This window comes from Chenopodium quinoa, unplaced genomic scaffold, assembly GCF_001683475.1.
Source record: "Chenopodium quinoa cultivar QQ74 unplaced genomic scaffold, ASM168347v1, whole genome shotgun sequence".
Taxonomy (NCBI): Eukaryota; Viridiplantae; Streptophyta; class Magnoliopsida; order Caryophyllales; family Amaranthaceae; genus Chenopodium; species Chenopodium quinoa.
Genome location: NW_018744855.1, coordinates 647,832 through 717,401, shown reverse-complemented (window position 1 = coordinate 717,401; position 69,570 = coordinate 647,832). Strand labels below are relative to the sequence as shown.

At 39.9% G+C, this 69,570-nt stretch overlaps 7 protein-coding genes across 8 annotated transcripts; 4 read left to right on the top strand and 3 right to left on the bottom strand.

Annotated features, from left to right (window-relative positions):
- The first annotated feature begins 14,744 nt into the window (after positions 1–14,744).
- Positions 14,745–15,410, top strand: LOC110704658. The gene has a single exon (XM_021882477.1). It carries the CDS (start codon positions 14,745–14,747, stop codon positions 15,408–15,410), a length of 666 nt encoding a protein of 221 aa, XP_021738169.1.
- An 8,080-nt stretch (positions 15,411–23,490) lies between these two features.
- LOC110704648 (vesicle-associated protein 1-1-like) lies at positions 23,491–30,693 on the top strand. The gene is made up of 8 exons (XM_021882467.1): positions 23,491–23,842; positions 23,918–23,988; positions 24,061–24,142; positions 24,235–24,350; positions 24,444–24,608; positions 24,697–24,738; positions 29,162–29,239; positions 30,166–30,693. The coding sequence occupies exons 1-8, from the start codon at positions 23,791–23,793 to the stop codon at positions 30,274–30,276; spliced, it is 717 nt and encodes a 238-aa protein (XP_021738159.1). The 5' UTR covers positions 23,491–23,790; the 3' UTR covers positions 30,277–30,693.
- Positions 30,694–31,798: 1,105 nt separating this feature from the next.
- LOC110704647 (small heat shock protein, chloroplastic-like) lies at positions 31,799–32,939 on the top strand. Its single transcript, XM_021882466.1, has 2 exons — positions 31,799–32,231; positions 32,330–32,939. The coding sequence occupies exons 1-2, from the start codon at positions 32,036–32,038 to the stop codon at positions 32,740–32,742; spliced, it is 609 nt and encodes a 202-aa protein (XP_021738158.1). The 5' UTR covers positions 31,799–32,035; the 3' UTR covers positions 32,743–32,939.
- Positions 32,940–33,911: 972 nt separating this feature from the next.
- LOC110704645 lies at positions 33,912–35,769 on the top strand. The gene is made up of 4 exons (XM_021882465.1): positions 33,912–34,224; positions 34,326–34,736; positions 34,823–34,891; positions 34,971–35,769. The coding sequence occupies exons 1-4, from the start codon at positions 34,176–34,178 to the stop codon at positions 35,450–35,452; spliced, it is 1,011 nt and encodes a 336-aa protein (XP_021738157.1). The 5' UTR covers positions 33,912–34,175; the 3' UTR covers positions 35,453–35,769.
- Positions 35,770–40,120: 4,351 nt separating this feature from the next.
- Positions 40,121–50,984, bottom strand: LOC110704644 (trafficking protein particle complex subunit 3-like). Of its 2 annotated transcripts, none has more exons than XM_021882464.1 (6): positions 50,760–50,984; positions 49,682–49,753; positions 49,403–49,500; positions 48,279–48,378; positions 47,148–47,330; positions 40,121–40,679 (listed from the first exon to the last, which is right to left on the bottom strand). In XM_021882464.1, exons 2-6 carry the CDS (start codon positions 49,736–49,738, stop codon positions 40,557–40,559), a joined length of 561 nt encoding a protein of 186 aa, XP_021738156.1. In that variant the 5' UTR covers positions 49,739–49,753; positions 50,760–50,984; the 3' UTR covers positions 40,121–40,556. The 2 variants fall into 2 exon arrangements, with proteins under 2 accessions (XP_021738156.1, XP_021738155.1); XM_021882463.1 differs by having other exon boundaries at positions 49,682–49,750.
- A 1,175-nt stretch (positions 50,985–52,159) lies between these two features.
- LOC110704643 lies at positions 52,160–54,650 on the bottom strand. Its single transcript, XM_021882462.1, has 3 exons — positions 53,546–54,650; positions 52,642–52,723; positions 52,160–52,480 (listed from the first exon to the last, which is right to left on the bottom strand). Exons 1-3 carry the CDS (start codon positions 53,681–53,683, stop codon positions 52,386–52,388), a joined length of 315 nt encoding a protein of 104 aa, XP_021738154.1. The 5' UTR covers positions 53,684–54,650; the 3' UTR covers positions 52,160–52,385.
- A 224-nt stretch (positions 54,651–54,874) lies between these two features.
- On the bottom strand, positions 54,875–56,125 carry LOC110704642 (leukocyte receptor cluster member 1 homolog). The gene is made up of 2 exons (XM_021882461.1): positions 55,338–56,125; positions 54,875–55,249 (listed from the first exon to the last, which is right to left on the bottom strand). The coding sequence occupies exons 1-2, from the start codon at positions 55,970–55,972 to the stop codon at positions 55,225–55,227; spliced, it is 660 nt and encodes a 219-aa protein (XP_021738153.1). The 5' UTR covers positions 55,973–56,125; the 3' UTR covers positions 54,875–55,224.
- Positions 56,126–69,570: the final 13,445 nt, after the last annotated feature.

Genomic DNA, 69,570 nt, shown 5'->3' with positions numbered 1-69,570 from the left:
GATCAAGAGAGAAGAGGGAAAAACAACTTCAATTTTTTTTTTTTTTTTTTTTTTTTTTTTTTTTTTTTTTTTTTTAATGGTTCATAACATCATCATCATAAGAATATTACCAACCAAAAATCATCTCTAACTACAATAAATTCATTATCCGTGATGGTTCTCCATATGCACAAGCTACCATCCTACCACACTACCCTCCTATGTACACTTCAACCAAAAGGAACATCCTCCCCCACGCTAGTCTTTTGCACGTCTCGAGCAAAAGGAATAGGCATGAAAGTCCGGGGTGGGAAATGGAGGTAGAGAACCCTCATTGGGGGTTCTATCCTCCCGTTCCTTAGGGGGGTTCATGAAATCAAACCCCGGGCGATCCATGGATGGATGGAAAGGTTGGTTAAAGTGCTCATAGGGCCACCCTTGGGTACCCCAACCACCATCAAAAGGATTCGGGGTTGATGGACTTGCCGGATCATAGGCGTAGTCCACCCACCCGGCCGATAAGGGTTGTATGGTGGGTACCAACACGTTGGATGGGTCGATAGGACCTTCCCAATAAGCATAGGTGTTGGGGGAGGGGTTGTTAGGGTCATAGGTGTCCCAATGTGGAACTGGACCCTCTTGAGGCGGGTGGTAGGGATAGTTAACATAGGGCGTTTGAACGCCCGCTTGCACAAGACTATCATAGTTCATCCTTGCGTAGTACCCCCATTGTTCAATAGAAGCCTGATTATCAAAACGAATACCATCGAGGGTACTACGCAGGGCACTCATATCAAAAGGAGAAGAAGAAGAAGAAGAAGATGTCTCACCTCCCCCACTAGGGGGGGGAAAATTATGCTCCACTTGGTAGACCGGTTGAGGGTGAGGGATTGCACCGCGGGCTTGTTTTTTCCTTAATTCATCGGGGATGAATTTTCGCGCAATCTTCCACCTTAGCGGTGTTGGAAGGGTCTACCGAAGTGTGAGGAGGATCCGGGAGGACACACCATTCTTCTCCATTATCTACCAAGAGGATAAATTTGCGATTCTGGGTGGAGTAGTTGATGAAGCGTTGGTTGCGGAGAGCAACAATAGAAAGAGCATAAGGAGGGTAGCCGACGGCCTCTTCTTCTTTGTTTTGGAGCACATGGGGGAGCAAATCAATTTGGTCCTTGTAAGCTCCACCATTCAAAGAAAGGGCAATGAGGGTGATCATGCCCCCCATGTGTATCTCATCACCAAGCCGCCCATCTCGAGTGTCCAACAATCTCGAGATAAAAGTGGTGGAGCATTTGAACTTTAAACGCTGAGGATTGGTCGGCCAAGAAAAGGCAAGCTACCTCATCTTTCACCATAGAGCCGAGGTTTGCCTTGAAGAATACGGCATACTGAAGGAGCCGGGCAAAGTATCTCAAAGCAATATGGATGATGTTGTTGACCTTTGCGGATTTAGTGCGAAAGATGGGCTTGGTGGAGATGCTCTGCCACCATTCTTGTTCATTATAGGAATGCGACACATTGAGGTCATATCGGAAGGCCGATGCATCCCGGTTGCTTGCCAATGGAAGATCTCATTGAGCTCACTCTCGGATAGGGAATGGTCTTCGTTGAACATACGAAAGTGAAGAATAATTTGAGATTCATTCCCTTCATCATCTTCTTCAATGACTTCCTTGCGGAGGGAAGCAAGGAACTCCAATGTGACGCGCTCATAGGTGTGAGCGTGGAGGTCAATGAACTCGCCCCAACCAAAGTTTTGTGCGAGCCGGACTACTTCATCCATGATGCCAAGCTTTCTTAAGGTGTTCCCGCAGAAGAACCTTGTAGATCGAATGGGACGGTCTATGAGGGTTTTATAGACATCCCAAAAGTGTTTGTTTGGAGCGATGATGCCATGATCATAGATGCCGGGTGGAGGAGGAAAATTTGACGATGAAGATTCACCCGTTCTCTTCCTCTTGGACTTGCTTTTGCCAAAAAGATGCATTGTGAATCTACAAAAATCGCCAAGAATTAACATTAGGAAGATTCAAGCCAAAAGGGGGCACAAGAAGCTCGTCGAGATTAAAAGTGTGTGCAATGAGAGTAAAAGCCATGAGAGTGAAATAGATGTAGACGGTAGCAACAGTACAATTCAAGGCATTAATGGACACTTATAAACCAAGGCATGAGCTAAAAATCCTATGGCAATCGAATGCAAATCCTAAGAAAACCTTGGCGAAAATGGGCATGACGTCCCCTAAAATTCATGAAATCCACTCAAAACTCATCGAAATCAAACCGAGAACAATGAGTAATAGTCACAAAATTCCATCCAACTCAAGAATTTCTCAATCAAAATGTAGCATGAACAACCTAGTGAAAGATTAACACATTCAAGCAAACAAATTGAAATCATGAAAACCCAAGTCATACATGCATATTCATCATGAAACAAGTTCTACTAACAACAACCAACCAATTACAACAAGGAAATCCCAATAACCATTTAAATCAAACAAGCCATGACTAACAATATCAATTATACCACATATCATACTTGAACATGTAAAACATGGTAGAACAAAGAGAAATTGAAGAAATGAGCTTGCAAAAGCTAGAATAACCATACCACAATTGATTGGAAGTAAGTAGAAATCAAGAAGTTTCAAGTCACTCAAACCCTAGAAATTGGGGAAAATTTAAGGAGTGATTTTTATGAGAGATTGTAGGAATTGAGTAGTGGATGTAAATGAAGTGAGGAGGGAAAAAGATAGGAGTGATTTTTATGGAGATTTGAGGTTGAAGGAGGGGTGACTATGGAGTATTAGGGTGAGAAGGAGAAGAAAAGGGAGAGGGAGAGCCGAATGTAAGAAGTAAGAGTGAGAAAGCAGCGGCTCAAACCTTTTAATTCTGGGCAAGCTCGAAAAAGGTTCGGTCGGACCTTATGAGGTTCGGTCGGACCTTATGAGGTTCGGTCGGACCATAATAAGTTCGACCAAACTTTTTAAAAGTTCGGTCGAACTTTTGGATTTTCCAGAAACTGCCTGAATTCAGCCTAATTTGATTTCCAGAACAGGAGCGGCCGAACTTTCTGAAGGTTCGGTCGGACCAGCATAGGTTCGACCAAACTTATGAAAAGTTCGGTCGAACTCTTTGATTTTCCAGAATTCGACAGATTTTAGCCCATTTTGAGTTCTAGGGGAGGAGCGGCCGAACTCTTGGGTGGTTCGGTCAAAACTTTTGCAAAGTTCGGCCGAACCTTGTTGCAGTTTGGTCGAACACCCCTAAATCCCTCTATCTGAAAATTTGCACAAAACTTCCCCTCAAGACACACTAAAATACCACACAATCATGCCTAAGGTATATGGAAAATGCATTCCTTTTTAAGGCAAGACAAACAAGAATACCAACACAAACCAAATAAACGCAAAACCATCAATCCAAAGTTGTGAAAGAAGAAAAGAAAAAATCAAGCAAATAGAATAGAGGAGGGTTAGAAACTCGGGTTGCCTCCCGGAAGCGCTTCTTTAACGTCACTAGCTTGACGTACTTCACACATTCAAGAGATGAGATTGCATTGCATTGACTCAATCAAACCAACATGAGCATCCTCATAATAAAGCTTGAGGCGATGCCCATTGACCTTGAATGACCTCGATCCATCCAAATCATTTAGCTCAACTGCTCCATGGGGGAACACCTCCTTAACGGTGAATGGACCACTCCACCTTGACATGAGCTTTCCGGGAAACAGTTTCATCCTTGAATTGTAAAGCAACACCTTATCTCCAACATTGAAGGTCTTCTTTTCAATTTGCCGGTCATGCCACTCCTTTGACCAGGTTTTGTACAAGCTTGCACAATCATAAGCATCCATCCGTAGTTCCTCTAACTCATGCAAGTCTAGTCCACCTTTGTTCATCCGCACTCGCCAAATCAAAGTTGATCTTTTGATAGCCCATTGAGCACGGTGTTCAAGTTCAACCGGAAGGTGACAAGACTTACCATATACAAGCCGGTAGGGGGTAGTGCCGATGGGGGTTTTGAAAGCGGTTCTATAGGCCCAAAGGGCATCATCTAGCTTGTCCGACCAATCTTTCCTATTCCTAGCCACTGTTTTCTCAAGAATTACCTTGATTTGGCGATTGGAAACCTCCGCTTGCCCACTTGTTTGTGGGTGATAAGTCGTGCCAAAGAGTTGATGGACCCCATTCTTTCTCAGCATCTTTTGAAACACATTATGAATAAAATGAGAACCATTATCGCTAACCACTGCTCTAGGGATCCCAAATTTTGGAAATATCACCTTTTTGAACATCTTCATCACTACCTTGTGGTCATTAGTTGGGGAGGCAATGGCTTCAACCCATTTAGAAACATAATCAACCGCCACAAGAATGTATTGATTTCCATTAGATGAGGGAAAAGGTCCCATGAAATCAATGCCCCACACATCAAACACCTCAAGTTCAAGAATCGGTTGTTGAGGCATTTCATTTCTCTTCGAAACATTACCGGTTCTTTGGCAAGAGTCACATGTTTTCACAAATCCCCATGAATCTTTGAAGATTTGAGGCCACCATAACCCGCTTTGTAATACTTTGAAGGCTGTTTTGTTGGCACCCATGTGCCCTCCACAAGGATCGGAGTGGCACATCTTCAAAACGCTCTTCACTTCATCATTTGGCACACATCTACGGTGTAAACCATCTACTCCTCTTTTGAAAAGGATCGGATCATCCCATATGTAATGCCTTGCTTCCCTTTTCAACTTCTTCTTCTGGTTCCTTGAAGCATTTGGAGGAAACTCCCCACAAGCCAAATAGTTCACCAAATCCGCAAACCAAGGAAGATCTTTCTCGGCCAACAAGTAAAGCACATCATCTTTTAACTCATCACAAATTGGGACCCCATCGTCATTATCTTGCACGTTCTCTAACCGGGATAGATGATCCGCAACCACATTTTCGGCCCCCTTTTTGTCCCGAATCTCTACATCGAATTGTTGAAGTGATAGCACCCAACGAAGAAGACAAGGCTTGGACTCTTTCTTTGCCACAAGGTACCTAATAGCCGCATGATCAGTGTAGACAATAGTTTTGGAACCAATGAGGTAGTTCCAAAACTTCTCAAAAGCATGAACCACGGCAAGAAATTCTTTCTCTGTTGTGGTGTAGTTCCGTTGAGCTTCATTCAAGGTCTTAGACATGTAGTAAATCACGTGAAGCCTCTTCTCTACCCTTTGCCCCAATACACCTCCAATCGCAACATCACTTGCATCGCACATAAGCTCAAATGGAAAATCCCATCTTGGCCCTTGCACAATTGGAGTTGAGATTAAAGCCTCCTTTAATTTGTTGAAAGCTTGGAGACACTCTTCATCAAAAATAAAGATGGCATCTTTTTGAAGAAGAGCATTTAGGGGTCTAGCAATTTGTGAGAAATCCTTGAGGAATCTCCTATAGAACCCGGCATGCCCCAAAAATGACCTTACTCCTCTCACATTGATTGGCGGGGGAAGCTTTTCTATCACTTCAACTTTGGCCTTGTCAACCTTAATCCCTTTGTTTGAAATCTTGTGACCAAGGACAATTCCCTCTTCCACCATAAAGTGGCATTTCTCCCAATTCAAAACCAAATTGACCTTCTCACATCTTGTCAAGCACTTGCCCAAGTTGGACAAACAATCCTCGAACGAAAGGCCCCCTACCGAGAAATCATCCATGAAAACTTCCATTTTGGCTTCAAGCATGTCCCCAAAAATACTCATCATGCATCTTTGGAAGGTTGCCGGTGCGTTGCAAAGCCCGAAGGGCATCCTCTTGTATGCAAAGGTTCCATAGGGACAAGTAAAAGTTGTTTTCTCTTGGTCATCCGGGTTTATAGGGATTCGAAAGAAACCCGAATAACCATCAAGAAAGCAATAATACTTGTGCTTGGTTAGTCTTTCAAGCATTTGGTCGATAAAAGGGAGAGGAAAATGATCCTTGTTGGTGGATGCATTTAGAAGTCTATAGTCTATGCACATCCTCCAACCAGTCACCGTTCTAGTTGAAATGAGATTACCATTCTCATTTTCAACTACGGTCATTCCTCCCTTTTTAGGGACCACATGAACGGGGGAAACCCATCTAGAACTCGAAATGGGGAAGATGATGCCGGCATCAAGGAGTTTGGTGATTTCCTTCTTCACCACCTCCCCCATTTGAGGATTGAGTTTCCTTTGCCTCTCAATGGAAGGCTTAACACCCTCCTCAAGTGTTATGTGGTGCATACATAAAGCGGGGCTAATACCTTTGAGGTTATCTATGGTATAGCCTAAAGCACCTTGGTGATCTCTCAAAACACCACATAACATTTGAGTTTGGCACTCGTTCAAAGAAGAATTCACAATAACCGGAAAAGTTGAATTGGGGCCCAGAAACTCATACCTTAGGTGTGATGGTAGAGGTTTCAACTCTACCATTGGAACACCCTTACCTTCTGTTGAGATAGCTACTTCTAATGCATCATGTGTTGTGATTCCCATGCACACTTGCTCATTGCTTGATTCCGTACTTCCTTCAAGCATCTCTTCATACAATGCCATCTCTTTGCTTTGGTCACCTATCTTTTCCTTGTTCAAAAGGACATTCTCAAGGGCATCGTTAGTAGTGAGCAAGTGTTCATGCATAGAAGTTACAATAGAATCAATAGTATCAATCATCATGCAATTATCAAGACTAGAGCTTGGATATTTCATGCTCTCATTCAAATCAAATTCTATCACCTCATCTCCTACTTTTAGTGAAATTTTAGCACTTTGAACATCTATTAAAGCACCCGAAGTAGTAAGAAAAGGTCTTCCTAGAATTATTGGAATGTTAACATCTTCATCCATCTCTAACACAACAAAATCCACCGGGATTACAAACTTCCCCACCCTTAGAGGAACATCCTCTACCTTACCCTTTGGGAATTTAATAGAGCGATCAGCCAATTGAAGGGTGATTTTGGTGGGTAGAAGTTCCCCTATCCCAAGTCTTTGGTATACCGAGTATGGCATTAGGCTAACACTAGCCCCTAGGTCACACAAAGCATTATCAATTTGCATCTTGTATATGGCACATGGGATAGAAAAGTTACCGGGATCTTTTAACTTTGGTGGCATCTTATTCATGATAATAGCACTACAATTCTCGGTGAGATTCACCGTTTCCACCACATCACACTTTCTCCTTCCACTCAAAATATCTTTTAAAAACCTAGCATAGTTAGGCATTTGCTTGATAGCATCGGTAAAAGGGATTGAAAGGTGAATTTGCTTCAGTGTTTCAAGGAATTTTCCGAATTTCACATCTAATTTGTGTCTCACAAATTTATGGGGATATGGAAGTCTTTGCAATTGTTTGGTTTCTTTTTCACTCTCTTTTTCTCTTCTCTCTTTCTCAAATTCTTTTTCTTTCTCACATTCTTTCTCCTTTTCATTCTCATGGTTTTGCTCTCTCTCTTGTTCAAAATCACTTTTAAAGGGAGGCTCACTCATGTTCACTTTCTCATTGTTTTCCTTAGGGACTCTCTCTTCCAACACTTTCCCACTCCTAGTTGATATAACATTCACCGGTTTCTTGGGGTCAAGTCCTTGGGGTGGAAGTTTAGAAGTGCTAGCTCCCTCTTTTAAAGCATTGGCCAATTGATAAATTTGTGTTTCAAGCATTTTGTTACGGGTCATTACTTCACTAAATTTCTTTTCACTTGAGGCCATGAAAGAATTGAACATTTTAGTTTGATTTTCCATCATTTCCTCCAAGCTAGACCTACTATGTGGTGCTTGTGCATAGTGGTTGTCTTGGGAAGCCCTATTACCTCTAGCATTCGAATTGGACGTATTTTGATTAGAAGAAACTCTATTATTATTGTTGTTCCAATTGTTCCGATTATTAGAGTTTCCCCCTTGGTGAAATTGCCCTTGATTCCCATAGTTTCTTTGACTATTATGATTATGGTTACCATAACCACCTTGTTGGTTGTAGTTACCTTGGGGATTTTGGTCCCTTTGGTTCTTACTTCCTCATTGATTTTGATTATGGTAATCGTAATCATTTCCTCTTTGGTTATAGGAATTCCACCTTTGTTCTCTTCTATTTGGTGGTAAGTATCTTTGATTGTCATTCTTATGTTTATTATCATAAGACAAGGCATTGACTTGTTTATTTTCATTTTCATTACCATCTTCGTATTGGGGTTGGGGTTGGAAATCATAATTACAAGAAGAGGTATCATGGTCATAAGACCCACAATTTTCACAAAACAAACATCTATGAGGCATGTTATTAGAAGTAGAGGGAGAAGAGTTAGAATTCATACCTCTCTCCTTAGATTGGGAGGGATGCTCTTGTGTTGAACTAGAGGTCTCTAGTTTTGCCTTAATGGACGTCATCTCCTTTCCAAGGTTGGCGATTTGGGAGGTCAAATTGTTGATGGCATTAAGATGATCAACGGAGTAAACCGCATTTCCTCCCTTGTTTAGAGAATCTCTCTCTCCTTCTTGCCAATCCATGTGGTGCCTCACCACATCCTCAATTATCTCTATGACTTGCTCCTCCGTCTTGTTCATAATCGGGCCACCCGCTCCTGCATCCAAGCTAGTCTTTCCTTGTGGGCTCAAGCCCCATAGAAAATTTGAAGCACTTGATATGACGGAATGCCATGATGAGGGCACTCCCTTTGATATTCCTTGTATCGTTCCCATGCTTCATAAATGGTTTCACTAGCTTTTTGACGGAAACCTTGGATCAAAGCTCTTGCCTCGGCCGTCTTCTTTTGGGAATAGAATCTTCCTAAGAAAGCCGTGGTGACCTCGTCCCAAGTTCTCAAGGAGTTAGGCCTCACCTCCTTCTCAAGCCATTCAAGAGCTCTTCCTATCAAAGAAAAAGGAAACAACTTTAGTCTCACAAACTCTTGAGTTACCCCATTTACCTTGATCGTGTTACAATATTTTTCGAACTCGTTCAAGTGTGCAAGAGGGCTCTCATGTTTTGCTCCACTATATTGCCTCCTTTCAATCAAATTAATCATTGCGGGCTGAATCTCGAAGTCATTGGCTTGAGTAACGGGTGGAGCAATGCCGCTTGAAGCTCTATAAGCTCCCGGTGTTCCCAACTCCTTGAAAGGTCTTTGAGGTGGTGGTTCCGCGTCACCCATTTGATCTCGATCCTCCTCGAAATTGGTCTCTCTAGCTGGGGGAGTAGTAAACGGCCTAGAACCGGCTCTTTTTCTCCTTCTATAAGTTTGCTCAATCTCGGGATCGTAAGGTACCAAGATCCTGTTATGAGTTCTGCGCATACACTCTCAACAAACGCAATTAGTACCAAGGCTACAAGTGTAGCCAAAAAGAGACAATCTTTTTGAATTTTTTTTTATGGTGAACTAGACTCAAGTAATCAATTAGCTATCAACAACACCGTTACCCCGGCAACAGCGCCATTTTGATGGGCGTTAGAACGGTTGTACATTCCACACTCAATCAAACACATTTATTAACAAACACCTTACAAACCAAGCATAATGACAAGTAAGAGTTCGGTCCACAAGGAACAGGATATGATTGCCAAAGATCTTTACACTTAAGCTAGCTCGAAGTCAATTGGTGAATAGGGGTTCGTCAAGAAGACAAACAAACTATGGTTCTAAATCAATGAATTAAAGATACTAGGGAATGAGATCCACTCAACCAAGGCAAATAGGCAAACGGGGAGTAAAAAAAACAAGATATAGCAAGGACTATATGTAAAATCAACCTCATGCAATTAGAAAACAACTCACACTACTAAACTTAGATTCCTCATTAGTTTAGCAATAGATGATACATAATCAAATTACAATAAGTAATGACGTACTCAATTTACACTTCCATGTCAAATTAGGCATATCATACTATCAAGCTCCTTAGTCAAGGGTAGCTAAACCTATCATGAGGAACTAACAAGCAATCTCATATAATCAATTTAATTGCAATACAAACATCAATGCTTCTCCCACATTTGCATAGTTAACCCAAAAGGTCGAGCTTCACCCAACCCCTAGCAAGAAAACTACTCACAACTCATGTTTATCAACATGCAATCAAGAATTAGGGTTCTAAATACTTCAATAATTGGGGAAAAGTGGTTAACAATTGAAATAACTATCATCCAATAACAAATTACCAAGAACTAAGAAGATTTAAATAACATGCAAATACCAAATGAAATCTGAAATTAAAAGGAAGAAGGTTGGAGAAATTACTAATTGAAGCTTCAAATGTTGAATACAAATTGCCCAACTTTGAGAATAATTCTTGAATTTCACTAATACAATGATTTGATTTGATGAAAACTAAGCTAAATTAATCCTAAGGAATGTTTCAAACTAAGAGAGGTTTCTGAAAACTGGGCTACTGTCCTCCTTCTCCCGTCGTCCTTTTTTAAACGATCTCAAAAGAACCTTAAATAGTCCGTAAAAAATTGGCTGAGATCGGGAAAAGGTCCAACCGAACTCTGGGTAAGTTCGGTCGGACTCAGGGTAGGTTTGGTCGAACCTCCCTGATCCTTGTTTGGTCGAACTTTTGAGGTTCGACCTCTCCTGCAAAATTGCTGAAAACAGGTTTGACACTGCCTTCACTGCACCCTGGAGGTTCGGTCGAACTTTTGAAAAGTTTGACCACACCAAGGTTCGACCGGACCTTTCAGAGGTTCGGCCACACCTCCTCTTGCACTTCCTTTTCTTGCTTCTTCTCCTTCCCTTTTGCTCCTCTTGCCTTTGTCCATGGCTTCCATGCTTGGCCAAGGGGCCTCCCACCGTGCATAGGACCGTCACGGAACCTGCAGAAGATACCAAAGTTCACGAGAGCATGGGGATGATAAAATAATGCATAAAGATTATCAAAATAAGCATTACTTTTCATCAACACAAAAAGAATCCATAAGAGGATAATGAGGTGGAAAAACCTAAGAAAAATAAGAGGAAAAAGACCTAAATACTACCCCTAAGAGTGACATGAATGTCACTCATCAGGGGGCTGAGAAAAAATCTCCTCAGAAAGACTCGGCCGGCCAAAAGAAAGAAGGAAAAAAGAGAAAGGAAGTCTGGGTGGATGACGCCCAGTCACAGAAGTCCAAGAAGGTCAAGGCGTACGAGCCTCAGTTTGAATTCAATAAGGATTGTTATTCTATCTTGATGGAAATCAAGGATAAGTTTGAGTTTGAGAAGCCACAGCCGTTGAGAGGCCCGACTCAATATAGGAACATGAACAAGTATTGTCATTACCATAAGGACGTGGGACATGACACAAATGATTGTATCAACTTGAAGAGACTGCTTGACACGTTAGCCGAGAAGGGCATGCTGAATTCATATGTGATGAAGTCCAAATTCACTTACACACGGACAAACAACACGTCCGAGCAAAGACAGAAGAATGATAAGAACAAAGATAAAGAAGATGATGGCAACGACACTGATTCAGGCTTTGTGGCCGTCATATCAGGAGGATTTGCTTCAGGTGGCCCTACTATGAGGGGGGATCAAGCAGGACGCCCGCAACTTGTGTAAAGTAATGCAAATGGATTCAGTGAAGGCCGAACCTTTCTCGAAGTAGTCATCAGTGAAGCTGATCGGGGGGAGGTCAAACCCTTGCACAATGATCCCATGGTATTCATTATGAAGATAGCCAACTTGAAGGTCGTACGAATATTAATTGACACGGGTAGCTCGGCTGATATCATCAGCCTGGCCGCCTTGAAAAATCTAAGCTTCCCAGAGGATGCTCTCCAGGACATCACTCACCCGTTGGTTGGATTTGGGGGGAATGTCATCCACCCAGTGGGACGGATTGACTTATCTGTCCGATTTGGGCAAAAAGGGGAAGGAAGGGATATGGTTGTCCGCTTCTTGGTTGTGAAAGAACTGACTGGATATAATGTCATACTCGGACGTCCTACACTGAATGCAGCAAAAGCAGTCATTGTGTTTCACCTAATGCTGCTAAAGTTTGAGAGGACGGGCGGGAAAATAGGCACGATCCAAGGAAGTCAGAAGATGGCAAAAGAATGTAATCAGTTGGAAGTTAAGCCTACAACGCGCGGACCAAAATCGTCCGAGCCAAAAGAAGAAGGAACCTCACTCCCAACACAGCAGGTCGGCCAGAAGCGTAAGGCGGCCAAGATAGAGCAAGCATAGCAGCTAATGACTGTCGATCGGCCGGACGAGTTACGACCACAGCCGGCCGGCAGTCACCAGGATATAGTGCTCGACCCCGATCAACCAAGTCGGTCGGTTAGTGTAGGCACTATAGCTGTGGGTGTGCTTGGGGATGAGTTAATTCAATTGTTTGAGAGAGTTCAAAGATGTATTTGCATTTGATGTTGGCGAGATGCCAGGTATAAGCCCTAACCTGGTCGTGCACAAATTGGCTGTAAACCCGGCCGTTAAACTTGTCCGCCAGAAGAAAAGGAATCATGGAGAGGAGAGGAATCAGGCGGCCGCAGCAGAAGTCAAGAAGCTTCTGGATGCCGGTTTCATTCGGTAATGTTATTACCCAGAATAGGAGGCCAATGTGGTCCTTGTGAAGAAGCCGAATGGAACTTGGAGAATGTGTGTGGATTACACCGATCTAAACAAGGCATTCCCTAAGGATATCTTTCCCCTGCCCAAAATCGACCGCCTGGTTGATTCGACGACCGGGCATGCCCTGATGAGTTTTATGGACGCATACTCCGGATTCCATTAAATTCCATTATGGGAAGAAGACCAGGAGAAAACAGCGCTCGTGACTGAGCATGGGTTATATTGTTACAAAGTTATGCCATTCGGCCTTAAGAATGCCCCAGCTACCTTTCAACGACTTGTTAATACAGTCTTCAGAGATCAGCTCGGCCGGAATATGGAGGCGTACATTGATGACATGATTGTCAAGTCAAAAGAGTCGGCCGACCATTTGAAGGATCTACGAGAAACTTTCACCGAACTCAGGCGGCATAAGATGATACTAAATCCAAAGAAATGTGTCTTTGGTGTTGAGTCCGGTAAATTTCTCGGATTTTTAATTGATCAACGTGGAATTGAGGCCAACCCTGAAAAAATCCAAGCTGTCATGGACATGAAGTCACCAAGGACAATTAAAAAAGTCCAAATATTGACCGGCTGTTTAGCAGCACTTAGTAGATTTCTGTCAAGATCAGGGGACAAGTGCCGTTATTTCTTTCAAACCATAAAAAAAGAAAGCCATGTTTGAGTGGACAGAGGAGGCCGAGGAAGCATTTGTACAGCTAAAATGCCATCTACATACATTGCCTCGGCTTGTCAGTCCACTTAAGAGTGAGAAGCTATTTATCTATCTTGTCATCTCAGAACACTCCTTAAGTGTCGTCCTACTTGCTGAACGGGATGGCCGCCAGATCCCTGTCTACTTTATCAGCCACGTACTTCATAACGCCGAGTTAAGGTATCCCCCTATTGAAAAATTTGGCTTGGCATTATACATGGAATAAAAAAAGCTGCGGCCATACTTCTTAGCACATTCAATTGTGGTCTACACAGACCAACCTCTGAAGAAGCCATTTACAAATTTAGAGGCAAGCGGCCGTATGCTTAAATGGGCCTTGGAAATGAGAGGCTTTGACATTGCATTTGAGCCAAGAAAAGCAATTAAGGGCCAAGCCTTTGCTGATTTTTTAGCTGAAATGACTCGAACGGATCTTCAGACGGCCGGCGATCAGATCTGAAAAGTGTTTGTGGATGGTAGTGCGACAGCTACTGGCTGTGGTGCAGGTGTTATATGTCAGTCTCCTGAGGGAGACAAGTTTGAATATACTCTGAGATTCCAGTTCCAAGCCTCTAATAATGAGGCCGAGTACGAAGCCCTCTTGGCCGACCTTAGAATGTGTAAGGCGGCAGGAGCAACAAAAATTGATGTATGCTCGGACTCTCTACTTGTAGTCGGCCAGGTGAATGGAGACTTCGAGGCGAGGGAGCCGGCCATGATAAAGTACTTAAAGATCGTAAAAGAGGAGGCTAAGAGCCTAGATCATTTCACTCTACAGCAGGTCCCTCGTTCGTCCAATCATCAGGCGGACGCCCTCTCTAAGTTAGCATCCTCAGCATCATGTGATACTCCTAGGTCAGTGTTTTGGGAAGTGAAAGAAAAGAGGAGTATTGACGCTGAAACAGTACACACCATTGATAGAAGCTCAACTTGGATGGACGGGATCATATCTTACCTAAAGGATGGATTACTCCTGGCCGATCCTAAAGAGAGTTGGCTGATGAAAAAGAGAGCGGCCTGGTTTGAAATTAAGCAAGGAGAGTTGTTCAAAAAGACATTTGTAAGGCCGTACCTGAAATGCATCACTCCTGAGAGAGGGCATGATGTCTTGGATGATCTTCACTAGGGGCAGTGTGGTTCTCACATTGGAGGACGAGCTTTGGCTGAAAAGGCTGCCCGCCTGGGTTACTACTGGCCGAGCTTAAAGTCGGACACAATGGAAATGGTAAAGAAGTGTGACAAGTGCCAGAGGTTCGCAACATTAATTCACCGGCCTGCCAACAGTCTTTCGTCCATCAGCAGTCCGCTCCCCTTTGCCAAATGGGGGATGGACATTTTAGGACCATACACACCAGCGTCCGGCCAAAGGCGGTATGTGCTTGTAGCAGTAGACTACTTCACAAAATGGGCAGAGGCCGAGGCCGTCCGGGGCATCAAATGGATGGATGTTTCAGCTTTCATATAGAAGAGTATCATTACTCGCTTTGGCGTTCCTCAGTCTATGGTGTTTGACAACGGACCTCAGCTCGAAACGCCTCAACTCAAAGAATGGTTGGAAGACCAAGGCATAGCTCATTGCTTTGCTTCAGTCGGCCGTCCACAAGCAAATGGTCAGGTAGAGGCATACAACAAATTGATCTCCAATGGAACTAAGCGCAAGCTTGAAAGAACAGGTGGCTTATGGGCTGACGAGTTAGTTAATGTGTTGTGGTCCATACGAACCACGGCCAAGAGTTCCACAAGAGAAACTCCCTTCTTCTTAGTCTATGGTGCTGAGGCGGTCCTTCCAATTGAAATTTATGAGCCCACCCTTAGGGTAATGCTATATGATGAAGCGGCCAATTGGGAAGCCATGAAGACTGCCCTAGATTTCCTTCCTGAAGCCAGGGGCAACGCGGCACTTAGACACGAAATCTATCGTCTACGGATGACAAGGGCGTACAATCGCCGAGTGTCTAAGTTGCCGATGAAGTTGGGAGATCTGGTCCTAAGAAAGATGGAGGCTGTGGGACGAGCAAATGAAGATGGGAAGCTGACCCCAAATTGGGAAGGGCCGTATCGAGTCAGGGAAGAAGTCCGAGATGGGACTTATCGTCTCGAAGCCATGAACGGCCGACCCATTCCGCGTACATGGAACACAGACAATCTGAAGAGATATTATGTTTAAGTACTTAGCCAAAAGTTGTGTATACAGCTAGGTCTGTTGACCGAGCAATGTAAGCCGTACGGCCACAACAATGTAATTTTGACGAATTAATGAAAAGTCAAACATTGTTATAATTATTTTTCCATTTAATTTATGCTTATTTGCACAGTCATAACTTTTACGACCGCCTGAAATTTGCAAGTAGGTTGCTTGCAACATAGCAACTCGGCCGCTAAACAAAAGTAAATTAAATAAAATAAGAATGGGCAACTTAGTCCCAAGTCATATGAATGCGTCTGCCCTTAATTAAGGCGGACGGAAAAGGTAAGGCACCCTGTGAAACCCATATAATGGGGAAAGGGCATACCTAGGAATTCAAGCCCAGCCGAGCATGAAAATTTTGAGTTGAGATCATACTTGGAGTTTTCTGAGTGCGTCCAAGCGATAGTTTCAACGGACAAACTCACATAAAGCCAATTGAACGACCAATTAACGTGTTGATTCGGCGTACCACCTAGTCCAAGGGCAATCATTATTATGATTTGATTAACTTGGTAGAAGTCATACCACCTAAGGTATAAATTTTACCAAGTCAATCAAACCACCCAAAGTATGGACTAGGCGAACGCTGAATAAAGGGGCATACCCCTCAATTGTACGAAGATACAAAAATGTGAAAAGAACGCGTACGAAAATGCAAAAAACTATGCAAAAACTTGTTAAGTAAAAAATGTGCAAAGTATGGAGCAAAATTTGGGAGCTGAATTAATAAAAGGACCGCTCAAAAGGCGGAAAAATATCTTACATAAAAACCGCTCGAAAAGGCGGCTGAAAAAGTCAAGAAAAATTATACATAAATGGTTAACAAGGCAGAAAAATAAAGCTGAAATCATGGGGCGGCTGGAGCAGAAGCTGGACTCTGACCTGGGACGAGCTCTTGAACGATGGCAGAGGACGCGTCATCAGCAGGCGTCTCCTTGCTCTCAGCCTCACCGTCTTTTCTGGCCACCACTTCCTCGATTTCCTCCTCCTCTGAGGTAGTTGGCGTGACGTCTAGCTCAGGTGAAGGCTGCCCGGCCTTCTTAGCCTCTTCTCTGAGGCAGACAAAGTTAAGACGCTTGGTGAAGCGTTCCTGATAATAGGCCGCCTCTCCCTCGTCCACCATAAGCTCAAAAGCCTCAAAGAAGTGGCTCTTCAGCCTGTCCTCAGCATTCTGCTCCATGAGGACCACCTCATCCGCCCTGGGGGTCCGAGGTGTTCGCAATTGGAGAGTTAAGTCCTCAACGGACTTTTTTAAACTTTCCACCTCGGCCCTCAGAGCGTCCGACTCGTCCAAGGCCTCCTTCAAGTGTTTTTGGGCCAAGGCCACATCACTCTGAAGCTTCTCGGAGGCCTCGAACCCTTCCCTCTAGCGCTGGCCGTCCAGCAGGGCCTGGTCCCTCTCCTGTCTCATGGCATCTCTGGCCATGGACTCTTGTTGAAGGGCCTCGCCCAGCTTCACCAAATCTTCCGCCTGCCGCGCCGCCTTGTCGGACAGCGCGTTGATTTGGGTTTCGAAATAACAGCGTTGGACGGCCACCTCCCCAGTAATGGCATCCTGGGTCTTCTGAATCTGGGCCCAGGCATGCTTCAGCCGCTCATTCTCCTTGTCCTTCCATTCCAGGAAGGCATTCAGCCGCAGGAAGAGCTGCGTACAGGGTAATTGCGTTAGCAAAGTGAGAGCGAAAAATTGACTAAGTGCATTTGAGGGTAAAAGTTACCTCAGCGCTGCAATTGATCATGGGGCCGAGGAAGCCCTCATGTATCCCCCACAGCTTGTCTCGCTGCTCAGCGGAGACGGCCCGGGCCATGGCTTCCCGCATAGCCTTTCTGTCCGCCCCAGTAAGGGACTGGCCGGGCGTCTTCATGTGTAGCTCCTCTGAAATATCTGTATGCGGACGCAAAGAATTTAATGTAAGTTTAGTAAACAAAAGAGAAGAAACGAAATAGAAAGTCCAAAGTTACTTGGACTGACCGTCAGAGAAGCTTGGAGGGGTAGGAAGGTTGAAAGTGAAGGGCGGAGGCGGCGCAGGTTCATCACCCTCTTCACCCGTCTGGCCAGGCTGGTCACCGGCCGACTGAGTGACCTCCAGCCAATCAGCTTTCTTGACTCTTTGAACGGGCGGAGTCAATTCAGGCTCGGTCGGTTTTGCCGGGGCCGACTTACCCCTATTGTCTGATTTCACGGACCCAACATGACCCGCATGGCGGCCGGATCTATGGACTTGGAGGCCCCGCTATCGCTCAGCCGGGGTTGTTCTCCTTTGGACTGCTTAGAGGCAGTCCGCGACGTCGTCTTAGCCGCAGAAGTGGAAGTGGTCTTGGACGCGACCGTCTTCCTTTGTTTGGACGCCTTGCCGTCTTGGTCCGTTTTGGACGCAGGGGAAGACTGCTTCCGTTTGGACCTGGGGGTTGGAGTGGCCAGCTGTAAAGACAAAAGTTAGTAAAAGAAAACAAGATAATATAATAGGCCGAGCCAAGTTAGGAAGAAGATCTCTTCCGTAATGCATACACGGACGAGAGAAAGAAAGCTAGATGGGTTTACTTACTCCTTTAGTTTGCTCGTACAGCCTCTGGCGAGCCTTGTACCGAGCCAAGTCAATCTTGGACATGTTGACCTCCCCTTTCTGCTCTTGGTCTAGCATCTTGTACGCCTCAGCTGAAAGAGAAGAGGAAAAAGAGTTAGAAAATTCTTCAATATCAAATAATCTGTGTAAGTGTAAGAATATGTGTCCGTGCGTCCACCTTGGGGCAGATTCTTGTACAGGACATAGGCAGACATAAAGGTGGGATCCCACAACCAGCTGGATAAAGGGACCCAGCTACTTAGAACGCGCTCAGTTCTGCCGCCCCTTCTCACCCGCTTGACTTTGAATATTCAAGTTGGTACTCCTGGCTGGGGTGGACGGGTGGCTTATCAGGCTTGAGGTCCCCGCGTCCAAGTTGAATTGGCTCAGCATTGAACCGATTCATCCGCAAGTTAAATTCAACATCCTTGGTTTTGATGTGGTAGAATCGGTGCTTCCAGTCACGCCACTTAGAGACGCGGTCCATCACCATCATGTAATCTCTAGTGGTGCTCAAGATGAGCCAGCCGTCCGTATCCACGTCCAGCTTAGTCAGTGAGTGCATCTCACAGAAAACTGCAAAGTCTGGCTTGAAGCCTTTGCAGATGCACGTCACCAAGTATCCAAAAATGTTCAACCAGCTGTTTGGCATCAGCTGGAAGAGGGCTATGTCATACTCGTCCAAGATTGTGCGGACGAAAGGATGGAGGGGGAAGCGCAGTCCAACGTCTAAGGCCGCCCTGTAAACGCTGAAGGACCTTTGGCGCGGCCTCTCTTCTTCCCAAGCGGCTAAAGCGCGGGACTTCCTTGGAGGCTGGATCTCAAATCCCTCTCCAAGGTGGAGGAATGCCTTGTATTCCTCAAATTTGTGGTTCAGGTAGCCCAAGGCTGTGCTACCCACTGTGCAGGCGTACGGATCCTTGAAGTTGTCAATATTGGCAACATCCTCCTCGGCCGCCTCTTCGCCCTCTGCGGCCGCCGCTCCACCCTCGGCCGCATTCTCAGCTTCATCCTCTTCTCGCTGAGGAGCGCTCCCAAACTCGGACGACAGCACCCTGTCCAGGTCGGCCGCCTCCGCCGAGCTGCAGCTCCTAGAACAATAGCCGCCTTGGGGAGAGATAATGTCTTCAAGTGGCCGTTTGCCCTTATCTTTGGCACCGGCCGCCTGACTCCCAGTAGGAGGAGCTCTGCGAGGGGGCAGGTCGGACGGTTCATTAATTGAAACCCCTGTTCTTGGTCTGTCCGACCTGCTATATCGGAGATAGAGTTCTGCGGGAGTGGGCACGGACGCGTCAGCGTCCGCACGAGAAGAAGAAGGAGGCCCCTCATAGAGTAGCAACTCGGCCCCATCCATGACCGAGCTGGCATATTGGGGGAACCTCTACCCCGGAGTTTGCCCGGACGTTCCCCCCATTGTAGAAGCGCCTTGAGTTCTTTGACGCTCCTCAAATGAGGAAGTTACTTCCACGGCCGAGTAGTGAGTGCCCGTGGAAGCGGTCGTAGGAGTGGTGGAAGGGGTCTCTACGTTAACATTGTTTGGGTCATAAAGAGGCCTAGGGTTTACCAGACTTCCGTCTGGATTTCTGGCTGCATGACGATCATGTGTTTGCATCGTCCGTGCCATGTTCGACTGCAGGGACAGAGAAGAATGGGTGGATGTGAGTTGGTACGCACTAGAAATGGACCCACTCCATGAAGGAGACAACTCGTCTCCGTCCACTCTAGACTCCTCAGTCCCAGGCGAACGGCCGGCCTCATGAGGAGAAACGGACGAAGCCGAGTGTTGAGCCAGGTTTTAAATAAACAAAGAAATAAAAAGACAAGGAAAAGAAAAACAGGCGGCCTACCTCTGTACGTGTTGAAAACTTGGAAGCCTTGAAGATTGATCGGAAAATTCAACAAATGTTACCGAAAAACTCAAATGCGCGGCGGAGCTCTTGAAGATTCAAAGGAAAACGCACTTTCTCTCTCTAGAAGCTATGACTTCTCTCTAGAAATGTAAAGTTCCAAAGTGCCAAAATGAAGTCAAACCCCTTGTATATATAGGGAAAATTTATGGGGGTAAGATAGTAAATTCATCTTTCCCGCCTAACTTAGCTGAACGGTTACAATTTGAAAAAGTGACCTAGAATTTGGAGGGACAAGGAGTAGCTCCGTTAAATTAGGCTGAAAGGATGACCTAATAAACGGCGCGTCCAAAGGGAATTTGGCAGAGTTAAAGCTCTCTCCGCAGTGGCAAGACGGCCGCATCTCCCAAAAGTAAGACGGCCTATCTCCGTCCAGGGAAGTTGGCAAAGCTAAAGCCCTTTCCGCAATGGCAAGACAGCCGCATCTCTCCAAAGCAAGACGACCTATCTTCAACCAGGGAAGTTGGCAGAGCTAAAGCTCTCTTCGCAATGGCGAGACGACCGCCTCTCCCAAAAGCAAGACGACCTACCTCCGTCCGCGCCATTTGTATAGACAGGCGTTCGCTCTAAAATTTTCAGGCGGACGGAAAGCTGACAAAAACATAATACACTTGTACGCACCAAGGCTATTTGAGGTCAGAGGAGTCGGCCTGTAAGCGTACGAGCCACCCCCTCCGAGGGGCAAATGTTGTGGGTAAAAATACCCCGTATACATGGACCAATCCCATAGTGACACGTGGCCCAGTTATAGGGCGACACGTGTCGCCACGGGAAGATGCCACGTAATCCAGAGCCCTTAAAACCGCAGGCCAGTCTCGTCGCGACACGTGACCCAGTCAGAGGGTGACACGTGTCGTCACGAGAAGATGCCATGTGTTAAGGACATTTGTTCCCTTAACAATCAACATGCCAGAAAACCCTAGCAACGTCCCGAGAGATAACAATGGAAGCCGCAAAACGGCGCCCCCAGAGTAGCACGTGGCATTCGCTGATTGCACAGCCAATCACGTCACGCAAATCTAGGGTATAAACCCTAAAGAGGGGCACGAGTCCCACCCCTATAAATACCCCAATCATTTATGATGGGAGGGGGATTCAGACAATTGAAAACAACACAGCATTAAACAGCTCCAACTTCTCTCTACTTTCTCTCTCTAGCCTTTTTCGTTCTGATCATTGACTTGATCGTCGGAGGCGAATATTTCGTTGATCGGAATATTCGTTGTTTTGCAGGTGGGCCTGACTCATTGCCAGAAGAGCGTGACCAGTATCCCAGGAAATCCAAAAAACACCGAAACAAATACAGTGTATTCAAAGCATTTCTTCTTTTCCCCAAGTTCTTCAACCCTAAATTTCCACAATGTATTTTTAGTTTCCAATGCCTACTGAAATTAATTCTGTCCTCAAATTTCTACTTACTCTTTCTAAATCCAACTCATAGTCAATTTCTTGGTAAAATTTGAATATGAGGAGATTCGAACCGCGAACCACTTATAACAAAAGTAACTCTTCAACCATCTAATCCAATTATCGAGCATGTTACAAATATGGAAAACGAATATATATACTACCTCTGTTTCGTATTATGTGCAACAAAAGAGTATTATTTGTGAGACATAAAATAATCTTTTGTTGCACATAATATGAAATGGAGGTAGTATAAACCACACAGTTTAGTTATTAAAAAAAAACACAAACATTCATTCAAAAAATATAAAATAAAAAGACAGTATTAATGATTTAAGGCGGGTACTGAATTATCTTGACAGCTAGACTCTTTATTCCCCATTGTTTAAGAAAAAAAAAACTTCCTTTTACTCTTTGTTTTCATTATTGTTAAATTGATGTGCCAAAACTTTCTTATACTTTATTAAAGAAAACAAAAAAGTTTGCTTACAAAAAGACAATTGCAAAATACAAATCCATTAAAAAAAAAAAACTCTCATTGTACAATTACAAAAATAGTAACCCGGGACAACACTCGGGCTAATTTTTAGTTTTTACTTATTTATTGATTGAATGAGTAATTCCTTCACAATTTATATTATTTATAATTTCCCATATGACAATCAAACACATAATTGTAATTCCTTCCTACGAATAAAATTTCCTTGCATAAAAACTCTCAAAGGAAATTATTTCCTACATCTACAAAATGAGGCCTTAGATTAGAGACTTGTTCTTCTACACCTTTTTATAGTTTTACATCAACAATCTTTTTGTACACTTTAAATTTTTTTATCTCTGCTGAACTTTCTCCAAAATTAATTTCTTGATTTTCCATAAAAGAAATTCCCATTTATCTCCAAGTTTGATAAATAACTCTTAAAATTACCTGAATTCGTGATTTACAACCTTCCATTTTGAAGATTTATTGTATATTTCAAACTTCGAAAAGGTAGATGACGACATTTTTCTCATGAATCTCATGCGATCTCGAGATGCCACTAAGTGAGTTGCTATAGGACGACAATCGAACACTAGGCGCATGTGTTTGCTTTTGGCATGAATTTCGATTTAGAAGCCTTAAGTCATAATATATCATATGATAGTTTTGTTTTCAATCAAGTGCAATGACCAACTGTGTATTTTCCTCTGGTAGTAGGTTGGATTGTCATTACGACATTTGGCCGCTACAAACCAATTATTTTTGTGACAACTTTTTTACACTTATAATGCTTTTAAATTTAGAAGGTTTTGCCTCAAGCCTTGTAGTACTACTAGAGGTGATCAATCATGGTCTGGTCCAATGTGACCCGAAAATAGAGCAGGTTGGGAAGTAAAAAAACGCAATTTTAGTTCAAATCTCGAACCTGGCTCGAAAAATGCCTGCTACTTTTTTTTTACGGATTTCGGTGCGTGATATAATGTTAAGGCTCAACCTGATTTTATGATCACCTCTAAGTATTACTTTTTTTTTTTTTTTTTTCACGGGGAGCAAAATCATTCATTCATAATAAGAGTATCCATGAGTACATAAGGAGAGACCTCATCCGTGACTCTATTTTCCCAAACTTGTTCTACATTAAAAGGAATAAAACGTGCAAGGTTGTGAGCTACTTCGTTCCCCTCACGTCGGACATGAGACCAAGCAACTTGCTCAAATGCTGTACCTAGCCTTATGGCGTCGCAAAGGATGGCATCAAGTTCAGTCAAATGCGAGGCCCCCTTAGACAGCTTGTTAGTGACAATTTGGCAATCTGTTTCAATAATCACCCTTGAATAACCAAAGTTTCTCCCAAGTTTCAGAGCTAGAATGATAGCCTTTGATTCCGCAATTTCAATCTGCCACCATGCTTTCCACCTCCTGCATGCAGAGAATAACACATTGCCAAGGTTGTCATGAGCCACCACACCAACACCCACCCACCTCTAAGTATTACTTATTTATGAGTAAATTTTAAAGTGTGGGTAGAGTATGAGTGAAGAATAGTGAATAATATTTCTTTCCTTCTCAATTACCTTAATTTTTTTAATTTTTTTAATCTATTTAACATTTTTTTTCCGTGTTAAAGTCAATTAATTAAACGAAAAACTATATATCGGTCAAAGTATAACCTTAGATACACATAAGGATGGAGCAGGGTTAAAAAGTGTGGGAAAGGGAGAGATGTGTAGCACGTTGTACAATTGTGTGAGTAATTAAAATTAAAATCTGCAATTGAAATCGATCCATCCTTGTCCTTGATCTTTCATTCATTCCTTCCTTCCTTCCCAAAATCAAACTGTCTTCCCACCTAAACTTAATAAATAAAAAGAAAAGAAAAAGGGGTTCCTTTATTCCCCGGAATCTCGAATTCTCCGTCTCACCTTTGTAGATTAGCGATTACGAAACAAGGTGTAATTCTGTAGCGCGGGTTTGATCATCGGATCCGGTTGTGATCGAAGATGAGCACGGGCGAACTTCTGAATATCGATCCTTTGGAACTCAAGTTTGAACGTACAATTCATACTTCTTTCTTATTTTACAGATCTGTCATTTGTTTCTTCTTCTGATCTATTTCTTATTATGCAGTTGAGCTCAAGAAGCAGATCTGCTCTTCTCTTAATTTAACCAACAAGACCGATAGCTATGTTGCCTTCAAGGTTTTTCTTTTCTCATTTCTTCTTCTTCAATTCTCGCATTTCATCAATTATGTATAATGTTTATTTAATTAGGTTAAAACCACCAATCCCAAGAAGTATTGCGTTCGTCCTAACACCGGCGTAGTTTTGCCCCGATCAACATGTCAAGTTGTAGGTAATTAAACAGCATTTTTATTTTATTTGATTGATTATTGAGGGGTGTTCAATTTTTCTATTAATTAATTGGGTTTCTGTTAATATATACAGTTACTATGCAAGCACTGAAGGAGCCCCCTTCTGATATGCAATGCAAGGACAAATTTCTCCTTCAGAGTGTTATAGCTAATCATGGCACAACTGTTAAAGATATCACTCCAGAAATGGTAACTATATTTTCGATTAATAAGATATCATTTCCATTCATGTTATGTGGCATTCATGGCGGGTTACTTACTCGTGTGCTCTTCGTCCTCCAGTTTAGCAAGGAGGCTGGACATGTCGTCGAGGAGTGCAAATTGAGAGTGCTTTACGTTCCCCCACGCCAACCGCCTTCGCCAGTTCCTGAAGGCTCTGAGGAAGGCAATTCCCCTAGGGGTTCTGTTTCTGACAATGCTCATTTTAGTAATTCCGAGTCTGCTGTTGTAAGTAATTTCATGCTTTTTCTCTTTTTGTTCTCGTCGTTTCTTCACTTGTTGCTATTGATAATGGGTCTCTTACCTCAAATTCCAGGCATCAAGGACATTTGCTGAATCTCATGACAAACCTACAGAGGTAATATATTTTTTCGTTTTACCTGGCTTTGTCTACTGATTTATTTCATCAACCTGACATTGTTTTGCGAACTAAAATAATATACTTTAGGATCGTAATCTTATCAATCTCTATCACTCTGTGTGTGTACATATACATAAACACGCTGCCTGGTTTTATTGCGTTTGTGACTGTATGCTGGATAATTTTGCGTCTTTGCTTCATAATTTGAGGCATTATATTAAAATTGTTGAGTATTTTGCATGCTTGGATTGGGGGTAATATGTTAAGGGGGTAATAAAAGTCAAACTTGAAAAAACATACTTCCTCCGTTCTTTATTACTTGACGTGTATTCCTTTTTAGGAAGTTTCTTTTTACTTCACCTGTTTCCTTTTATGGCAAATATAATACTACACTTTTACTTATTTACCCTCATGACCAATTCAACATAGTATGACACTACACCCTCTTACCTTTCCTACTTCCTCTCTCATCACCTCAGTCAACCCCAGTTCATTGATTACCACCACCCCAAATCTTCCTCTTTCCTACCCTTTATCCATGGAAGCCACCACAACCACCACCTCAATTTTTTTTTGAAACATCAATCACCACCCTTATCTCTCCTCTTCACCGCTGATGGTCTCCCCCCTTCTCCCATCACACTCTCTCTTGTCACCTCCGCGTAGTTTCCACCACTGTCAAAGTACTCAAAGTTTACCAAATGTCCAAAATCGAGGCTGCGGTGGTCCAATCTAGCCGCAAAATTTAGATCTAAAACAAACACAACCAAATTCAACCTTTGTAGATACGGTTTTGGGTCTTAAATACGTAATAATTGCTTGGGTGTGAGTACTTGGAGAATGGGTATTTCTTTCTCACTCCTTTCTTGTCTTTACTTCGGCGGTGGTACTAATTTCGACCTTCAATCTTTCAATTTCGTAAAAAATGCTCATGTATGTGATGGTGGTTGTCTATTTAAAAAAAAAAAAAAAAATTTAAAAAGGGTATGGTGGTGGTGGCTTCGCGGGGCGGCGAAGGGGAGTGTGTGTGGTGAAGTGGTGATGTGGTGCGGCTGCGATGAAGTGGTGGCTCTGTGGGGCGGTGAAGGGGAATGTGTGTGGTGAAGTGGTGGTGTGGTGCGGCTGCAGTGAAGTGGTGGTGTGGTGCGGCTGCGGTAAAGTGATGGCTCCACAACTGTGCTGTGAGATGTACTGTATGTCTGTATGTGTGGGTGGAGGGGAAAGAGGGGAAGGGTAGGAGTAGAGGGGTAATTTGGTCTTTCACTTTTTTTCCTACTCTACCTTAAAACTTGTAAAATAGGTTGAGTAATAAAAACCAGAGGAAGTAAGAAATTAGAGGTATTATTGTAGGAGACAATGTGCTTACAAATGAAATAAGATAGTTGTGCTACGAGGAAAAATAGAGATGGAGGAATTATTATCCCCATAATGAGGGTAATAGTTACCCACCCTCCTCCTAGTGTAATTATTACCCCCAAAATGAGGGTATTAGTTCCTCTTTCTTCATCTCATGCCACACATCACTACATAATTTTCCTTAAAATCACACCATCACTATCTTCTCCTTCCTTATATTCACTTTCATTTTGCTTAATTTGACTTTTATTACCCTAGTAACAAATCTCCCTTAATTCAAGCATGTCCTAAATTGAATTTGTGTCTTTGTGTCTTTGCTAAGCAACCCTCCTTTTTTCCTCACCCACTCAATTCTCATTTAGGTTTGTCAAATGATACTTCCATTGCTTTTATTTACTTGCAATACATCTCACTTCATGTTTGCCAATATGTAAAATTTGTAAAAATTTGATGTTACAAAGGTATAAATGGAGATGTTTCTAACAAAATCTTACATGACTATATTTTTTATAAATAGTTGCCTACAAATCAATACATTATTGTTACGCAAAACGAGACACTTACGTTATTTTTTTTGCTAATTCCGAGCTCAATTTAGAACCTTAAAGGCTAAAATGGCCCCTAAAATCTTAACCGAATATTTTTCGACACATAAACCGATGAAAAAGTTAAGTCGGGCTGCAATTTACAATTTTTTTAAATGGCTGCAATTACAAAATACAAACTTTAAATGACTGCAATGGACAATTTTTCCTTTAAATCACTTGTTGAATAAATAAATCTAGAAAATCAAAGCAATCAATCTTTTGAGAATCAGAGTTATATACTTCAGAAATCTTTTTTTTTTTCAACTAAAAATTAACATCAACTCATACATTTCCTCCGTTCTATTAATATTGCGACAAAGGGCTTTTTGCACTATTCATCACTCTTATTTGACCATATAATATGATTTATATATTAAGCAAAATATAGTCATGTGAGATCTTATTGGATTCGTCTTATAAAATACTTTCACAATATCAACTTTTTATGATTTTTACTCTTACACAATTATAGATATTTAGCATTTGAAAAGTGCTTTGGGATGCGTAATTTCATCCTTGTTGCAATATTAATAGAAAAAAGGAAGTACTTGCAATACACTTTTTCGTTATTTAAGAAAAGTGGGTCTCACATTTTTTAACTCACGTCGAGAGATTGTAAGAGTATAATTAAGTATGCCATTAGCTTTAAATAAGGTTAATAGTACAAATTTATTTCCAATTATAGTGTGTTGCAAATATTGTGACTTTTCTATTTTAAAAATGTGATTGCAAGCATTAAAAGAGAGAGAGAGAGAGAGAGAGAGAGGCAAGCCGCTAAGGAAAGTGCCCTTCAGTTGGTGGGGATGCCCAAATAATTTTTTTTTGGAGAGAGAGAGAGAGAGAGGCAAGCCGCTAAGGAAAGTGCCCTTCAGTTGGTGGGGATGCCCAAATATTTTTTTTTTGTCCCCAATCCACATTCCAGCCATTTCTGTTAAATTCGTCCGTCCCTGAATATATAAAGGGAGGGGCTGTTAGGGTGTTCACTGTTTATTTTTATTCCTTTGACCGAGGAGTTTCTGGTGGATCTGAATTTGACATGGCTTACTAAGTCTCTACCAAGTTTGTGATGCAATCATGCAATTGACTCTCAAAAATTTGAAAAATTTAGCGAGTTTTATGTAAACTGCATTACTGCATACGCCCCCCCCCCCTTTTATGGTGATGGGTTGGGTTTTGGATCAATATTAAATCATAACCTTCACCATGGACTCGTAAAATAGCTTTGAGTACCCATACATTTTTTATTATTATTTTTTTTTTATTTTATGGTTGTACGGGGTTAGGGTATTCATTTGAACGGTGATCTGACTGTGGCTTCAATAGGGTATTAGCATAAATAGCTTGGGGAAGAAATCCACTTCAACAAATAGTAATGTCTTGGGTGTTTGTGGATAGGGAAACGAGGGAAGGAAGCAAGAAACGGAAATCAGTTTTTGTGTTCGGTTTAACCAGGGAATGAAATTCAAATCTATTAAATAATGTTTGCTACTCAGTACTAGATAACAGGTATTAAAACCCGCAAAGGTTTCTGCCACAATTTATCTTCTCTTAACACTCTCAAGTTACTCAACGTCTTTCATCGCTTTACCCAGCCCTTCTACTATCTTATTCATCCTTATGTTTGGCACATTCAACCACTATCTCCAAATTTCCATTAACGCCTTGAAGATTATGGGTTAAACTTGATTCTTTGGTGTGTGAAATTGGTTAAAATTTCCAAATCCGGAACTTGTCTCTCAATTCCATCCCACCATTAGACAAAAGGAAGTTAGTGGAATATTGAATCTCTCTTAGTGGGTATTGGAAGCATGTTCTACAGTAAGGGATGATTTGGTGGTGGTATTTCTGCCTTTTCCGGTAGTGGCGAAGTGCAGGTGATGGCCATGGTGGTTTATTCTGGTTTAGGCTGTTGTTGTGCTTTGTGATTGTATCTTTGATGATGGGTTTTGTTGAAGTTGATGTTGGCTGTGGATATGCTATAGCACCTAAAGGGTGTCATATGTAGGTTGGGGGAGGTTGTGTTTGTCGTAATGGTGGAAGTATGTGTGGTTGTTGTTGCAAGTAGGTGTTGTGGATTTTCGAAAGCTGAAAAATGTTAAATTAATCACTTCTGAAGGGAAATAGGTAAACAGCCAAACAGGGGAGATGTTTCAGTTTCCCTTTTTTATGAATTTTTCCAACCAAATAGTTCTTAATTTTTATGACATAATACTCACAAGGCTACATATTAGAAATTAGATCTATGGGGGTTTCGATGTAAACCTTTTCTCCTTCCCTTAGGACACGCTTTATAGTTTTCTGTATAGCCACCCTTTATTCTTTGTAATGTTAGTTGTCCAGCTGTGTATGTAAATGAGTGCAAATGAAGTTATTAGATTGCTGGTTTCTTTTCTCCTGGCCTGTTTTATCTGAATTCTGTCAGCTTCATAATAATGTATGCATTCTGAATTCTCTTCAAAATTTGAACACTATTTCAGGCAAAAGCTCTTATTGCAAAGCTGACCGAGGAGAAAAATTCCGCAATTCATCATAATAACAAACTCAGACAGGAATTGGTGAGAGCTTTACTGGTTGTCTAGTTTGTTTACAACTTTCTTTTATAAAGTTGGCCAAGCAGCTTTCGAAACCTTGGTACATGTCAATTTTTCTGCATGAGAATGAGACATTCTGTGTGATCTAGCTGAAATCTCTTACCAAAAATTCTGACACTTCTTATAAAAAGTTAAAACTATGTCTTTAAAGCTTTAAGACGTCTAGCTGAATTTATTTGGTTAAGTGGACATATTGCTTCATCAATTTTAATTTGGCAACTTTTGATAGGCTTTTATGGTTCTGAAATTTATGTTTTTTATGGAAAAAATGGGTGATATTCTGTGAGCATTTTTTAATTTTAATTCTGTAATAGTATATAATTGGTGCATCTCTACATTTAGTGTATGTAGTGTTGTAGTGATGTGGTTGAATCAGTGTTCCTGCCCATCATGCATCCATGCCTGCATTAATTTGTTGAATCAGAATATTTGGTTTTCATATTCATAAGGGGTAGAGCCCACCAACACCAGAGGCTCAGAGCTGAGAGGATGGATGGTGGTGAGCTAAATTAGTGACACATGACAATCACCCTCTCATTACATATAATAGCTACTGACAAGGTCCAAATGTCAATGATCTGTACTAGGCTGAAAAAGAATATTGAATTTGGTATGTCTTAAATAAAGAGTTCTCTTGTCCATATGCTTGCTAGACTTCAAATTTCATGTTCAGTATTTTTCTTACCTATCATAAAACGAAAAAAGTAAAGAGAGATGACTCTTGCTGGAGTTGTAACTCTAATCTCTCTTGATTGGTTTTGATGTAGTTTTAGGAAAATCTTGGTGCCTTTCATTTTTTAATACTATTATATATGTAGTACTTCACTACTTTGTAGTATTTCCTTATGTGCTGCTTATACAAATTCCTATGCTAATACAACAATATGCAGGAGCTTTTGAGGCGAGAAGCTAGCAAAAGCCAAGGTGGAGTTTCATTTATGCTTGTGATATTAATTGGTTTGATTGGAGTTATTTTGGGTTATATCATGAAGAAGGCATGAGGAAGCTAGGAATGACTGTTACCTTTTATCCCGTTACTGTTACTGTATTATTTACACCAGTAATTAGAGAAACGGATACAGGTGAATAGGTGATGGTGCTAGCTATCTATGCAGAAAGGGAAAAAGGTTGTTTAGGCGTGTTCATGTGTTTGTAGTTAACTGATTCACTAGTATTGATAAACTTATTGAGATTTTTTTTGTTCCCAGGTTTGAGACCATTGATGTTTTTGTTGCAACATCATTCTTTGCTAATTTAACAACTCTGTACTATTCCTTTTTTAGCCTTTTGGTTCACCATAACAGCTTAGTCAGTCATATTTGTGTACGTATGAAAAGAGTTACCTGTTACGTGCTGTATCTAGAGGGATGTTTACCCCTCGTTATTCATTTAATCTTCATGAAGTCAAGATTTAGATATTTTCCTTTATTATAATTAGGGCTACATTCGTTTCTTTTATATTGTTTTTCATAATTTTAATCTGCAAAATACATGATTTCAAGCTATGGCTAATTGGCTATAGACCAAATCAAAACAAAGAATTATGTATGAATTTGTGCAAAGAAGGGGATATACTCGTACAAGAGGAATTTACTGAAGTCACCTATTGTTAGTTTTAGCTATGATCTCCTGCTTATGCATCTGTACTGTCTTATGACCAATGATATCGATACTAGTCTCAACTAACAAGCAAGGCTTTGTGCACCAAAGTTTAGGGGAGTGATCAATCATTAGTATCAACCGGTAATTTACCTTGTTTGGTAACTATTAGTAATTAGTCTATTGTAGTACAATCTACTAGCCAGCTAGTTATTTATGTCAACGTTTGAGAGTAGAGGGTTAAAGGAATGATTTCAAAGTCATAAGGTAAATTTCCCACTAATTCTTAAATTCATCAAGTCTTAAATTCATTAAGGGTGATTTTTAGTCGTATTGTACAGTTGTACTCAGGGGTTTGTTTGTTTAATTTTCTTAAATTTTCAGAATAATAATGTGAGTTAAAAATAAAATAATACTTATTTTGATGCTAAAATTTCCAGATTTGCCATAAGCACACACTAATTGTTTCTAATATTGCTATTTTAATGTTTTAAAAAAGGAAAAAAAATATGCAACCCTAAGGGCTGCATATAAGAAGCTAAAAATGGAAAGAATTGGCAGTTAATAACCATTTATTACACCGATTTACTCGTAAATTGTCGATAAATTCTCAACTTAATACTAAAAAATGAAGTATATTAAATGTTTAAATACTGTATATAACATTACCCTCTAAAAAAAATGCATTTGAAAAAATTTAAAATAGCCTATATAGCTAATTAGCTACAGCTCTAATACTCGTACGTCAATTGAAAACACTATCTTCTAAACCTTAACTTTCAATTTTTTTATTTTTTTTTTTTGAAACCATTAACTTTCAAATTTTTAATTGAGATAATTTGGAAAAAAAAAGAGGGAGGGAAGATATTTTTGCATATAAGCTTGGGGAAAAAGAAACCGAAAGACCGTCGTTAAAAAAAAAAAAGGTTGTGTAGAAGCTTCTCCAGACTACTTCAAGTCTCCCAGAAACACGTAGAAGCACTTGGCAAGTGTGTAGAAGATTCGATACAATTCTTGGTTGTTCTAATCCACCGCCTTCTTTTGGCTATATAGACCACACTCCACAGTCACACTCCAAATCAATTGTTACGTAATACGGTACTGCTTACAATTCACAAATCATCCTCTCTTTTCACCTACGACTACCATTCTAATTTAGTCATGGCGTCTTTGGCTCTCCGACGACTCGCCGGCAAAAACTTTGTTTCCGGCAGTATTCTCCGACCACTTACCGTGAGTCGGTCCTTCAATACCAATGCTCAGATGGCCAGGGTTGATCACGATCACGACCTTGAAGATCGCTCTGACCGTGCTCCTGTCTCACGCCGTCGTGACTTTCCTGCTTCCTTTTTCTCAGGTATATTTCTTAATTCTTACTCTCTCTGATTTTCTTTTGAAATCGAAATGAAAATGAAAAATAAGAATCAATTGGAATGTGGTACATTACAATTACAGATGTTTTAGATCCATTCGCGCCAACGAGGAGTGTGGGGCAGCTGATGAACCTGATGGATCAGTTGATGGAGAATCCATTCAGAGGCATTGGAAGTGGAGGAGCTGTGAGAAGAGGTTGGGATGTTCGGGAGGACGAAGAAGCTCTTCAATTGAAGGTTGATATGCCTGGTTTGGCCAAAGAAGATGTCAAGGTTTCTGTGGAAGATAACACTCTCATCATCAAAGGCGAGGCCGAGAAAGAGACGGAGGAAGAAGAGCAGCGTCGGAGGTACTCGAGCAGGATTGAGTTGACTCCAAACCTCTACAAGATTGATGGTATCAAGGCTGAGATGAAGAATGGTGTGCTCAAAGTTATTGTTCCTAAGCTCAAGGAAGAAGAGAAGAAAGATGTTTTCAATGTTATGGTTGATTAATGTGTTGTTGATTAATGTGTTGGCTAGTGTTATTTCGCTAATATCAGTATGAGCTACTATATCGATTAATCTTGTTAAGGGTTGATTTTTGGTACTTTATGCAATCCTCCTCTAGTTTGTTCCAAATAAATTCAATAATCCATGTTAATATGTTGCCATGAAACTTTTACTTCTAATGTATAATCATCCTTTTTTTTTTTTTGTTTTCCAAGTATGAGTTTTGTTTTTTGTTTTTTTTTTTTTTCTAAGTTATTTTTTTTTTTTCAAAGTTATTTTACTATGGTAAATTTTTTCTTGACAAAGTATAATCACCCAATATTTAAGGAATGATAAAGTTATGCATTGATGTTCTTTCCGTAATATTAGAACTAAGAATGTTATTTCTGGTAGAATTCTAAATGTTATATAATTTCGAGAAGCCATATAGTTAAACCAAAACTTATTGTTGGAACTTTATAACCTATTGGTAGTTCCATTATAGTGTCAAATCTAAGTTATGACCTTGAGGGATATGTTAAATAAGGTCTAAAAAAGTGTGGAACAAATTTCGACCTTGTCTATTTAAGAGATTATGGAGATTTGTTGGGGGGCGGGGGTGTTTTTTTTCTTGGGAATTATAACAGTTAAATTTAGATTATAGAGATTGTTTTAAAATTTAGATTATAGAGATCGTAAGATTATAAAGATCGTAAAACGTAACAAAGTTAAGCATTTAGGTTTTTGTTGTCACCTTATAACGGCATTTTAGAATATAAAATAGGTAATTATAACCATTTCTTACAATTGTTGACTATTAATAATGCAACAATATTACTAAACAATCATATTTCAATAAAATCAAATTCGTTGTGAAATTTGTTACTCGTATAAACTTAACTTAATGGTCCTATGACCTTATTAAAGATACACTACGTATTCACTTTTCTAGAAGAAATTTTTTGATTGGTCTAAAAATGTAGATTATAACCTTTAGACAATTTATATTTCAGGTCTAGAAAATAAAGATGTGTAAATGATTTGTATGGCCTCACAAGACGTAGGGAAACCATTTGATGATTTAGGTGATTGGAACTACAGTATCAAGTTTGCTTGTACTCCGTATATTGTTTGTTGAGCTTCATTACATAGTAGTAGTATACTAGACTAGTATAGGAGTGGGAGTAATGAAAACGTACTCGTAGCAGAAAATGAATAGGGAATAGTATGACATTTATACCCCTGATACTAGCAGTGTGCAGGTGGCAGCTGGCACTACCCCTGCCCTGTTTTACCGATTTAAATTATATTCCCTCAGATGAGAGGAGAGATGAACTCATCATTTATATACTTGTCATTTAGTCATTACACATTCACGCAACACACAAACACTCACTCTACCCTCACTTCTCCACTCTTCCACGCCAACCCTTTTCTCAAATATCAATTAATCATTAATGGCAGCTGCTCCGTCTTCTTCCTCCTCCTCCTCATCTCTCTCTTCTGGTTCGTTGCTACTCCATTCCCATTCTAATTAAATTTGTTATTTTTTTGTTTAAATTTTAAAATAAATAAAATAACGAAATTGTGATGTTTTGTTTTTGCAGAGGAAGAGGTGAAGCTTCATCCCTACCAGAAGCACGGTCCCAAGGGAGCCTACGAGGCTAAACAGGTCAACGGAACCTGGACCAACGGTCAGAGTTGCCGTGGGTTGTACGTTAGGGTGGACATGCCCGGTGTCCCCGAAAGCGGCGGCGTTAAGATATGGAAGTACTCCGACAGCCGCACCGTTACCTTCACCGGAAAAGCACCGATGGTGTGGCCCCACTTTGATACATCGGACAGGGTTTATGGTGGCTATGTTATACTAGACAGAGACCCTACTCTTGTTAGCGTCCAATCTCAGCTTAAGAATGGCACACTCCATTTGTTCTTCCCTGCCTCTGATGGCTCCCTCCATTTTCTCTCTCCTTCTAACTCTTCTCTTCTCCAACCCCAACATTATGATGATGATACTGGTAATTTCTTTCCTTTTTTTCATTTCCACATGCAATGCATTTATAAAGTTGTAATTTTTTTTTTTTTTTTAATTTTATTTATGCAGTTGAATTCATCGAGCTTTTAGGGGAGCGCTTTATTACCTACATTGAACACGCCCCTGAAGAGCCTTCTGGTTATTAACTTCTTCCCTCGTATTATTAATAAGTAATTTCTAATATTCATTGACTTGTAATTATTATTATCATTATTAGGGATAAAATTGAGGGGAGGTAGGCCCGAGCACATCAACTGGCATCTGCTAAGTGGGGTTAAGGGGGTGTATGAGCACAAAATTGTTAATGTTGGTAACAATCAGCATCTGATTTATGTCCGATTGGATGTTCCAATGGTGAACTACCAATTGTTCTGCATCACCGAGAACGCGGACAGAAGCATCACCTTCGCCGTTGATGCTGCTCAAAAAGACTCCATGTTCGACGAGGGTTGCCGTGGCTACATTGGTTCCTTGATTCCTAAATGTGAATGCTGCCAGTACCAGATTGTTCAGCACGATATCAGAGATGGTGTCATTAGGTTTATAGCTTCCAAGAGCGCTTCTGCGGATCCTCCTTCCAATATTCATTTATATGAACCTCCTTCTAAGCCCGGTGAAGCTCCCAAACCAGTAGTATATCGTAACATCGAGGTGGTCATGGATAAGCTGCCGCGACGTTCCACCCAGTGTAGGAAGTAGCCAGCAAGTATTGGTTTGCTAGACTTAAATCAATACGTACCTAACCTTGCATTATGGTCTTAGTTGTAGGTTGATTGTCTATTATTATGATATCAATTAGCTAGTACTAATGTGCTTTACGTGCTTGTTTGAGTTTCATATCAAGCAAGCTCAGAGTAGTGGTTTATCCATGGTTTAATGCCTTTTTTGCTCTTCCCAATTCCCACTAATATATATCATCATATCAAGTTCTAAGATTTTAGATAGAGTAATATGTAAACTCTATTTAGTACTGAAACTTAAAAGGGTATTACAAGTTTATCGTATGATATTGACTACTTTGTATGTTGATTTATTTGTTGTTCAAAATATTTATTTCAATACTTCTAAACAAGATTAATGAATAATGAATGAATTAACCAGTAAACGATATGATAAATTTCATGACTAGTGGTAATTGGGATTATTTGTACGTAGTAGAATATAAGAGACTTTTGAGTATTTTAAATTGCTTTCACCAAATTTTTGTCAATGTTGGGGATTGTAGGATTGTAGCCTAGGTATACTTGCTTACCTTATGCAGTGCACCGAATTACGAACAGTGTTATAGGGTACCCTTAAGTGAAACAATAAAATCTGCGAAGTATTAAATTTAAAAATGAAAGATTACTGCCCACTTTGAAATTACGGAGTAGAATATAAGAGACTTTTGAGTATTTTAAATTGCTTTCACCAAATTTTTTGTCAATGTTGGGGATTGTAGGCTTGTAGCCTAGGTATGCTCGCTTACCTTATGCAGTGCACCGAATTACGAACAGTGTTATAGGGTACCCTTAAGTGAAACAATAAAATCTGCTAAGTATTAATTTTTAAAAAGGAACATTTATTAACAGGGAAAGCACCATGTTTCACATTTGCTATCCCTTTAAAATTTTATTTTATTTTATTACCACCGAAACACACTAACTTTCAGAATCACTACCACTTAACGGAATCCGTTAGATTTCCGTTAAGTTTATTAAAAACAAAATTAAAAAATTAAAAAAAATTAAAATAATAAATAAATAAATATAAAATGAAAAAACCACCCAAAAAACCCAAGCCCTCCCCGTCATCCACCCTCCCCCCTCTCCCTGCCAGCGGCCAGCGCCCAAACCCTGCCGGCGATTCGGGTCGGAATCGGACCCCTCCCCTTCCCCACCCAAAACCGACAATCCTAACACTAATCCCCCTGCCCGAAACCACCCTAAACGAGTTTTAGGGTTTCGCATAGGGTGGTTTTTGGTGGCAGGGAAATCCTTCGTCGCGACCAGAATAGGGAACGGGGGACGAGGAGGGGCTGGATCGGGTTTCAAGGGGAGAGGGGCTGGGATTGACGGGGGTTTCGAGGGGAGAGGGGCTGGGATCGACGGTGGTTTCGAGGGGAGAGAGAGTCTGGGATCAATGGGGGTAGGGGAGAGAGGGGCTGGGATCGACGGAGGTTTTCGAGGGGAGAGGGGCTGAGATTGAGGTGGGTTTCGAGGGGAGAGAGGGGCTGATCGGGTTTTCGGGGGCTGGGAATGCGACGCCGGTGCCGACAGTCAGGGTGGTCGGAGTCGCAGGCGGTAGGGGATTGGGCTCAGGCGACTATGGCAGTGGCTTGGTGGCTGGCTGGACGGTGAGTGGTTGTTGCGGCGGATTGGCAGCTGGTGGCTGGACGGTGGTTGGGTGGTGGCAACGGAAATACTAACGGTGTAAGTCAAGTGGTAGTGATTATAATAGTTAGTGTGTTTGGGTGGTAGTAATATAAAATAAAAAATTAAAGGGGTAGCAAATGTGAAAAAGGGTCCTTTTGCTGGTAGCAAATGTGAAATTTTCATTTAAAAATGAAAGATTACTGCCCACTTTGAAATTACCGAGTACAATGTACTAAATACTAGACCTGGCAAATGGGTCATTCGTGTCGGGTCATTTTGGGTCGGGTCAAAAGGTTATCGGGTCAAGTTCGGGTTGGTTCGAGTCATTTCGGGTTTCGGGTTGATTTCGGGTCGATTGATAATCGGGTTGGGTCGGGTCAACACTTTAGGTCGGGTCAGTTTGGGTCAGGTCAATTTTCGGGTTGGGTCAGTTTGGGTCGAGTCAATTTTCAGGTCCAATTTTCGGGTCAACTTTGGGTGTGGTCAACTTCGAGTCGAGTCATATTCGGCTGATTCATTGGGTTAAATTCAACTCTGCATATATATTTATTTATTTATTTTTTGACGAAAAACTCACTATATTTATTAAGGCTATTTTTTTCATGGATTATAGTAATTGTTTGACTTTTATTAACCCTTTTTTTTTTTGTGTGTGTGTGTGTGTTTAGACAGAGAATCCCTTTCAGGATCTCCTGAAACTAAGAGGGATGCTCTAACTAATTGAGTTATACCTCACTCTCTTATTGATCTTAGTTTTAATACGTACTCTTATTATCATTGTCATTGTTGTAATAATTTCTTTGAATTATTCTTATACTCACTCCGTCCCAAATTACTCTTAACGATTTGACATTTTACACTATTCACACATCTCACTTTGACCATCTTTTTTAGCTATTATATGAAAGTCAATGTAGTCATGTAAGATGTTGTTGGGTCTATTTTAATGTATAATTTCCTAATATAAACTTTTTATAACTTATATAATTATGAAAAAATTGAAAAGAATAATCCGACTTTTGCCCAATATGTTCAAAACGAGCCAACCTTTAAGTATTCTGGGAATAAGCCCACCTTTCACCTCTATTTTCTTAAAATGGGTCTTTGACTTGCAACCTCTTAAGCAGGTTAATTTTTTTTTTTTCTTAATATTTTCTCCTTAATCTCTCTCCTCTAACTTTCACCACCATTACCCCTCCAATCTTCCATAACAGCCACCTCATCACCACCACTACCCCTGCATAACAGTCACTCCCACCACCTATCACAACTTACCTCTGCTCGCCACCACCCTAGTTTACATCTGATCACCACCACACCAGCCCACCACTAACCCCTACCACAAAACCTCCCTTAATTGAACCACCACTTTTCACCTCACCACCACTCAACTACGCGAAACACCAGCCAACCCCCAAACACGCTGCATCAGACCAAATCTCCACCGCCCATGGCCCTACTACTGACCCCCACAGACCACGTCCCCTTTAATCGAACCCTATCCCCACCTAACTAAAATCCAACCTTCTCTCACCTAACCACCACTCCATCAAATCCCATTCCCGAAACCCGCTGCGTCGGACCAAAACCCCACCCATTCTGACCCAATTGGACCGAAAACCACTCCACATTACCCCGCGAAAGTCCCAATTAAACCCACCTTGGAGTACGAGAAGAACTCATGGAAGGGGGTGGTAGCGGCTGATTTTCGACGAGGAAGGGAGTGGTAGCTGCCAGTGGGTGGGGAAAGGGGTGATAGGAGCATGTTCCTAGAAGAGGAATGGGCTTCTCCGGCGGAGAAGGGTGTGGCCCGGGAAGAGGGAAGGAGTTCTGATTTTTTTTTTAAATTAAAAAAATAGGACCAATTAAAAGGTGACACGTGGCAAGTCACCTTCTAAAATCAGTTACTAAATTATAAAACCGGTCATGGGCTTGTTTTGAGAAAATAGGGGGCAAAGGTTGGCTTGTTCCCGGAATATTCAAAGGTTGGCTCGTTTTGAGCAGATCGGGCAAAGGTGGGATTATTCTTTTCAATTTTTCCTATAATTATTTACTAAAAGAAGTTAAAGGTCGGGTCATTTTCGGGTCGGGTCAACTTCGGGTCGGGTCTTTTCGGGTCCCCGGTCAACTTCGGGTCAGGTCGTTTCGGGTTGGGTCATTTCGGGTTTCGGGTCAAGTTCGGGTCAGTTCCACTTCGGGTCGGGTATGAGTCGGGTCGGGTTAATTCGGATTTTGGGTCAATTTCAGGTCACTGGTATTGGGTCGATTTCGGGTCATTTGGGTTGGGTCATCGGGTCAGGATTGCCAGGTCTACTAAATACCAATCAGTAAAACCATTTATAGAAAATCTTTTTTAAGCTTTTTGGACCGACTTTCGAAATGAAACAAAATTTGCACAAATTTGGAAACATCTGATTCTTGGCTGTCAATAGTATTAATGATGCCCTGGTTTTTCAATCTAATATCTCTGCTGGCCTCTTAAAAACAGAGTGCATGCTTCTATCTGTGCTTACTCTCTAGTGCATAGCAGTAGTGTGCCTACTTCTCTGCTACCTTGAGCTATCAAACTCAAGCAGAGAGAGAGAAAAAAACAAAACCAAAAAAAAAAAAAAAAAAAATCAAAGGTTGGGGCAAGTATGACAATCAAAAGCTACTCAAGTTCATTTCATACTTACGGAGTACAAGCTTTGGTAAGTTCAATTTAAGAAAAATAAGCTCAAAAATATATTATGTTCTTCAAGAAATTTCCAAAATGTAAAGCTCCATGTTAATAAGTTTCAAACAAATTAGGCAAATTTAAGATGAAAAAAGCTTATTAATAGAGAAATTACCCAAAAGTTTGTATAAGCCTTAATTTTTACGAAAAACAGATTTTAAGAGTTATATTGACATAATTGTTGCACTTGTTTCCCAAACTCACAGTCTCACACATACACACACACACAAAAAACACTAATTGTTGCACTCATACAGTCAAACTGGTCAATTTTTCTTAAAAAATATACTTGGTATATATAAACATTCTTACTCCACTTATTTTATCTCACATATAACATATACTTGGGCAGGGAAATTACATTATAAGATCCTTGGGCAAAATAAAGAGCAAGAGAAGGAAAAAAAAAGCGCTACTTTGAGTACTTTCTAGGGCTAAAAACAGGTTATTTTTGCAATATAATCCCGCAACATGTTGGATGAATGCAAATGCGTAAAAGGCAGCAGGAACAATACAGTTCTTGAGCATCCTATTACATAAAGCATTACTACCACATAGGCAAATTTAACTACAGCATGTTCCCCACAGGTATTTGAGTGCAGAACGAAAAAAAAAAAAAAAAAAGGGAAACCTACTTCAAGTTGAGTATCCCAGAACTAATTGAATAGTGCAGAAAAAGTAGGCATCCAAACCTTGGGGGACAATATACATAACAACATCGAGAAGTTAGACATCATTCATCATCCTTGTATGGGTATTCTTCTGGAATTTGCTTGAGAAGTTTGACTTGCAGTTCATACGCATCATCCCCACGAAGCATATCACGAATCCATGTAACTTCTGTCTTCATTGATACCTATATATACAGGTGAAGGGGAAGATGTACTGATTATATGTAGGAATGTAGCCCAAAAGATAAATATGGCAACGATGACTCTGTAGAAAGGTTAACTTTCATTAATTCCTTTCCAAAGGATGAAAGTTGCATATACGATTGGAAACATAGGTGACAAATTTAACTGTAACATGACAGCAAACTCACAGGCATGCTCCACAAGATAATAATAATAGCTCCTATCAGCTTATAATGCCAATCTGAAAATTAGACTTCAGTAGCACACTCTGCTTCAATATGAAAACAAGTAATACATGTCATGGACCCAAGTCAACCGTGGGTGGTGTATTCAAGGCGCAAGAAAGGGCAGCAGCAACCAGCAGCATAGGGAAGGCATTTCTTTGCTAAGGGCCAAAAACAATTAAGAAGAAGGAAGGAAAGAAAGGCAACCATCTTTTGCTATGTTCATTTATGGTTTTTCCTAATTAGTAAAGTAGTCACAAGCATCTCCCTAAGATCACCTTTGATCAATAGTTTAAGTATGTTAGTTCTACCTTGTAGTAGTTTTCATCCAGAAATTTGTAAGGCAAACCAAGGGAGTGGCTACCTCAAGTGGCTTGGAGACTTGTAGCCTCAAGCTACTAAAATATCCCTTGTAATCCTTTGATTAATTATATGAGAAATCAGCCCTTCTTCCATTAATTGAATCCGTTTACTTCAGTAGTATTACAACCGATCCCGGTCTATAACAACTTGGTATCAGAGCATCCGATCATGGCCGGCGGACCTTCATTGACCCAACGCGCCGACGCGGTGGATGAGAAATTGGAGGAAGTCGAGTCAAGGCTGAAATCAATTGAGGAGAAGCTGACTGACCAAGGCAACTCCATTGGTCGTGCAGTCGCGGAAGCCGTAACCAGGGCCATGGCCGACACTCAGAAAGCAATTACCGACAATTTCACCGCCCTCTTCGAAGCTGAACAAAAGAGACAGGAGGAAAGCAGAGTGCGGATTGAAGGGCGGTTTGACCGCCTTCGTTCCGACCAGGACTTACAAGTAGCAATGGCAGCCAAAGAACGGGAGAAGTTTCAAGAAGAAGTGCGCGCAGCACTGGCCACGACGGTGCAACCCAGACAACCACCACCTCCGCCACTCATACCATTAAACGGTGAAAACAGTCAGAACCACGGGGAGAATGAGGTGAGGACTCCTCGCCATGGGGGGTTCGGTATGCCAGAATGGAGGGTGGTGCGACGCGTGAGGTGGAAAAACAAGAAATTAGATTTGCGGTGTTTGAAGGAAAAGACCCTGATAACTGTGTCATGAGAGCTAAGATGTATTTCGACTTTTACCGGTTAACGGAGGAGGACAAGGTGTCGGCGGCCGTGGTGGCGATGGACGGCGCGGCACTGCAATGGTTTCACTGGGAGAACAAAAGAAGGCCATTTGGAGGGTGGATTGACCTGAAGGACCGCCTGCTACGAGAATTCCGGCCTTCGAACGCCGGCAGCCTCCACGAGCAGTGGCTCGCCGTTTCTCAGGTGACCACCGTGGAAGAATATCGACGTAAGTTCATCGAACTTGCTTTTCCATTAGAGGATATACTGGAAAGTTTAATGCTTGGCCAATTTGTGAATGGGTTGAATGAGAAAATTAAGGCGGAACTAAGGTTATTGAATCCTATGACCTTGGAGAGAGCCATGGATTTGGCTGGGCGGATTGAAGAAAGGAACAGGGTGCATGGAGGGGGCAAGGGAAATTCAGCATCTTGGAGGGGTGGACCAAGTCACATGGGCCTGGCCCAAACCCAGAACGTGAACCGGAGTCGAGGGGGATTGATCCAATCCTACGGCTTACCCTCTTCCACACCCAACAACCGGGCTTGGCCACGGGCCCCGAGTCACAGGGCTCCATTAACGTGGGCCACCCAGTTCATCCCAGCAAGCATCGAAAGTCAGCAATGGGCCCAGAAGACTCACGGAAAGTGAACTCCAAGAGAAGAGAGCCAAGGGGCTTTGTTTTCGTTGTGATGAGAGGTGGGGTGTTGGACACCGTTGCAAGAGGAAGGAGATGAGTGTCTTAATTGCCGGAGTAGGGGGCGAAGAGGAGGAGATGAATGCGAATTACTCCACGCAAGGTGTCCACGTAGAGGAGTGGGAGGAACCCGAGCCCAATGTGGGGGTCTCCCTTTGTTCGGTATTCGGTATTTCCAACCCGAAGACAATGAAACTTAAAGGGGTGGTCAAGGGTAGACAAGTCGTAGTGATGATCGATCCGGGAGCAACTCACAACTTTATTGCCACCAAGTTGGTGGAGGAGCTTCAAATTCCTCTCACGAAAGGGGGAGAATTCGGAGTTTCTCTCGGGAACGGGGATACCGTTCGTGGAAAAGGGGTGTGTCAAGGAGTTCGAGTCAAATTGAGTGGAGGGGTGACCGTGGTAGAAGATTTCTTGCCGCTCGGTCTTGGTAGTTCCGACATCATATTAGGAGTACAATGGTTGGAGAAACTCGGTACGGTCACGACGAATTGGAAGACGCACGAGATGAGCTTCACAATGGCCGGAACACCGGTTAAACTCATCGGAGATCCGTCCTTGGAAGCCACACTTATTTCCCTCAAGGCTATGTTTCGAACCATCACAAAGCAAAGAAGTGGACTATGGGTGGAGATTTATCAGATTAAGCAGGCCCAAGAGAAAGGAAAAGGCACTAATGGGCCTTGTAAGGGTGTTGGGCTGCCAGAATACTTGGGCCTATTTTAAAGAAGTTTAATAAGGTTTTTCACTTACCAAAGGGGCTACCCCCTTCTAGAGGCAGGGAGCATGCAATTGTTTTGAAGGAGGGTCGGGATCCGGTTAGTGTAAGGCCGTACCGATACCCACAAATTCAAAAAGACGAGATTGAAAGGTTGATTCGAGAGATGCTAGAAGCCGGAATAATTAAACCTTCAACGAGCCCGTTTTCAAGTCCGGTATTACTAGTGAAGAAGAAAGACAAATCATCGAGGTTTTGCGTCGATTATCGGGCTCTCAATTGTGAAACCGTGCCGGACAAGTATCCAATTCCGGTGATTGATGAGCTTCTAGATGAGCTCCATGGCGCGGCCATTTTCTCGATATTGGATTAAAAATCCGGGTATCATCAAATTCGAGTGAGAGCCGAGGACACCCACAAAACGGCATTTCGCACTCATGAGGGGCACTACGAGTTCCTCGTTATGCCTTTCGGGTTGACTAACGCCCCGGCCACCTTCCAATCCCTCATGAATGACATCTTTAGGCCATTCCTAAGGAAATTTGTGTTAGTCTTTTTCGACGATATTCTTGTATATAGCAAGGATGAGAGTGAGCACCAAGATCATTTGCAACAAGTGCTTCACAAGTTGGCAGAGCATGAATTATATGCCAATTACAAAAAGTGTGAGTTTGGAAGTCAAAGGGTAGCCTACTTGGGGCATATTATATCATGGCAAGGAGTGGCAATGGACAATGAAAAAATCAAGGCCATCCTTGATTGGGCCAGCCCACAAAATCTCAAGGAGTTGAGAGGGTTCTTAGGCTTGACGGGCTATTACCGCAAGTTCATAGCCCACTATGCTCAAGTGGCCGGGCCACTAACCGCACAACTCAAGAAAGAGGCGTATGGGTGGACCGAGGAGGCTACCGAGGCTTTCGAAAGACTCAAGAAGGCAATGACCACCGCACCGTTACTTGCCATGCCCGATTTTAAAAAAGAGTTTGTCCTTGAAACCGATGCTTCCGGTTATGGACTCGGAGCGGTTTTGATGCAAGGAGGTCGTCCGATTGCGTATTATAGCAAGCTTTTAGGGGTGAGGGCTCAAGCTAAGTCCATTTATGAGAAAGAGCTTATGGCAATTTGTTTAGCTACTGTCAAATGGAGGCATTATCTATTGGGTCGACACTTTGTAGTGCGAACGGATCAACAAAGTCTTCGCTTCATAATGCAACAACATGAGGTGGGAAATGAATATCAACGTTGGATGAGGAAGTTAGTGGGGTTCGATTTTGAAGTCCAATATAAACTCGGAGCCTCTAACCGGGTGGCCGACGCATTATCGAGAAAGCCATGCGAGTTGAATACGCTGTTGAGTACTCAAAACATCAACCGGGACAAGATGAATCAAGAGATAGAGAAGGATGAGTGGATTGCTGAAATTAAAAGAGGGCTAAGGCCCAATGAAGTTGGGCCCAATGGTTTCACTTTAATTAATGGGCAAGTCCAGTACAAAGGAAGAATTGTCCTTCCAAAGTCAGCAAGCATCATTCCTCAACTACTACAAGAGTACCATGACTCTCCGATGGGTGGTCACGGTGGAGAGGTGAAGACCTACCTCCGAGCGGCGGCCGAGTGGTACTGGCCTGGGATGCGCAAGGCGGTGGGTGAGTATGTTGGATCATACAATGTTTGTCAAAGGAACAAGGTTTCACATAAGGTTTCCGCAGAAAATCAAGTTGGTGAGCCGTGTGATGGGAAACCCTCCCGCACGGTTCGGAGAGCACTGAATTCGAATGAGAGGTTCACCACCACATCATTGCACGCTATTTGACTATTCCTTTTTTCTTTTCAACGGGAGAGATGGCTGAGTGGACGAAAGCGTCGGATTGCTAATCCGTTGTACGAGTCATTCGTACCGAGGGTTCGAATCCCTCTCTTTCCTCTTTTTCGCGATTTACTTGTTTCTAGGCCCGTAGCAATAATTCTGATTTTACGTATAGACAATTCCTCAATATCTTGTTCATTCACAACAAAATATTTTCTTTGTGTGTCAGTAAAAAAAAACATGCTATCTTATATTTCTATATAGGCATAAGTAAGCAGTTCTTTTCTTAATGTATTGGACCAAAACCTCATTAATTGATCCAACCACTTCCGGTACCGACGGCCGTTTGGGAAGATGTGTCCATGGACTTTATCGAAGGCTTGCCGCCATCAAAAGGGGTGGATGCAATTTTGGTGGTGGTGGACCGGTTCTCTAAATACGCACATTTCTTGGGGTTGAAACACCCTTTCACCGCCCTTAAAGTGGCGGAGCTCTTCATGAAAGAGGTAGTTTCGACTGCACGGGTTTCCCTCGTCAATTGTTTCCGACAGAGATCGGGTGTTCTTGAGTATATTTTGGAACGAGTTATTCCGACTACAGGGCACGCAATTACAGAGAAGTACTTCGTACCACCCACAATCGGACGGTCAGACTGAGATTGTGAACAAGAACCTTGAAGTGTATCTGAGATGTTATGCTTGCAGTCAGCCAAAAAGGTGGGCTCAGTGGCTGTCGTGGGCGGAGTATGCATATAATACTTCCCCTCATACGGCCACTAAAACCACACCCTTTAAGGTGGTCTATGGCCGCGAACCGCCCAAGCTGCTGAAGGTGGGAGTGGGACAGACTCCGGTGGGATCCCTTGGGATCCCTGGAGGAGCAACTTAGAGAAAGGGATTGTATGCTAGATGAGTTGCGGCTTAATTTGCTCAAAGGGCAGCAGATCATGAAGAAGCACGCGGATAAGCACCGCCGCGAAGAGGTGTTCGAGGTGGGAGATGAAGTGTTTTTAAAGATCCGTCCTCATCGACATCGTTCCTTGGCCAAGCGACCGTTCGAGAAGTTAGCTGCTCGCTTCTACGGCCCTTTCAAGGTTCTTCAGCGAATAGGCAAGGTGGCATACAAACTCGATCTACCCAGTTCTTGCAAACTTCACCCCACTTTCCATGTGTCCCAATTGAAAAAGGCTACGGGGGCTAGCACCGGCAATCAAACTATCCCGGAGCAACTTACCGCTGACCTCGAATTGAATGTCGAGCCTGAGAAATTACTCGATGTCCGCAAGCGTAGGGAGGTAACACGGTGGTCCTAGAGGTTCTCATTCAGTGGTCAGGTTTACCGATGTTCGAAGCGACATGGGAGAATTATCAAACAATCTTGGATCGTTTTCCATCTTTCCACCTTGAGGACAAGCTGAAGCTTTGGGGGGGAAGTATTGTCATGGACCCAAGTCAACCGTGGGTGGTGTATTCGAGGCGCAAGAAAGGGCAGCAGCAACCAGCAGCATAGGGAAGGCATTTCTTTGCTAAGGGCCAAAAACAATTAAGAAGAAGGAAAGAAAGGCAACCATCTTTTGCTATGTTCATTTATGGTTTTTCCTAATTAGTAAAGTAGTCACAAGCATCTCCCTAAGATCACCTTTGATCAATAGTTTAAGTATGTTAGTTCTACCATGTAGTAGTTTTCATCCAAAAATTTGTAAGGCAAACCAAGAGAGTGGCTACCTCAAGTGGCTTGGAGACTTGTAGCCTCAAGCTACTAAAATATCCCTTGTAATCCTTTGATTAATTATATGAGAAATCGCCCTTCTTCCATTAATTGAATCCGTTTACTTCAGTAGTATTACAACCGATCCCGGTCTATAACACTACACTAATATGATTATATGACAAGAAGATAAAACTAGCATTAGATAACAAGTACTCACCATCTCCAGTGCCCCTCTGACCACACCATTTAAAACATTGCAATAGTGAAGGCCTTGGCACGTGTCAGGAAGCTCAACAAAATCTACCAAAGGGTTGTCCTCCAAGACAAGGCTGCAAGTTGTTCCCTCTGCATCCCAATTAGTGACTGTTGCACTCACCCCCAGAAACATTTTGAAGCCAACCTGTTAGCATGCCATACATTTCTGTTAGAAAGTCTTCAAAAAGCACCTATAAACCACAATAAACAAAATAAAGGATGTTTTCTTTCTAAAATTATAGAAATATATGGTGTGCCTGTATGCTGTTCAATAACAATATTTTTGTTCCCAGCACATAGGATAATCAACAACATAGAAAACACTATCTTACAAAGCCATCAGCTAATATGCTATTAGACAAGACTAGCTTTTCAACATTCATCACATTAAACAGGGCTTATCATAGCATGACAATTACTCAAGTCACAAACAGATACCAACTTCAAAACTTTGGAAGCTTCTCTTATAATAAACATCATTAGAATAACATTAATCCGTCTTTAAGGAGGCTAAACATAATCATATACTTGTAGGTTTTTTATTCTCTTTTAATCTCTCACTCCCTCTCACAAATAACTTATACAAAGCGAATATTATTCATGTTTAATTAAAAACAATCGAACAACTGTATTATTTGTACAATTACAAGAAGGAAAAATTCAGAACAGGAGTTCACTGAGACTGACCTAAATTTACAATTTAGCTAAAAAGAAACAAGATAGAATTAATTGTTTTTAATTACCTTAGTTGTACAAAAACATGTCACACATTTGTGGTTTACTAGTTTATAAGCTTAAAATTACTGATGCATACAAATGTAGCTTAATTCATTCGACCTGCTACAAGTATTGATGTAAAATTACAATCAGTCATACATCAAAGAAATACCAATTGAGGGGAAAATTTACTCAATGTCATATGTCAGAGTTAAGGAATAGTAGCCGATTCAGTTGAGGAATACTGGAACTAAAGTGCATCTAACTGAGACAGATCAACTGCTGTAATCAATAGATAACTAAGATAGGTAACTGAAAAGAACGCACTTCAAATTTGCATGTATACAATAATAAGAAATACAGCACGAAATATAACCTTTGCTATGACTTCAGCAGTTTCCTTGAAGTCCACACATCTAGAGACATTGGATTTTGCTAGGAACTCATCAATCAATCGCACACCAATATTATAACCCCTACAAGAAAATTGAACATCAAATAAACAATTACAGGTTGAGACACAACAGATAACTAATGTGTTTCGGCAATGTAAAACCAAAGCAAGAAAAAGGGAAGACACAGCCCATTATAAATTTTGAGTTACAGCAAGTTTATTCGCTACAAGGAATTTTTAAAATAGAACTTCTGCTAAGTTTGGACGCTTGAAAATGCACAAATGTTCCTACACTTACATGAAAAAGCAAGACTTGATATCGGCATTTAAAAAAAAAAGACCTAATTAATCATCTAGTATCTATCACCAAGTTGTTATGACGTTCAGTTATAATAAGTGAAGTGTCAAAAAAATCCTTACCTATCACATAATGTCTAGCACATAACATTTCAACTGCAGAATATCTTACCAGTAATTAAAACCTTTTACAGTCTAGGCGAGAAGTGATGTTGGCTTTACATATCATTGCCAAAAGAATCATCGCTATGAATCCAAAAGCTTTGATAAAGTTTTGGACTTTTAGTACTACTTAATGCAGGCCTTGCATGAACCGGTAATTAAACCAAAATTCAGCTGAAAAGGGGGTACTAAGAGATGCACAATACTTCACAAATATTATCAGACTCTTCATTTTACTTCAAACACCCATGGAAAATACTTAAAACTTGTTTAGGATGAAAAAGATACAAATTTTTAATGAAGTAGACAGGTCTAAAAACTGGACACTTGCTTGTACGACACTAACAACCAATTTGACTTTTAAATGTTCATGCCAGAAACATTCATCAGCAATATTGACTAGTTTAATACTCCGTACTTCATATTTTAAGAGGTCTAAATGTAATAAATCAAGACAAGAAGAGCAAGATAATAATCAGGAAAAAAAAAAAAAAAAGGTTTAAACAATGGTTCACCACCACATCAGCACCCAGCAATCTACCAATCCACAGAAGAGCAAATAATTGATTGACAAGCATGCCACAAGGCCCACAATAAAGAAGTCAAAGAAAATGAAAAAATTAAGAATGAATTTGGAGAGAGGTTACATTTGATCAAGCTGCTTGTTAACTTCATCAACTTCTTCCAGATCTGTAATTAGTTGACGAACTATTGCTCCATATGTTAATGTAAACAACTCTGCATTCTATTGCACCAATCCAAGCCAATTCATGCAATCAATCAATCTTATTTTCAATCAATTTATGCTCTTGATTAATAATTAAAATATGTTCCTAAATCCTAATTACAATCAATTGTAATTTTCAATCAAATTGTTCCAAGAAGAATAATATGGGAGTGCAATTATAAGAAAAATAATAACTCACAACACGCTCAGCACTGGAAAAGATGGCCTCCCCAGATCGTGGAGCAACTGCCGGCATCTTCTGATCTCACTACTTTAAAGAGAGATTTTAGAGAAAGAAAGAAAAAGAAAGAGAATACAGGGTGATTTTGCTAGGATAGCATACAAGTACGAATTCAATCAATCAAGTAAGAATTGAAGAGTGCAATTCAAATGGGCTTTTAAAAATAAGGCCCCATTCAATAATATGCTTCAAGTCCGCTAGACTTGTTCAATGAGCCACATCAGAGATTAAGCTAGAAGAGCCTAAATTTCTATTTACAGGCAACATCAAACTTTTACACCGTACAAAGTAAAAGTAGTATTTTGAAATTTTAACTACATTTTGATTGTATTATGCCATAAAAACAGTAGGCATTGTTATCCAGATAATAAGTATTAATCCCATAGTAGTAGTACTAGAAAATGAAATAATGCAACTATTAACCTTCTGTCAAATGAAGCTGATTTAACTATTTAAGTGCTTTGAAGGTAGCAGTGAGGTGTCTATAGTGTAGAAGCCCATCGATTGTGTATGAGTTCGTTGATATAACTCATTTAAAATGAATTTGGTAATCCGTGACACTTTTTTTTTTTTTTCTCAAACATGGAGTAATCTGTCAACACATAGTCACATTTAAAGTGCCCTGATCCTCAAATGAACACTAAATATAAAACTAAAGTTTCGCTCCCAATCAGATACACATCCTCGATTCTAACTGATTCTACAAAACTAGTAATTTCTGCAACACATTAAAATTTTGCTGGACATTTTGTCGAACAGTTTATGGGCACAGTTATTAGAAAATAATGGAAAGTCAATGATTGCAGTCTAAATCTCGAAATTTTAATGAAACTAATTTAAATTGATGATTTTTAAACCCTAATTTCAGTGAATTTACCAACGAATCACCTAATTTGAAATGTGATACCAAATCGAAACAAATTCAAACTTAGTTTTCGACAATAATTCACATTTGATCGAATCATCGGAAATAAACACGAAATAGTAGTATAACTCGTGGATTAAATAGATAGGAAAAAAAAAAAAAAAAGTATACCTGGAAAATGCAGTTAAAGCTGGGAGCTAACGAAGAACAAAATCGGAGAGAAAATGAGCGAATCAAGATTGAAGTAGTGATTTATGGAGAACATGCGATCATAAAAAGCATGAGCAGATTGATTGTTGAGTCTTGAAAGATAGGAGATGTATGCGTTTGGTAAGGGAAGAAGTAGAATTATGACTTATGAGAGGAAAGAAATTCCCGATTTAAAGCAATGACTGTAATTAGGATTTGATTAGCTTTAACTGCATTTTGTATGCTATTACTGACAGTTACGAGTAATTAATTACAAGTTAAAAAAATGTGATTATTTTGGTTTACTCGATAAGACTTGCAACCAAATTAAAGGTTGGCAATCCAAATTACTCCCTCCGTTATAATGTTAGTCCCATATGGAATCAATCACATAAAATAAGAAAATAAATATATTTGGAATCTAACATTAAAGTACAACATAATTCATAATTAGTTTACCTTGTTTAGCTTTTTTGATTTTTTATTAGGAAAGCACAAGTCATAAATTTAAGGTAAAAATTTCCTTATTTAGAATCATGTCATCAATCCACAATCAATTAATTTCCAAAAATTAAGTTATAAATGAAATATATTCAATATGGGTAGATCTTTTTGAAACACCCAAAATAGTATATGGGATGACATTATGAAACGGAGGGAGTATTGAATATGGCAGGAAGGTGTACATTAGTCGAGTCTGTGTTTTCTTCTTTTCCTGTTTATTTAATGCAAACTAGTATTCTTCCTAATTCTGTTTGTGAGGATATTGAGAGGAATTGTCGTAAGTTTTTATGGAATAAGGTTGATAAATCAAAGTATACTATCAGGTTAGGTTGGAATCATTTGGTCTCAAGTTCACATTCATTCACACATTATCAGAGGTCATTGACAAATATTTTTGTGCAACTCCAAGATTCTCTACAATTTTGGGATTGCTATGTGGCCACCAATATACCAAATGAGCTTAGTTCATAAGGTATGTCCAGTCGCCCTCCAGTTGACTATTGAGGATTAGCATATTGGTTGATTTTTGTCAAAATTAAAATAAATCAGAACTTTTTAAGATTATTAAATTTAAATACTTTCAGAATTGGACATTCCTTTGATTGAACCTCCCACCAGCTTTTATTTCTAAATCCTTGTCTTTAGCTCTTGAGCTCAATAAAATAACAAATCTAATGTTCATGTTGGAAGCATCTATTCTAGACGACTTTCAGTACTTTGAAGTTTTAACTCCTTCCATATATACGTTGATAGAACATAGAGACATTACTATATTTTTAACTCCTTCCATACATAAAGACAATACAATTATGTTTTTCTACTTTACTTTTTGATGAGGAGGGAAAAAAAATGTTGGAAAAGCTAACAGCAACACGCAATCCAGTTGCAAATCAGGGCTATCAGGCCAATTAGCTTCAATAATTTACAAGCAAAGAAGACAGGATATCTGTGAATTCATGGACTGCTATCACCATACATACGTAGTTAGCTTAGCTGATCTAACCACAAAATGAAAAGTAAATTACACCAAAAACTGCTGTTATAGATAGCGCATTGCCATCAAAGAATTGATACAAAGTCAAGTATTCCAGTCAAGTACTCCAGTCAAGTAACCTCTTTATTCGCACTCCACAAAAATTTTACATCACCTTTGATAATCACCTGCTTCTTGCGTACATCCACTGTGTATTCTTTAAACCCTGTCAGTTCAAGGTAAAGGTTGATTACTTCATAATAATAAAAAGCAGTCAACATCATTCATTACGTTAGAATCAATTGGTTTCCAACTGATACAGGATGGAATAAGGTTTTTATCAGTTTTTCTTTATTAAGTTTCCAATGTTTCAGAGATTTAAATTACCTGTCATTTTTGACAAAACTCTCAACACTTTGTCACGGCAGGAGCTGCATCCCATGTTTGCACTCATTACTATGACCTGATGCTGCATAGAAATGGGGAGATGATAGTGAAAGAACACCGACTAATATAACGTTACATGTACAATGTATGAACATCTACAATAATTCCTTTCACCACAAAAAGGAGAAAAAAAAAAGGTGGAATAATTATGCTTATGTTCGGTTAATCTACAATGGTATCTAGAGATTGTTTTAGTTTTTGTTTATATTTTTGAATCTTTCTGGTGCGTCATATTCTGACCAAGTACAAAATGAGAGCAAGTCAATTTATTAGAATACTTCACTAGATTTGTTTAATGGATTTGATATTTAGATCAGCATATACTGAGTTTCTGACCATGAACAATAACTCTTACTGCATTATTAGAAACAACAGCTAAAAAGGATATCAACAAGCCACCCTCCACATAATAAAGAAGGTACTCATGCAAATTAGTAGCTGGAAATTACTACCAGAAGATGACAACTTTGTTAAGTAATAAGACACCAATCAACGCATATGTGATAGAAATTGTTTTTCATGATCAAACCAACCATTAAGAATATATTAAGCAAAATTAATGATAAATTTAAATAGCTATGAGGTCTTATAATTTGTTCAGAAGAAAAAAGAGCAAGAAAGGGAAAATGTTCATGGCATTTGCAATTCTGCTTCAAAGGAAAATGAACCCATTTCAAATGTCGCACAAGCACATATGTATGCCAACCAAGATTGTTCATATTCAAGGATGGAAAGATCCAATCACTGAAAATTCTTGCCATTCAAAGACAATAATATACCTTGAGTATAATGCAGTAAAAAATATAAAACAACAACCAGGGAAGAGGTATATGAGATTACTTACAGAAGGGATTGACAGATCTTCAGCAGTAACTAGAGGTAGGTTCTTCCCTGCTCCCATTTCAACGGCGTTGTGCACTCTTTTCTTGTCACCCTTTCCAGCTTTCTGGATAATGAAATGATTGGCACTACTCTTCTTCATTCTATAAACCAATCTAACAGCATGAGTTACAACACTAATCAAGTGTCGGGACCAAGCATACTATATAAGGGTAAGACAGGGGACGATGTCAAAGTAGAAAAGGTTTGGGGTTGTCATCTTTCAGCATTTGAATACTCGTATATAAAAATGCCACTAGCCAGTGTAATTCCAGGCTTTCTTCTTCATGCATTCCACCAAGATGGCTATTAGATAAGGTAGAAATAGGAGAGGTAAGAAAATGTCAAAACTCCTGGGCGGCTATGGCCTCCATGTTCATTTTAATCCATAAAAAATTCTCTAAAAGCATTATTTTACTATAAGAATTCGATGGAGAGGCAAAAGCATCATATAAAACAATTCCAAAATATGTTAAGAGCTAGAGCATTGAACTTCATTGTTAATGTTTATGACAATTATTAGACAACAAATAAATTAACATACCAAAGTTTGACCAAGACAAACACTGTTGCTAGACCCACCTCCAGTTCTCCACCCCTTCCTTTGACTTTTGGCATGGCTTGTTAAGCGAAGAGATTTAAGAGTACCAATAATCAGACCCAGTACTTTGAAAGCTTTAAAGTTGAAACTAAGGTCAAAACAATGTAGTAGATGAAACAAAAAGGGGTTACAGCTCCTATAAGACCTAACTCAATACTCAATACACGATTCCTAAACTTTGAAGTAAGGCAGAGAACAGTACAATTCGTAAAAACTTAGGAGAGCACAAGACATTAGGCAGAGTACCGAACCAAATAACAAAATTACAAATTGGAAAGTTGAGACCATGACAATCAACTGCACAAACAGCCACCATTAGTTTCACTGCAGTGCAAGCAAAGTTTGGAAAGCAACACTTCCTAAGTTCTAATACGTACAGTCTTCTAAAAACATAAGTGTTGAAATGTATACTTCATCAGAAAAGGATTTTGTATAGCAATCTGTTTGGACAGAATACAAATAAGGGGGTGAGAGGGGAAGTGGGAAGACTGGATGACACCCATCTCTGAATCTATGTGAATAAGAAACACCAGAAGTGAGAGGAAAGGGAGCCCAATGAAACAAGGAATAAATGAACAAATTTTCAGGCACCAAATCACAATCAGATTCAATATTAAAATGAATGATCGCCGCAGTATATGCCATCAGCTACCCATAAGGCAGCTATATAACACCTATACTACCACATAAGGGTAAGGAGGAAAAAAATATCAAATAAGAGACGGTTACATAATGCACTATTGTCTTTACAACTTGTAAGTATATACATCACCAAACAAAACAATGCGAACAAGTTTAAGCATTCGATTTATATGAGATGAGCAAGGGAGATCTCAGTAGTTGAAGCAATTATATAATCTGATCAGCAGTTTGGTGTCAGGTGAAGCAGAGTGAGCTTACGCACGAAGCAAGAAGAGAACCAGATCAATTCTCCAGCAGAAAACCAAATAAACAGGGGCTGGAAACAACATATTTGGAATCCCCCACAATATCCATTAGAGAAAAATGACTCCATATCCGGTCTCTGAAACGCAGGACATATATCACCGTTGCCTCATAAATCGGTCCCTGTAAGTTCAATTGGAGTAAAATCTATAAACATAAAAGTCGAATAGATAAACATAATACCAACAAACATAGCAATCATAAAATATACCTTGGATAGTGATGATTACTGGGTGTTTTGTTCAATAGCAAAGCTCGCTCCCTCTCCTTCTCAGCCTTCTCTCTATTGAGTCGTTCTTCCCTAAGCTCCTCCACTGTCTTCTTGGTCTTCTTCATCATCTTACCATTAGTCTCTTTCCTTTTTTCCTCCACCTCCTTATCAGGCTTCAGTGTATACCAAGGAGCCTTCACCCCTTTCCCAGCAACACCATAACCAAGCCTATACACCTCATCCTCAGGCCCCACCACCCTCACCTCCTCCTTCTTCATCTTCTTCCTCTTACTACCTTCTTCGTCTTCTTTCTTCACCTTCTTTACAACCTCAACTGGATCGAATATCTTTATTCCGTCGAACAAGTTTAAATGCTTCGAATCCGATTCCGATTTCGGTTCATCTGCGCAAATTGGTGGTTCCGATTTCAAATTGGTGGGATGAGGATCAACGCCACGAGCACGGCGGAGCTGCAGAAGGCGGAATTCGGAGTCGCGCTTACGAGATTGGTCGCGCTTGAGTTGATCATCTTTGGCGGCGGCTTCCTCGTCTTTACGAACTTTCTCGCGGTTGTCGAAGTTGTAGACATTCCACTTCTTCTGTGGAAGGATGTTCAGACCTCCATGTCCACCCATACCTCAAGATCCGCACAAGATCGTTTCCGCGGGAACTTAGGGTTTCACTTGGAATTCAACTACGGGAATTTTCTTCAGTTATTAATCCCCACTTCCCCAGTACTCAACATCGCTAGCGAGCCCCCTTCTTTTTTTTTGACACAGCCTAACCCCTTTTATAACAACAAAATAATCTACTCCGAATTCGTGAATCACCGGTTCATAAATAGTACGGAGTCTGTAATAAATAATCCCTAAATCATATTCGGGTTTTGTGACTCGTGTTGTCAAGATTACTTAATCAAAGGTTTTTCGATCAGTCATAGATTATTTGTTGGATCAAGGGTTACTTGATTAGGGGTTTTTTGTTCGATCAAGGGTTATTTGATCATGTTTTGGTGTGTGTCTGTCGACATAGAGCTGTCAAAAGTTGACCCGGCCCGAAATACCGACTCAAACCCGATGATTAACCGACCCATCCGAACCCGAAAAAATGGTGACCCAAACCCGACCTGAAACCAACCCTAGACCCGAGTTGACCCGAGTATGTGAGACCCGAACCCGAACATGAACTGACCTAGAGATGACTCGACCCGAATGTAACCCGTAAATTGTTGACCTGAACCGAACCCGACTTGAACCAAAATTGACCAAAACCTGTTTTAACCCGCCAAAACCCGAATATAACCCGACTTATTACTAACCTGACCTGAATTCAACACGACTCGTTCCTAGCCCGACCCGAATTTAACCCAACCTGTTACAACCCGACCCGAAATCAACCCAACTTGTTATTGACCTGACCCAAATTCAACCTGACTTGTTATTGACCCGACCCGAATTTTACCAGACCTATTACTAACCCGGGCCAAAAATTCAACTCGATCTGTTACTAACCCGACTCGAAATCAACACGACTTGTTATTGACCCAACCTAAATTCAACCCAAATTGTTCCCGGTTTTTTTTATTGATGCACCCGACCCGATTTCAAATCACCTTAAATGCAATTTAAACCACCTTATTATTGTTGATCAAAGAATTTTGTCTAAGGAGACCAAGTCGGTCCAGGCCAGCAAAAGAAAGGAGTATCATCCTCAAATTTAAGAGTTAAATATAGTATATATTTGTTGTATGGTAAAAGGAGATAATTATCTTCCTAAATTATAAACTATAGTTCCCTAGTATATTGCCATATATATTATAGTCAAAGGAAATAATTAGCTTGATAAAAATGATAATTATCTATTTATAGTTAGTTGAACTCGAATATGATCTTATTTGGAAATGACCCCACCTGATTGTAACCTACAAATTATTGACTTGAACATAACCCGACTTGACTCCGAGAATGACTCGACTTGGAAATAACTCAACCTGATTATAACCCGCAAATTATTGACTTGAACCGATCCCGACTTGAACCCGAGAATGACCCGACTTGATTCTAACTTGCAAATTATTGACTTGAACCGAACCCAAATCAAACCCGAGAATTACCCTAACCCGTTTTAATCCATGAAACCCGAATTAAACTCGAACTATTGTTCACCCGAACCGAATGTAAACCGACCTAAACCCGACCCAAACCCGATAAGAAGTACGACCCGACGTGACCCGACTCAAGCATGACCCAACTAAAACCCGACCCGCATAGGTTATGGAATTAATCCGAATTGACCCGACTCGATTTGACCGACCCACTCTTACTGACCCAAACCCGACCCGTATACCCGAATTGACAGCTTTACCCGAAACCTCCAAAATTTCTCAAAAGCGTGAATATTAACCTTCAATTTTGGAATTTTTTGACTTTTTTTCACCCATAAATAAAAATTGCCAAAATGTTAATCATGGTCCCGGGAGTCCAATTGGCTGGTTGACCATCCAATTTGCCTTTAAATGACCAATTTATCGGTTTACAACCTTGCACCGATTTTATTAACTCAAGCTTATAACGAACATTTATGACAACATATAATGATCATATATGGATCCAAACGACATTATATAACCCCGGGATGTATCCCATAAAATCTAAATATTTTTCGACACCAAGCCCCGAAACATTCGTTTCTCAAAAAGCGTGGATATTAGCCTTCAATTTTAGAATTTTTTGACTTTTTTCGCTCGGATATAAAATTTGCCGAAATGTTTACCAAGCTCCCAAATACCCTCCAGGAGTCTAATTGGGTGGGTGGAACCATCCAATTTGTCTTTAAACGACCAATTTACCGGTTTAAAACATACAACGATTTCAATAATTCAAGCCTACCACAAACATTTATGACAACAAATAATGATCATATATTGTTCCAAACGACATTATATGACCCCGAGATATATTCCCTAGAATTTCAAAACTTTTCGACACCAGGCCCCAAAAACTCAAAAAATTCTCAAAAAACGTTGATATTAGCCTTCAATTTTTGAATTTTTTGACCTTTTTTTCGCTCGGAAATAAAAACTGCCGAATTGTTTACCATGGTATCTAATACCCTCCGGGAGTCCAATTGGGTGGGTGGAAGTGTGGAACCATCCAATTTGCCTTTAAACGACCAATTTACCGGTTTACAACTTGTGCCGATTTCATTAACTCAAACCTACCACAAACATTTATGACAACATATAATGATCATATATGGTTCCAAACGGCATTATATGACCCCGAGATGTATTCCCTAAAATCTAAAGGCCTTTCGACGCCGGCCCCGAAACCTCCAAAATTTCTCAAAAAGCGTGGAACTTCAATTTAGGAATTTTTTTACTTTTTCGCCCGGAAATAAAAATAACAAAAATGTTTGTCATAGTCCCTAATACCCTCCGGGAGTCCAATTGGGTGGGTGGAATCAACCAATTTTCCACTAAACGACCAATTTTCCAGTTTACAACTTGCACCGATTTCATTAACTCAAGCCTACCACGAACATTTATGACAACATATAATGATCATTTATGGTTCCAAATGGCATTATATGACCCCGAAATATATCCCCTAGGATTTCAAGACTTTTTGACACAAGGCCCCGAAACATCCAAAATTTCTCAAAAAGTGTGGATATTAGTCTTCAATTTTGAATTTTTTTTGACTTTTTTTGCATGGAAAAAAATTGTCGAAATGTTTACCATGGTCCCTAATACCCCTTTGGGAGTCCAATTGTGTGGGTGGAACCATCCAATTTGCTTTTAAACAGTCAATTTACCGATTTACAACTTGCACCGATTTCATTAATTCAAGCGTACCATGAACATTTATGACAACATATAATGATCATATATGGTTCCAAACATCGTTATATGACCTTGAGATATATCTCCTAAATCTCAAACTTTTCGACACCTGGCCCCGAAACCTCAAAAATTTCTCAAAAATCGTGGATATTAGCCTTCAATTTTGGAATTATTTGACTTTTTTCATCCGGAAATAAAAATTGCTAAAATGTTTACCACGGTCCCTAACACCCTCTAAGAATCCAATTAGATGGGTGGAATTAATCAATTTGTCTTTAAACCACCAATTTACCGGTTTACAACTTGCACCGATTTCATTAACTCAAGCCTACCACGAACATTTATGACAACAAATAATGATCATATATGGTCCCAAGCGACAATATATGACCCCGAGATGTATTCCTTAGAATTTAAAGACTTTTAGACAACGGGCCACGAAGACTCCAAATTTCTCAAAAAACATGGGTATTTGCCTTCAATTTTTGAATTTTTTGACTTTTTTCGGCCGGAAATAAAAATTTCCGAAATGTTTACCATGGTCCATAATAACCTCCCGGAGTCCAATTAGGTAGGTAGAACCATTCAATTTGCCTTTAAACGACCAATTTACCGATTTACAACTTGCACCGATTTCATTAATTCATGCCTACCACGAACATTTATGACAACATATAATGATCATATGTGGTTCCAAACGGCATTATATGACCCCAAGAAGAATCCCCTAAAATCTTAAAGCTTTTCGACAACAGACCTCGAAACCTCCAAAATTTCTCAAGAAGTGTGGATATTAGCCTTCAATTTTGGAAATTTTTAACTTTTTAACGCCTGGTAATAAAAATTGACGAATAATTTACCATGGTCCCTAAAACCCTCTGGGAGTTCCATTGGGTGGGTGGAACTATCAAATTTTCCTTAAAACAACAAATTTACCGATTTATAACTTGCACCGATATCATTAACTCAAGCATACCACGAACATTTATGACAACATTAAATAATCACATATATATATATAGTTCCAAAAGGCATTATAAGATGTATTCCCTAGAATTTCAAGACTTTTCGACACCTGTGGGGAATAATTTCAAGCGTTATCCCTAGCTTGAACCCCACTGTGATCGTACATTAAGTACGGTGGCATCCAAAAGGGAAGAAGATAGAGCAAAAGAGTCGCCAACAAGTTTTAGGAACTTGTAAACCGTTCATAGGGTGAAGGTTACACCCCTTAACGATCCAAGAGATCATCAACTCCATAAGGTCTTGAACCAAATAAGGGTTCGGGGATGAAGGTACAAATCCAACCTAAAAGAGATTGAACCTGACCTAATAATAGGTCTATACTTTATTCTGATCGTATTCATGTGCGCTTTCTGACTAACATGCAATCAATAGGATTAACCCTAAACCTGTTTAATCTATGTTGGTTGAATTTAATGCACAAATAAATCTATTATTGGCGATCACTTGAATTATAATCATATTAACCCTAACAAGATTATTAATTATCTTATTAAGTGTGATTACAAGTACAAATTCCCTTTAAACATGCATAAAAGGCGTGATCAAGCAATAACAATAAAATATATATATCAAGCAACATAATTATCATCATCAAAATAATCTTGATCATAATAATAATCATAACAATAATCATCATAATAATGATTATAATAATCATAATCATAATAATCACGTTAAAGCATAATATTAGCAAGATCCTAGGCATGATACTAACAAGATTAATAACAAACTCTAGCATGTCACTAAGCAATAAAAATCAAATCTTTAACCCTAACATGATACTAGCAATCATAAATATTAGGAAGAACGTAGGAAGCATCGTAACAATCATACTTAGTATTAAAGTTACCCTAGACATGATACTAGGAATTATAATAACAATCTAAGCATGATATCTACATAATAAAATCAATAAAAACCATTAAAGTACTTACTTGGATGCCTCGTACCTCTTTCTAATAACAAAATACACGCGTTAGTAACTTCAAGGAAAATAATAAACAAAACAAATTAAATTAAATAATTGAAATTGAGATTTGGGACCGAACCCTCAGAAATTAAACCTTTCAAGTTTAGGGCGTAGGAAACTTCGAATATGGCTAGGTTTTTCTAGATCTAATGAATGCGGAATTTTTATATTTGAGAGAAGGCTAGTTTAGAAAAAAGAGAGAGAGAGAGCAATCAAGAAAATCTTGATGAGAGTTGGTGAAAATAAGAATTGGTGATAATTGATGAAAACTGGTTATCGAAAACGGAGTTTTTAATGCGTTATTTATAGAAAAAATCAGCCAAAAAGATAAAATATCAAAACAGAGTCTGGCGCACATGAAACTGAACCAGCGCCAACGCTGGCTATTGGCGCCAGGCGCCAACATTAGCGTCAGGCGCCAATGCTAGCGCCAGGCGCCAACCGTAGCGCCATGCGCTACAGCTGGCGTTTGGCGCTGATTCAGAAAATCACGCGTTTTCTTAATATCAGATAGAAATTGCCGTACATGAGGATAAAATTGTATTTTCCTCAAAAATGCTCTTTGATTTTAATTAAAACTCTGAAAAGTCAACAAAAATCAATTTATCAATGCTAATTGAATTAGGAATGAAAAGAACCTTCTAGAAGAATCTTAGAAGACTAAAACCATTCCTAATTGCATTAGGAATGATAAATCTATATTAGGCCCTCCCCTAGATCATTGGGTCGCATATAAGGCTCAAACCGGGCCCAGTTTAGTAAATTGGCCATGACTTCCTCAATATTCATCGGAATTAGGCTTATAATATATCGTTGGAAAGCTCTTGTCAAGCCCTATCCAACTACACTACTATTGGACCTGTATCATGTACCAACCAAACTGGATTGGCTATTTTCTTAAAATAAGTTTTCAAAAACAGAGAGAAGAGAAAAGAAATTAAAACTATCCGCAACACTAAACTTTCCAAACTTTCACTTCATTCGATTATGATTTGACGCGAAAGGTACTCATCATCGGGTTTGGTTTTGGGGAGACACAAATGGGTGTCTACAACACCGAGTCCCAAAACCTTAAAAATTTCGCAAAATACGTGGATATTAGTCTTCAATTTTAGAATTTTTTTGACTTTTTTCGCTCGGAAATAAAAATTGCCAAAATGTTTACCTTGGTACCTAATACCCTCCGAGAGTTTAATTGGCTGGGTAGAACCATCCAATTTGCCTTAAAACGACCAATTTACCGGTTTACAGTACAGCTTGCATCGATTTCATTAACTCAAGCCTACCACAAACATTTATTACAACATATAATGATCATATATGGTTCTAAATGGCATTATATGATCCTGAGATTTTATAAAATCTCAAGGATTTTCGATACCGAACCTTGAAACCTCCAAAATTTCTCAAAAAGAGTGGATGTCAATTTTGGAATTTTTTAACTTTTTTTCGCGTGTAAATAAAAATTGTCGAAATGTTTACCATGGTCTCTAGCTAATACAATCCAGGATTCCAATTAGGTGGGTGGAACTATCCAATTTGCCTTTAAAGGGCGAATTTACCGGTTTACAACTTGCACCGATTTCATTCAATCAAGCCTACCACGAACATTTATGAAAACTATATTGATCATTTATGGTTTAAAACAATATTATTTGACCCCGAGATGTATCCCCTAAAATCTCAAATCTTTTCGACACCGGGCCCGAAACCTAAAAAATTTCTCAAAACGAGTGGATATTAGCCTTTTCATTTTGGAAATTTTGTTTAAAAATTTCTCCCGAAAATACAAATTGCCTAATTTTTTACCATGATCCCTAATACCCTCCGATAGTCCAATTGGGTGGGTGGAGCCACCTATTTGCTTCTAAACGGCCAATTTACTGGTTTACAACTTGCACCGATTTCATTAAGTCAAGCCTACCACGAACATTTATGACAAAAATAATGATCATAAATGGTTCCAAACGACATTATATGACCCGAGATATATTTCCTAAAATCTCAAGTCTTTTCGACACCGTGTTCCGAAACCTCCAAAATTTCTCAAAAAACGTGGATACTAGCCTTAATTGTTTGAATTTTTTTGACTTTTTTCGCCCGTAAATAAAATTTGCCGAAATGTTTACCATGGTCTTTAGTATCCTTTGGGGGTCTAATTTGATTGGTGGAACCATCCAATTTGCCTTTAATCGACCTATTTACCGGTTTACAAGTTGCACCGATTTCATTAACTCAAGCCTACCACGAACATTTATGACAACATATAATGATCATTTATGGTTCCAAAAGGTATTATTTGACCCCGAGATGTATCCCTAAAATCTCAAGGATTTTCGACACCGGGCCTCGAAACTCCTTAATTTCTCAAAAAACGTGGATATTAGCCTTCAATTTTGGAATTTTTTTGACTTTTTATTAGCCTGTAAATACAAATTGCCGAAATTTTTATTATGGTGCCTAATATCCTCCTGGATTACAATTAGGTGGGTGGAATCATCCAATTTGCCTTCAAATGGTGAATTTACCGGTTTACAACTTGCACCGATTTCATTAACCTAAGCCTACCACGAACATTTATGACAACATATAATGATCACTTGTGGTTTAAAACAGTATTATATGACCCTGAGATGTCCTAAAATCTCAAAGCTTTTCAACATCGGTCCATGAAACCTCAAAATTTTCTCAAAAGCGTGGATATTAGCCTTCAATTTTGGATTTTTTTAACTTTTTTTCGACCAAAAATAAAAATTTCTAAAATGTTTACCATGGTTCCTAATACCCTATGATAGTCCAATTAGGTGGGTAGAACCATCTAATTTGCATTTAAACGACCAATTTACCGGTTTACAACTTGCATTTATTTCATTAACTCAAGCCTACCGCGAACATTTATGACAACATATTGATAGGCGGTCGCAAACCTAACAAAAATAACCGAACTACCTCTACTATGTAGTTGAGCAAGTAAGGGTCGAATCCCAAGAGTCTAAGGACTATTTAATTAAACAGACTCAAATTAATACTAAGCAAGTAACCAATCAATATCGAGAAATCTATACTTGAACAATTACAAACTATCAAGCAACGAGAATTATAATATTAAATTAAACAAGAACTAAGAAATCTAAGATTAAGTATCCCCACTAATATGAATCAATGTAATAGAACATTCCCTTTCCCTCAATTAAATCAATAAATAAATATTTCACATGACAGGTGCTCCCTTAAGAGTTTCTTTCGATCAACTAATAGCTTCCCTAACATGCAATCATACCTATTTTCATGGAATCATACATATTAAAGACATTAAGAACGACATCCTATAGTCCTAGCAAGAACAATTAATTATTTTCATGCATAAAGGCTCTTACTTTTAATTAGGGTTCTAAAATCAATTAAGAATCAACTTTCGTTGTAGACCTAATTACATTCAATAATACTATTCCTAGTTAATCATTGATAATAAAACCAACCCTAAAAAGAGGAATTATAAATTAATTAAATTGGAAATTGGGAATCAAATTACAAATTAATCCATATTAGGGTTCAACCTAACTCTAGATTATGAAACTACTCACACATGATGATTAAAATAACAAGACAAATAATTAAAGAAAACATAATAACAATGGAAATTAAAGAGAATAAGGAAAAGAAATTAATACTTGAATTAAATTGATGAAATTACAATCATGAATGTAAAGAACAATGGGACTCCAAAACCCACGTCCAGGAGCAGCCAAAGAGAATGAAAAATAATATTTTCCCCTCCTCTTATTAAAGTCTGTATCGAGCTATTTATTTGCTAGGATTATTATAAGAGTTTGACTAGGATTTAGACGCCTAAATCATTAGTAAACGTACAAATTCGCTATACCAAAGATCGGGCACAACCACGTTGCGTCATGCGATAATATGCTACACCTTGGTTGCGGACTAGGCTGCCCCATACCATTAAATTGCTTGCAAATCAAGTGGCCACAACTTAGTTGCGGTATATCTAGTGATCCCCACTAGCAGGTTGCGTAGGCTTTCATAGTCAACGTTTGGTGAAGCTTTTCTCCAATGTAGACACTCGTAGATTACCCAAACTTGATCAACATCCAATAAACTCTAATTGCGCATCTTCAATAATCCTAGAATCGTTCACTAAATCCAACAAAAAAAAAAGTAAAACACACCTAGGAAGGGCAACAATGGAATATAAAGGATAGATAAAAGCTCTAAGGGGGCGTTTGGTTCAAACAATGGTATGGGTTTGGAATGAGGAATGAAACCTGGGTGCTATGGGGTTGGAACTTGATACTTGATTTCATGTGTTTGGTTTTTATCTAGGAATGATAGTTTTCCTTTTAATTATGGGTATGAGCCATACCCACCTCCCCCTTGGGTTTCAAAAACCCATACCTTGGGGGTTTGAGGTATGGGTTTGAAAAATGAAATTTCAAGAAACCCATACCTAATATGCTTGAACCAAACACCCCCTAAAAGATTAAATACATAGAGAAAATACGATGAAAACACATGAATATAAAATATAAAAGTGAGTACATAAACGTGTTATCATATATAATGGTCATTTATGGTTTCAAACATCATTATATGAACCCGAGATGTATCTAATAAAATCTCTTTTTTTTTCGACACCTGGCCCCGAAACCTTCGAAATTTCTCAAAAAGCATGGATATTAGCCTTCAATTTAGGAATTTTTTGACTCTTTTTTGCCCGAAAATAAAAATTGCCGAAATGTTTAATATGTTCCCTAATACCCTCTGGGGTCCAATTGGGAGGGTGGAACCATCCAATTTGCCTTTAAACGACCAATTTACCGGTTTACAACTTGCACCGATTTCATTAACTCGAGCCTACAACGAACATTTATGAAAAAATATAATAATAATGATCACATATGGTTCCAAACGACATTATATGACCCCGATATGTATTCCCTAGAATTTCGAGACTTTTAGACACCGGGCCCCGAATACTCCAAAATCTCAAAAAGCGTGGATATTAGCCTTCAATTTTTTGAATTTTTTTACTTTTTTCGCTAGTAAATAAAAATTGCCGAAAATTTTACCATGGTCCCTAATACCCTTCGGGAGTCCAATTGTGTGGGTGGAACAATCCAATTTGCCTTTGAACGGGCTATTTACCGGTTTACAACTTGCACCGATTTCATTAACCCAAGCCTAGCTACCACGAGCATTTATGACAACATATAATGATCATTTATGGTTTAAAACAGTATTATATGACCCCGAGATTTATCCCCCGAAATCTCAAAACTTTTCGACCCCGGACCCCGAAACCTCAAAAAAATTTCAAAAACCGTGGATATTAGCCTTCAATTTTGGAATTTTATGAATTTTTCTCCCAAAAATAAAAATTGCCGAAATGTTTACCATAATTGCTAATACCCTACTCCGGTAGTCCAATTAGATGGGTGGAACCATCCAATTTGCTTTTAAATGGCTAATTTACCGGTTTACAACTTGCACTAATTTCATTAACTCAAGCTTACCACGAACATTTATGACAACATATAATGGTCATTTATGGTTTCAAACGTCATTATATGACCCCGAGATGTATCTAATAAAATCTAATTTCTTTTCGACACCTGGCCTCGAAACTTTCGAAATATCTCAAAAAGCGTGGATATTAGCCTTCAATTTAGGAATTTTTTGACTTTTTTCGCCCGGAAATAAAAATTGCCGAAATGTTTACCATGGTCCCTAATATCCTCTGGGAGTCCAATTGGGTGGGTGGAACAATCGAACCTGCCTTTAAACGACCAATTTACCGGTTTACAACTTGCATCGATTTCATTAACTCAAGCCTACAACGAACATTTATGAAAAATAATGATCACATATGGTTCCAAACGACATTATATGACCCCGGGATGTATTCCCTATCTAGAATTTCGAGACTTTTAGACACCGGGTCCCGAAGACTTCAAAATTTCTATAAAAGCATATATTATCCTTCAATTTTTGAATTTTTTGACTTTTTTCGCACGTAAATCAAAATTTCCGAAATGTTTACCATGGTCCCTAATACCCTCCGGAAGTCAAATTGTGTGGGTGGACCCATCCAATTTGCCTTTAAATAGCCTATTTACCGGTTTACAACTTGCACCGATTTCATTAACTCAAGTTTACCAAGAACATTTATGAAAACATATAATGATCATATATGATTCCAAACGGCATAATATGAACCTAAGATGTAATCCTAAAATTTTAAGGCTTTTCGACACCGGGATTCGAAATTTCTAAAATTTCTTAACAATCATGGATCTTAGACTTTAATTTTTGAATTTTTTGACTTTTTTTCGCCTGAAAATTAAAATTGCCGAAATGTTTACCATGATCCCTAATACCCTTTGGGAGGCCAATTGGATAGGTGGAACCATCCAATTTGCCTTTAAACGGACAATTTACCGGTTTACAACTTGCATCGATCTCATTAACTCAAGCCTACCACAAACATTTATGACTACAAATAATGATCATATACGGTTCCAAACGGCATTATATGACCCCAAGATGTATCCCCAAATTCTTAAGGCTTTTCGACACCGTACCGAGCCCCGAAATCTCCAAAATTACTCAAAAATTATGGATATTAGCCTTCAATTTTGGAATTTTTTGACTTTTTTTCGCCCGCAAAATAAAAAATTTCCGAAATGTTTACCATGGTCCCTAATACCCTTCGGGCGTCGAATAGGGTGGGTGGAACTATCCAATTTTCCTTAAAACAACCAATTTACCAGTTTAAAACTTGCACTGATTTCATTAACTCAAGCCTACCACGAACATTTATGACAACATATAATGATCATAAATGGTTCCAAATGGAATTATATGACCCCGAAATGTATTCCCTATAATTTCAATACTTTTTCGACTCTGGGCCCCAAAACCTCTCAAATTTGCAACATGCGAGGATATTAGACTTCAATTTTGGAATTTTTTGACTTTTATTCGCCCGGAAATAAAAATTGCCGTAATGTTTCCAATGGTCCCTAATACCCTTCGGGAGTACACATGGCTGGGTGGAACCATCCAATTTGCCTTTAAACAGCCGATTTACCGGTTTACAACTTGCACCGATTTCATCAACTCAAGCCTACCACGTACATTTATGACAACAAATAATGATCATATATGGTTCCAAACGACTTAATAAGACCCCAAATGTATTCCCTACAATTTCAAAACTTTTCGATACAGGACCCCGAAACCTCCAAAATTTCTCAAAAAGCGTGGATATTGAACTTTAATTTTGGAATTTTTTTACTTTTTTTTGCCCGGAAATAAAATTTGTCGAAATGTTTACCATGGTCACTAATACACTCCGGGGGTCCAAAAGGGTGTGTGGAACCATCCAATTTTCCTTTGAACAGCCAATTTACTTATTTACGACTTGCACCGATTCATAAACTCATGCCTATCACGAACATTTATGACTTCTCTAAAATCTCAATTTTTTTCGACACCGTACCCCACCTTAAAAACTTCTCAAAAAGCGTGGATATAAGCATTCAAGTTTGGAATTTTTTTACTATTTTTCGCTCGAAAATAAAATTTGACGAAATTTTTACCATGGTCCCTAATACCCTTCGGGCCTCCGGGAGTCTAATTGATTGGGTGTATCCATCCAATTTGCCTTTAAATGACCAATTTACCGGTTTATAACTTAAACCGATTTCATTAATTCAAGCCTACCACTAACATATATGACAACATATAATGATCATAAATAGTTCAAAACGGCATTATATGACCCCCAGATGTATTCCCTAAATTCTCAAGACTTTGCGATATCGGGCCCCGAAACCTCCAAAATTTCTCAAAAAGCAAGGACAGTTAGCCTTCAATTTTGGAAAATTTTGACTTTCTTTCGCCAGAAAATAAAAATTGCCGAAATTTTTATCATGGTACCTAATACCCTCCGGTCATCCAATTTGCCTTTAAACGGCCAATTTACTGGTTTATAACTTGCACCGATTTCATTAACTCAAGCCTACCACGAACATTTATGACAAAAAATAATGATCATATATGGTTCCAAATGACATTATATAACCCCGAGATGTATTCCTTAGAATCTCAAGGCTTTTCTATACCGGGCCTCGAAACCTACAAAATTTCTCAAAAAGCGTGGATATTAGCCTTAATATTGGAATTTTTAGACTTTTTTTCTCCTGTAAATAATAATTGCCGAAATTTTTACCATGGTCCCTAATATCCTTTGAGAGTCCAATTGGGTGGGTGGAACCATCCAATTTGCCTTTAAACGGCCTATTTATCGGTTTATAACTTGCACCGATTTCATTAACTCAAGCTTACAACATACATTTGTGACAACAAATATT

What these genes read in the sequence shown, in the direction of transcription:
- LOC110704658 (XM_021882477.1), top strand. Translation starts at nt 14,745, where the DNA reads ATGGTGTTTGACAACGGACCTCAGCTCGAAACGCCTCAACTCAAAGAA.
- LOC110704648 (XM_021882467.1), top strand. Translation starts at nt 23,791, where the DNA reads ATGAGCACGGGCGAACTTCTGAATATCGATCCTTTGGAACTCAAGTTT. An exon ending in CTCATGACAAACCTACAGAG is followed by an intron (nt 24,739 to 29,161) that starts GTAATATATTTT and finishes ACACTATTTCAG; the next exon opens with GCAAAAGCTCTTATTGCAAA. An exon ending in ACAAACTCAGACAGGAATTG is followed by an intron (nt 29,240 to 30,165) that starts GTGAGAGCTTTA and finishes AACAATATGCAG; the next exon opens with GAGCTTTTGAGGCGAGAAGC.
- LOC110704647 (XM_021882466.1), top strand. Translation starts at nt 32,036, where the DNA reads ATGGCGTCTTTGGCTCTCCGACGACTCGCCGGCAAAAACTTTGTTTCC. An exon ending in TCCTGCTTCCTTTTTCTCAG is followed by an intron (nt 32,232 to 32,329) that starts GTATATTTCTTA and finishes TTACAATTACAG; the next exon opens with ATGTTTTAGATCCATTCGCG.
- LOC110704645 (XM_021882465.1), top strand. Translation starts at nt 34,176, where the DNA reads ATGGCAGCTGCTCCGTCTTCTTCCTCCTCCTCCTCATCTCTCTCTTCT. An exon ending in CTCCTCATCTCTCTCTTCTG is followed by an intron (nt 34,225 to 34,325) that starts GTTCGTTGCTAC and finishes TTGTTTTTGCAG; the next exon opens with AGGAAGAGGTGAAGCTTCAT. An exon ending in ACATTATGATGATGATACTG is followed by an intron (nt 34,737 to 34,822) that starts GTAATTTCTTTC and finishes TTATTTATGCAG; the next exon opens with TTGAATTCATCGAGCTTTTA.
- LOC110704644 (XM_021882464.1), bottom strand. Translation starts at nt 49,738, where the DNA reads ATGCCGGCAGTTGCTCCACGATCTGGGGAGGCCATCTTTTCCAGTGCT. An exon ending in AACAAGCAGCTTGATCAAAT is followed by an intron (nt 48,379 to 49,402) that starts GTAACCTCTCTC and finishes ATTTTCTTGTAG; the next exon opens with GGGTTATAATATTGGTGTGC. An exon ending in CTGCTGAAGTCATAGCAAAG is followed by an intron (nt 47,331 to 48,278) that starts GTTATATTTCGT and finishes GCATGCTAACAG; the next exon opens with GTTGGCTTCAAAATGTTTCT.
- LOC110704643 (XM_021882462.1), bottom strand. Translation starts at nt 53,683, where the DNA reads ATGAAGAAGAGTAGTGCCAATCATTTCATTATCCAGAAAGCTGGAAAG. An exon ending in AAGATCTGTCAATCCCTTCT is followed by an intron (nt 52,724 to 53,545) that starts GTAAGTAATCTC and finishes ATTTCTATGCAG; the next exon opens with CATCAGGTCATAGTAATGAG. An exon ending in AGTTTTGTCAAAAATGACAG is followed by an intron (nt 52,481 to 52,641) that starts GTAATTTAAATC and finishes TTGAACTGACAG; the next exon opens with GGTTTAAAGAATACACAGTG.
- LOC110704642 (XM_021882461.1), bottom strand. Translation starts at nt 55,972, where the DNA reads ATGGGTGGACATGGAGGTCTGAACATCCTTCCACAGAAGAAGTGGAAT. An exon ending in AGTAATCATCACTATCCAAG is followed by an intron (nt 55,250 to 55,337) that starts GTATATTTTATG and finishes TTGAACTTACAG; the next exon opens with GGACCGATTTATGAGGCAAC.